Below are 72,089 nucleotides of genomic sequence, written 5' to 3' on the forward strand. Positions count from 1 at the left end.
AGGTCAAACTTAGCTTAATTGTCCTTCTATTCTATATGCTTTCTCTAAAATCTTGCCTTAATTGAAACTTAAATATTTTGAGACACATTGCAAATAGTTTGTCTTAACTGATGAATACGCACGAATCAGAGGTTGTCTGTCAATTTGATGGTTTATTTTGGATAAATGCTTTTGATGAATGTGTTTACATCGAGTGAAAATCGAAGAAAGAACGTATTTGTGCACATTTAAGGAATGACTGTAATATTTTTTCTGTCTACGAAAAAATAACATTAAAAATTTGGTGCACACTGAACAACGCGCGTAGCGGGTTATTTAACAGTGTGCATCACATTTTTTATGTTATTTCGAATAGACAGAAAAAATATTATAGTCATTTCTTATAATTAAATTCCATATTTTAAACCGTAGAAAACCATGAAAAAACGTTGATGACGTCAGGGTCACATGACTAAATTATGTCTATGGGCTCATAACAAAATAACGTCAGCCAATCAGAAGACGCGTTACATCCAAAATTAAATTATTCTCGTATATATATCTAAACATTTACCTTACATGAATTCAGTAGAAGTAAGTACATAGGAAACAAACAAATGTCAAAGAGTACTGGCTAGAAAAATGTCATCAAATACTAGGAAAATTTAATGGAAACTTTTTTTTTCAAAAGCAGAACTGCGTGTGACTGTTGTTCATCGTTTTATTTTTATCTAGTAAGAGATCGTACAAGGCGAACTTTAGAAGCTCATACATTACAGCTAGGCAATACTCTCTCAATTCAACGACAAGCGACCTGTCTTTGTAAGGACAAATAAAGCCAATAGCATTATACCGCTGTTCAAAAGTCATAAATCGATGTTCAATAGTCATAAATCGATGTTCAAAAGTCATAAATCGATCGACAGAAAAGAAATTTGGGTTACAAACTAAAACCGAGGGAAACACATCAACTATAGGAAAACAACAGAACAACAGAAACACTGAAGTGAAACAAAAACAAACATCAATGCCATATTCTTGACTTGGTACAACTACAAAGCAAAGGTATATCATTTATGCATTGCAGGAAAACGGTAAATAATAGCCAGATTGAAAAGTAATAAAATGATATAAATGAATAAATTTTACACTATTACTTTTAATTAATCAAATTTGAATGAAGTACCATATAAGGAGAAGTTAACATATTGATCACAACAAGTTAAAATTGTGTTAGTTACAGCCCACCTCTGACTGCACCTGTTTGTATATTTTTGTTGCATTGCCGTTTTTGTCTATTTGTGTATTGTATTAGACTGTCCTATATGTACTTCCATTTATTTGTATTGTATTCCTGTCATGTAATGTTGTCATTTTAGTGTTATATTTAACATTGCAATTAAAGCGGGAAATTTGACTAGCCACAAAACCTTGTTCAACCCACCATTTTTTCCTTAAAATGTCCGTTACCAAGTCAGGAAAATGGCCATTGTTATATTATAGTTCGTTTTTGTGTTACATTTTAATGTTGTGTTTCTGTTGTGTCGTAGTTCTCCTTTTATATTTGATATGTTTCCCTCAGTTTTAGTTTGTTACTCGAGTTTTATTTTTTTCTCAATCGATTTATAAATTTCGAACAGCGGTATAATACAGATTTTGTTCTTGATACCGGCAACAACAAAAAAAAAAAGCAAACACAAACCAACAGACTGATTCTACAGAGTTTCTATATTAGATCAATTTATGCCAGTTTCATTAACTGAATAGAATTTTACATTTGACATAAGGAAACATGTCTGATTTTCTGATAAAAATAATCATTTTGAGTTGACATAACATGTTACATGCCATCTCTATTTCAGGTTCTGGGTAAATATTACCTATCAGTTTATCATGAATTTTTTTTCAGTGAAACTTTTTGGTTTATAATGAAACCTATGGGAAATCAAGGTTAGACTTTATAAGTTTGCATTACTTGTGTCTCATCCATTTGCAAATTTAAGCAAATTAAATGTAATTAAAATTAATACATTTTAGAGAAATATAATAAATTGAAAAATACATTTTGTTGTAACTGTTTGCTTGCTTGTTGTTTACTCAAAATTTCAAGTCTAAAGGTGATAGAGATTCAAACTATTTTTCAACTTTACGACCATATCTATTTTTGAATGATATGAAGTGGTTATGTCAGCGCATTATAAAAAAACTCCAAATAAATCTTGCTATAAAAAGTTATCCTTGAGTTTTAGACTTGTTTATGTATTGGTAGTCAACACTTTTAACTTGAAATAATGGACTTACTGTTAGGGGCCATATAGGGTCCTTAATTAATACATAATGACTTCTTTCCCTTGCAGAAGGGGATTTTCGGAATCCTTTATATACTTTTAAAATGTTTATTTTTGAGTGGAAACATTTCGCGCATTCAAAGTCCGACCTTCTTCTCGACGTTTTTATTCATTTTTATTTTAGATTGATTTTCCTTAGGCGATATTTTCGCGAATTTACCATAATCTTGATATAAGCCAAAACTTCATATATGTACACATGAAAGGATAATTGGAACTGTTAAAAGGGGGTATTTGCTTTTGTAAAGTTTTCGTTGTTTTAGATCTGCAACACGACTATTTTCATGCCCATGGGCATTATGTTTTTTTTTCAAGTTGTGCGTCCATCCGTTCACCCGTCCGTCTGTTGTGCTTTAGGGTACAGTCTTTGTTGAGGTTTGTTTTATGAAGTTGAAGTCAAATCAACTCGAAACTTACACACGTTCCCTATGATAGTTTTGATCCCAATTTCATGGTCCACTGAACATAGAAAATGATAGTGTGACTGGGACACCCGTGTACTATTGAGACTTTCTTGTTTTAGATTAATTGGGTGTTGATGTAATCTTTTGTGCTGTCCGATATTTTTGATAATTTCACTTTACCATTTTATGTACAAAGTATTATGTGAACAGTTTTTAATTCAAGTACTTCCATGATTGTATTATTGGTGGAGTAATGTCATTACGTAATACATTAATTTTGCTGAAAGATTTATGTCAAGTTTTAAAGGGCACGTCAATACAGTTGTCAGACCACCAATTAAAAATCCCTATCTGTTCAACCAAATTTTGCAATTTTCACTATTGACAGTAGCACCAATGATTTAAGGTGTATTTTAAGATTCAGTTACGAAATAAGTGCTCCATTCCCGTATTCTATATGTTTTTACTGGTGTATGTTTCTATAATCAATATGTTTCATTATTCAAAGTTAAGAAAATGTTTTCAAAAAACGATTTTTATAAAGGATACACCATGGACACTATTTCCAATTACGATATAACCTTTACTTACTTTTACGATTTTTTCACTAAATCTTTAACATAATTGTTTGTTTTCTTTTGCATAACATGCTTACAGGTAACATTGCTAAGGGAGAAACTGTTGTAAATGCCCAAATCTTGCGAACGGTACTCTTATCCTACTAATTTGTCCTTTGGTAACACCATTGACTTAAAAAATGTTACATTTCCTTTTGGTGAAATTTTTTATTATAAAACGAACATACACCTCTTAAAATCATTAAAAAAATGTTTGTATGCACCAAAATGCAATAAAAAGTGATAAATCATAATAACAAATGATTTGAATAATAGTCCTATTTCAAGTCTGAAAGGATTTATAGTAAAAAATAACAGTTAATTCTGGCTATCTCAAAGGGTTTAAGAAAACATTAAGGATGTTTTATAACATTTCATACTGTAAACAGTATATTGTGTACAAGTATCACAAAACATTCATATCTAACATATGCAAGTGTTATTTTGATATATTTTCATGTCTGTGACTTAAAAACACCCAATAACATAGTTTTGCATGTTTTTTTGATAATGACCCATATACGTATTAAGGAATTATGGTATACTCTAAATGAAGTGAAAATGGTCTCGATCTGATTACAATATGACCTCTATTATTGAACATATTTCACCGTGAAAAAAAACACAACACTTACACAATTAAAGATGTAATATGTTCTAAACATTTTGTGGAATTCGAACCTTTTAAATGATATGAAATAAGTTTTGAAAACTTATAAGGATTTTGTTGTGAATTCAATGATTCAAACCTTTCTGTCTATACGATCATGGCAAGTTCCAAAAATTTTGAGTAATGGATATGCTTTATGCAGTGCTGTACATTTATGTTAAAAAAAATCCAGTAGTAAGATCCAATTTGGGATGATTATAACGCTTGCCTGTGGTACTCTATTTCATGATCACTGTGTGACATCTATAATTGTTTTCAAAATCTATGGAGATGAATTGACAGCAACTCACTTAACAACTTATTTTTTTTTTTATCCATATCGGATCTATTTGCTGTATCATTTTGAAAGCGACAACCTCAGAAAATTGATTGGATTGCACTTATTCACCGAAGTATAAGAAGCAGACTTTTTTAAAAGTTTCATGAAATACATGTTTTCACGTTAAAGACTTAATGTTTATAACGCAATTACAATGTTTCCAAAGGAAAGAACAATGTAATTATGTAAATGCAACTGATTCTGATGGTAATCAATTACTTTAACTGTTCATATAATAGACTCACGATGCGTATTGACACAGTAACATTTCTTATTTCCAAGGCAATGTTTTCCTAATGGTATACATGCAAGATCTGATGTGAATATCAAATACTTGCATGTTAAATACAATATATCAATATAATACTTACTTAGTTTGATTCGTAAGAAAAGCTTTCTCTGATCTGTTAACATTTTCTTGAATTTCTTTATGAAATTTATAATCAAAGTTATTTTTTAAACAGAAAACATTCGAAATATACCAGTCAGGAATATTACAGTTGTTTTCCATTTGTTTGATGTGTTTGAGCTTTTGATTTTGCTATTTGATTACGGACTTTCCATTTTGCATTTTCCTCGGTGATCAGTATTGTTGGGATTTTACTTTTTAAACGAAGTGGTAATTGGTATTTCAATAGTTTCATGTATATCAGAAGATTTGGTATGAGTGCCAACATACACATTTAACTCTCTGTCCACTTCACAATGTGTCATAAGTAAACAATTATAAATAGGTCAAAGTACAGTCATTAAAAAGTAACCCTGGCTCACACCAAACAGCAGGTTATAAAGGGCTCCAAAATGACCAATGTAAAATTATTCTAACAGGAAAACCAACAGTCTAATCTTAATAAAAATCGAGAAATGAGAAACACCTTTAAACCACAACAACAAACGACAACCGCTGCACACCAAGCTTTGAAAATGACAAAACCTTACTTAAAAAGACTTACTTCAATTTGCTAAAAAGTGGCATGATTATCTAAAGAGGTAAACCCTACTGCAGCCCAACATATGTAACGAAAAAGGATTTTGAACAAAAATTTGATCCCACATCCGGCTGAAAAAGGATAAATAACTACTTTAAAACCGTTTCATGAATAAATTCGATATCATTAACAGTGATTGATACGTGAAACTATGGATATCTTTATTCAAACTTTGATGTAACAACATCAAAACCAAAGCCATTATGAATGCGAAAGACCAAAGACTTCTAAAAAGAAAAATCTCGACTGTTTTTTTAAGCTCCTTGAAATTAATACAGTAAAGTCACGACTGATATCTATAATAATTCCATTAACAAAGACAGTGTAATCAGCTGCCTTTTGTTACTAGTAGTTTCTTCAAAGCATATCTTCATGATAATTCTGTTTGCCATATATATATATATATATATACAATGTAAAAAGGTTAAAATAATATCACAGATCATTCGGCGTGGGGTTTATAATCACAAATCATAAATTCTATTAAACAATTTCAAATATTTCTTTGAAATTTTAGCGATACGAAGAAAATGTCTCCATTTCCCATTGGAAATATTTTTGTTACAAGAGGTTCGTGATATCGAATAAGTTAGTCTGTTTGCTTTTATAAGATGCAGGAATGTAGGGTTAAGTTGTATTCGACTTTCCGTTTAACTTGGCAGTGAAATTGTTTCGGTAAAATACTATAAACATACAAACTTTGGCTTTGAAATTATACAGGAAAAAGATTATATTGATAAAGAGGCAATTGTATTTCAGTGGATTTTTTCATTGAAGATTTCTAATTGAATATATATGCACTGAAAATAAGTACAAAATTACGCAATTAGAGTGTAAAAGTATGAAACAGCATGCTCGATGTGATACTATATCTTCAAAAATATAAAAATATTTACTGAAATTTGTAAATATTTTTGAAAGTTGATAAATGTTCTGTTTGACAGAAGCGTCTCAAAGTACAGTGTTCGTTTGTCGTCATACACTTTTTCTTGGAGCTTAATGATAACGACTGGTAATCTCTTTATCAGTTTATCAAAGGTGAACACTGCGATTTTTGATAACATGTTTTCCAATCGTGATAATGCAGAAACCAAGCGTTTTACCTACCGTGTCTTGAAAAGTAAGTAGGTTAGAAGATCTTCGATTTACTTTAATACCATGTTCTTTCATATATATCTTAAATACAAATTGATTGATGTCAAACTGATCAGGTATTTATATTTCACATTTAAAATCAGTACAAATATGAAGGGTGGTCTCGTGAGAATAAAGGGTGGTCTCGTGAGAATACAAGAACAACTCTGCAAAACTAATCTCTAATCTTGCCGGCCATTATTTATTATTTATTTACTTTTATATCAAATAAAATTTCTTGTTATTTACTTGTATACAAGTAATACAATTTCAATTTAAATTTCATTACGTAAGCAAACACAGCAAGAACACAATCACATATTCATTTATGATCACAAAAAATAGTTAAAAATGTCTCATTATGCATGGGTTTTCATTGCGCATCTAGTACGGGTCATTTTCTGAAACACAAGTTTCGAAAAATTTACAGTATACATGTGTTGTCTGTGTGCACTTATATGGTAATTGTCTGAACATAAGAGCTGCTACGATACTACAAAAGTGAAGAAGAGAATTGCTGAACCATCCGACACAAGCCAGTTGACTTTTATCTCTCTTATATTTGGTTTATACGCCAGTACTATATATATATTATAGTCATTATGAAAAACTAATAATGAAAAATGTGGAATTTACAAGGCCAAAAATAACTCTGTACTTATTATAGAATACAATCAAAGGCAGCTTTTATGTATTTTTAAAAACATTTAACAATTATAAAATATGCACCTTTGACTGTCGAATGTTTTAACAGGATAAGCTCGACTGGTGTGACGTCATAGTGGATTGGATATTGTGGACTCTTTTATGGGTTCAGTCTTATGGTGGCAACTGCCAAGGTTTAAATGAACATTCTATGATGTGTTTTTAACTGTTTTTTGCTCTAAAGTCTTTTCTACAGAGTCATTATGTCTTTCTTCGATTTTTTACTTTAAATTTTTCTTACTTTTTATGTAAGGTATGTCCGCGGAAATGCGAAATTCACTCTATATAATTTCACCGATATGTGTCACAATCGAAATGTTTTCGCAATCTTAATAAATCTTTTGGAACTGGAATATTCGTCTCATCTTAAACCTCGCCGATTATGTTTATTCCTTCTATATTGTAACTCTTTGACTGTGTTCTTGATTAATTTAATAATACCACAGATGCTAACAACTGCCATCGTTGAGGAAGATTACACTTTGATTTGCTATTAACTCAAAGTGCATCTTTAAAATAAAATGCAAAACATGAAACACATGTGCAAGTAAGGTAGAAATTACCTAGGGTTGTAAATTTCTAATAAAATTTTACGTCCCAAAATTGATCAAACAAATTGTTATTCAACTTTGACACGTAGGGTGTTATTAAAGATTTGTTTAAATCTCCATAACAACAGATGGATTAAAATCGAATTCTAACGGAGAACGTTCTGTTTGAAGATGTCAGATAATCGTTCATACAGCAATGTTCATTTATGTTGATCTCTGTAAGTCAACTTGAATTGATACTTTTCTTAATGGACCACGGATATTTGACTTGTTAAGTGCCTATTTATTTAAGTTTTCTGTTACAATACATTATCAGTTTTTTTGTTTGAAATGTTGAATCGATTTCTATGTATATCCTGTATAGACAAAACATCAGAGAAACGACTTTTAAAAATCAACATAGTAAAATTCTTTCAAAATTTCAATCGAAAAGTGAATTCATTTGTTGGAAAATAATTATTTTAAATAAATTTCTTCCATGTTTGTCAATCATATATTCATTTCAATACAAATCCAAAAGATGCAAATATTAAGGTTTGTTTTTATGTTGAATAAACGAAGATACAATTTTGCCACGACAAAAACGGAAATCGAAAGGTACTAAAAGCCTTTCGAAAAGTACGGAAAACAAGTATTTAGAATTTTCTGAAACGTTTATTCATCAGATATGTTTTTAAATGTTTTTTTTTTTATAGAATAAACCATGAATACAAACTACCACGATCCATGAAAATCTGAAGATATCAAAAGCCAAACCAAAAGATATGGACGATCTACAACAATTGACAAAATCTGTTCCAATCGTGTCTACATTATTTTTAAATACAGGATAAATATCATAATTATTCTAAAATCCCCATCTCACCACTAAATTGACCCTCCCTCCCCCCCCAAAAAAAGGTTCCGTATTTCATTATTATTTCATTGTTATGTCTGGTCACTTTCATGTTACTAGAGTTGTCAATATGCCGTTATAAGCATGTAAGATGCCAATAATATTTCACCAAACAAGGCTCAAGTATGAGCATCAGACTCACTCAAGACAAAAATTTTACCTGCTTCAGTATCTTTACATTAGATATCTTGTATCAAAATATCTATTTTTGTAATGAAAGTTACCATAAGTTGAAGAAATCTAAAACACGGCCATTTTCGAAAATTTCTTCAGTTTGTTTTTCTAAAATCGATGGCCAAAAGTAATTGATTAGAAAACGTCACACTTATATCTTATGTCTAGTGAACATCTGAACGGTAAGTTATTCCATAGGTCTAACTATATAACTTTTTGGTCCTCAATGCTCTTCAACTTTTTACTTGTTTGGCTTTACAACTTTTTTTATCTGAGCGTCACTGATGAGTCTTATGTAGACGAAATGCGCGTCTAGCGTATTTTAATTATAATCCTGGTACCTATTTATAAATATTTTTTCTATTTCAAGGAGAAAAAGTGGTATTATTATGTAATTAGGAGGGGAAGTTAATAAGTTCTTTTTAATGCTTTAAAAATTTCTTAATCACAAAGTGCCATAACCGAAGACGCGATGAAGAACGCGCAATAAAAGGAAGCACTGAAAAAACATCGTTATTCCAGACGACAAAACATAATATATACCAGTAAAATAGCGCAACAAAATTTCGTACCAAAGAATGCTAGCAATTTCTGAAAGCAAGCTAATATTATCCAATCATCTGATAAATAAATCATGTAATTTTACAGCTTAGAGAGACATCTGAACTCTCGAATAGATTTCACACATCTATATATATAAATATGTTTGCATAATGTCGAAACATAAAAGTTTTTATATCATTAGTCATGTATTGAAGTATGATAAATACACAGGTTGACGTCAAAAAGGCTGATTTATTATAACATGCTGAAATTCAATCTTTAGCTTTTTCTTGGTACCAATCTGCATTTTACTTTTAGAATTTGATTGATTCATTTTTTAGTGTGTTCAATGCCACTTTCAGCAATACTGGCTATTTCATAGTGCACAATTTTTATGGTTAAATTCAACGGGTGTAGAGATAACTTCTTCAGACATTCATTATGAAAACTGGCAATTTTTGTAATTAAAGATTGATGCCGTGTGATGATTTCGAAAACTCAGTCTCCTATTTGATACTTCAATGTGTCTGTTTGTAATTTTATTGGGGTATAAAAGCGATAATCAAGTAAGCGCTTCATGTTAACAATGTGCGCGAAAGGTACCTAGAGCATAATATTCAAAATCTAAGAGAAACTAACAACCTCTCGAATAAAATCGATAGAAGAAAACACTTTGTGTAAAATATTGATCGAGCAACACAGATGCAATGCATCAAAAAGTAGAGATGATATCAGGTACTCTGGAAGGGCAAACAAAATCTTGCTAGATAGTAGTTTCAACCGTCGTCATAGATACTCATAGTAAGTACTAATCCAGTTACGTGTTTTACTATGTGAGGTCACAATCAGGGAAAGGGGACGGTACATTAATAACGAACATTGGGATATATGAGCCGTTTCAGAAACTAAAGGACTGTGGGTAATTCAATTGTTTGTACCCCAAAATAAAAAAAAAAGTCACGTCATTGGTTGAATTTCCATTGTTTAGGACGTGTTTAACCAATCACGATGCTTTGGTGTACGCTTTTGAAAATATTACCCAGAATGCATTAGATTCTGAAAAGGTGAATTGTGAGACCGATATTCCATAACGTCAATCATGTCGTGATGGCGTCCGTTAAACTTTCGAAGGGATGACTTCAACCTTACTAGTTAGAACCCATGTTTGAATAGCTTCCTTGCCACATAGAAAACATAATCGAAAAGCGGAAATCATCTCTTTTGTCATAAAGTTTTGTTCTCAACTGGCCCGATATTTTCAACTTCTGTACGTTAGTTAACTATCAACAACACGATTCCTGTATAATCTTCAATAGGTACACTATAAACTAGAAGTCGAAGTGGTCATATGCAGAAAGCCTTTGAAATCATAAAAACCCAAAAGCAGGACCGGTACGTAGAACTGGTTCCCCGACAGATGGTGTTCTCGGTGCATGGATATCAGTACATCAGCACCTGTACTGACTGAGTTAAAGTAAAAGTGACACGTATATCTCTATTTCTTTTATTTAATGTCGCAAAAACTTAATTTCAATCATACAAAGATTCCAGTGAAATAAAATTTGTATTTTTAATTTATTTAACATTTTTGCTAGCATTCTTTGATTTTTTACCCTCAATTACTTTAACAGATACTAGTGTTTGAAAGAACATTAATTGTTAACTTTAATAAAAACATGAAAAAGACATTGTTCGTTGAGCTTTTGATGCATGTTAGAGGTAGGCATCGCTTGATTTCTTACACGATAGGAGTGGAAAGCATTTCGAATCTCTGGTTTACTATTTACCTAAGGTGAACTGTGCAATATCATTTACCGAGATACAGATCAAAGATTAGAAGACGAACAGGAATGACACTCGTAACGTTTCGGGTTCTTTCATATTTTTATACTAGATCAATTCTTTGAAGTGGTTTTACCGGCAAAATGTGAGGTTATGAAGAAAGCAATAGTATACTATACAAATAATTTGCTTACGATACTATTTGATAGTAAAGATATGAATCAGAAAGTCACAAAGTGTACTATCTGAAACTAACATTTAAAATTTGATTTTTCTTCTTCAAAAATTATATTGTAATGGAAAGTTTGCATATCGTTTTTGACCGAACATCAAAATATTAGAATGCAGAAAAATGAAACATAGCAACTTTTAATATTTTAGAAACAACTCTATATAAAGAGATCTAAAATAATACAATTGATTGATTGTTTACGTGGCAAGTGCAGGACCAAAACAAATTCGTGACGATCCAATCGCTAGTTTCTGCTAATTTTAGTCAACCTAGTTGAGGTGGAGAAATTAGGATTTTAACTTTAAAAGAGTTTTTTTTTTAAATAGGACTTACACTTTGCCTTTAAACATATAAAGTACAAACAAAAAATGTAAGCATCTAGGAACTCATAGGAAGTTATTTAAATGGTTCGATACTTTGGACACTATGATATCTGTCTTGAAGATGCATCGGATTTAGTGTACCTATTTGGACCAGACGTGACTATGTATTTATACATGCCTCATAGTCAGACGGACGCTTCTTTTAAGCATGGAAGATATCTAGGTAACCATCAATGCAAATGTCTAGAATCGATTTTATTTATAAAACTCTTATTGTCCTATTTGCAACACTTTTGAATAGCAACATTTTCCCACTATAATAACTTTTTATTTTTCATTTAGTTATTAAAACAATGTGAGTAACGTCCAGAAATTAAAAAAAGTATTAGTTGGCACTTATTTTCATGAAACCTCGTTACCATGACCTCCAAATTTGTAAAGATAAGACAAAATAAACCAAATTCCCACGAATACTTCAAAATTCATTTATTTATTGATGTAAGTTTGCAGGGTTAGATATTTAAGCAATTTTACGTCACTAAACAGTTGTTGTTTTATTGTTTTTGGCTTTTTAAGGTGACTTCCGATACTAAGGGAGATAACAACATTTTACTGATGTAAAACTGGTTCCCGTTTAAAAATTTAGGATATATCGCCTGTATATCTAGGTCACGGTAACAGTTCCGATGTCTTTTTGTTTTGGACTTTGAAAGAAGTGGAAGTGAAAATTTTACGAGAGAAATTTAGAGAAATTGTTTTAAGTTTGGCATCTTATTTAATGCACATTGTATAAAACTTGTACAGCACATATACATACACATTGAGACAAACAAAACAAAACTTGTATTAATCCAGTTTTTCCCAAAACACAAAAAAACATAAATATATTTCATATTGACCGCCATTTTTGATTTGTGTCTTGAATTTTTTTTATTTTTTTTTCTGTCTTATTTATCTTCCCCGTTGTTCATATTAATATTTTTTCCTTTGGCTTGTTTCATATTTATAAATTATTAAATTAAAATAAACGTCTGGGCTCGCATTTCGGGTGATAATCCGGAAGCTTATTATTGTTACAAAGTCTTTAAAAGAAAACAACCTACCTGTATGTCATTGATAAAGCTGAAAAAGAGCGCTAGCAGGCCAATTCCAACACCAGAAGGGCCACAAAAGTACAAACCAGTTCTTTTGAGTGATAGCATTGGGGCCAAAATACAAAAACAAAAATTTCATCAGCAGCATAGAGAAATTAGTTTTTGGTGTGAAGGAGGTCGCAACGTTAACTCAGCAGTGTCTTGGCTAGAAGACAACTTAGAAACAGAGCTACAACTCATAGATAGGAATATCTGGTTATACATTCTTATTGGTACCTGTGATTTTACTGAACTGAATAAAAGAACAAGACAGATCAAAATACGGTACCAAGATACACAGGATATTGTTGAACATCTTACTACAAAATACAGGGAAATAATAAAACAACTCGAAAAGCTCTCTCCACATAGTAAATATACTATCCTTGAAATCCCATTCTTTTCCATTGTTGAGTGGAATAAAATTCAGAAGTCAAAGAAAAAGGACCAAAATTACAAATTGAAAGATACAGAGGAAAAAGAACAACAAGACGAAGACCATACATTAGAACATCAAATCATAGAGGTCAACAAAGCCATCAAAAATATAAATTTAGAAAGTCAACATCATCCTTCTAGTCTTAACAGTGACCTGTATAGAACGTCTAACAGGCAAGCCAGAAAATATAAAGGTGAAGGAGAAAGTAGCAGACACGCCGGCGACGTCAAAAGCAGGCGCCTTTACAATATCAGTTTGTTGTATGACGGGATTCATCCTAACGACCATTTAGCCCGTGCTTGGTTAATGAAGTTCACTCTTCAGACTATCAAAGATTGCTGGATAACAGAAAAACAAGGGGAAGAAAAAGAAAAGGATCTGAATAACAACTAGAGGATAAAAAAAAAAACAAAAAACAAAAAACAACAAAATCATAACATTTTATTATAGTGATCAGGACAACAAAATTTAAGGTCAGCGTGGGACTCCGCGCTATACCACTAATTACAGTTTTCCAGATACTGAGTATCAGGTCAGTGTGGGACTCCGCGCTATACCATTTGGCTCAACTGGATAACTTTGTTTAGATCTCTGTCCTGAAACCTATAATAAAAAATCCATAGCAATAACCAGCTTATCCGAATATATATTTAAAAAGTCAGGATATAGGATTCAGAGAACATAACAATATTTAAAAATCTGCTACACCATACATAGTAGCTTACCATCCACAATCAGGGTTAGGTCAGCGTGGGATTCCGCGCTACACCACTATACCCCTGTGGATAACCATATATAGATATTAAAAGTAGACTGAATGCTATGAGTTACTGATTAGTTAAAGAGAATAAAAAAAAAAAAAATCCAATATATATCCAACAACAAAACAATATATTGATAAAATAGACCAAAAAAAATATCAGAAAGTATGGAATTAAGGAAATTTAGGAAAACAGCCTCAACAGGAGATCTTCAACCATCAACAATTAACACCAGGCTGTATACCTTAAATAAAGAGAAAGCCCTCAAAAAAAAATCAGATGCCTGCCAGAGACAACATTTAAAATACGAACTTAAGGCAGGAAATAATTTCGTTGTAGAAATGAGTGCAGGAGCATATGAAATACTAAAAGGAGAAATACACAAAATACTGAACTCTACAGATGAAAACAGCCTCGCCGTAGTACAAAAACAAGATGGAGTCGAGGAGGCAGGTTTAACAGTTGACTCATGCTACCGAGTATATAACAGGAAACAAAATGGACAAGCCGGCAGTGTATTGAAATTCTCCATTAACCTATACCATACCAGCTGTTCAATGAACGTTAATGGAAAGAGAGTAGATATATTTATCAATGACATTTTTGATAAACTATGTGAAAAAATTAGAAAGGAATATTGCGAGGTACAATTACTTAACAACAGTATTCATACCTGCATATCTCAAATGAAGAAGTACTCTTCAAAAGTGATACAAAAGTCTATAACAAACAGCGACAATAGGCAGGGTAGTCATCAAAAAGACAATGAAACTAGTCTGAATATATACAATAGAAACAACCAGAATGTAGAATTACAAGGAGCTGAATCAGACACAAGTATATGTCCATCCTGCAGAAAATATGTAGAAGATGGGATAGGCTGCGATAGGTGTGACTACTGGTACCATTATGAGTGTGAAAACATCTCGAAGAATATAGGCAGTGAAGAGCTAAAACATATAGAATACATATGCAGATTCTGCAATGACGACATGCTATATGAGAGCAGAAATTACATGGAGTGCGATGAAGAACAACATAATCCTCCAGAAGATTCAAGCACAGATTTAGAGACTTATCAAATACATAATATAGAGAGTATACAGGAAATTCAAGATCAGAGCCTAGAAAATAATAATACAGAGAACATCAAGGAAATATTGATAGAGGAAAAGGAAGCCATAAAAACTTTGAATCCTGATGACCAAAATGAAGATCAGAAAATACTTCCAGAAGCAACAGAAGATGAGACTCTGGTCAAAAGGGTAATATCACCAATTCAACCCATAATAAAAATGGATACAAAATCCCAAGAGAAGAAAGCATCAGGACAATCATATGAGAATAGTCAGAACATCGACAAAACATCAATGCAATCCACAGACAAGAAAAAGGGGTCCAAATCATCAACTGGGACAAAAAGATCAGATAAAGATGAAATTATAGTCTCCCAAAAGACCAGGATACTGAATCTTGAAAACGAAATTAAACACATGAGAACTGTTATAGAGACAATCAAAACGCAAAATGATCAACCAAATCAAAACCAGACAAGAACTGATAATACAACCAGGATTGATAATAACCAACAAGAATGGACGGCGCATAACAACATGAAAGAAATGCTGCTTGAACATCGATTAAGAGCAATTGAAGCCCAAATGACGCAAAATATGTGTATTCAAACAGCACTCACAACTCAAATTGCGCTACAGGTCAAAAACCATCCTCCTACAAATCCATATATGTGTACAGGAAATTTTCCATCTCACCCACACTTGATGAATCATGGGATACCACAATATACACATACAGCATACACAAACCAATATGTGCCAACGACAAACACACCAATGTATATGCCAACTGGAATACACAATCAATTTGCTATGCCAACTGAGATGCATAATCCATATACTATGCCAACTGGGATGCAGATGCAAGGTCCATATACTATGCCAACTGGGAGGCAGATGCAAAGTTTATATACTATACCAACATACATAAATCAGCAACAGACATCAGGAGTTTATATACCAACTGCTCCATTTGAAGTACTGCAAAGACAACAAGGGCAATATCAACACCACAACTTGTCAAATACACATATCAATCCAAACATAGGGCGACAGAATCAACGAAGAATGAATGCAACAAGCCATCCATTGAATCCCGAGCCTATACAACAGACAACAAAACCAGGACTCCTGCCACATCCTCAAAATTTCAACAAGAATATGAATCATACAGGTCAACAAAACCAAAAAAATGCAGTAAGAGCTAACACAATACAAAAGCAGCAGAACATCAATACTCAAAGAGAGAGAGATAGGGATATCTCAATAAAAAGCAAAATAAAAACCCTTGACAAGAGAACACACAATCAAGGATTAACCGGCACGCTCAACCAAAGCCAGAGGATGGATACACATAATGAAATAAATATACCATCACAGGATATTGAAAAACATCAAAATACCCTGACAGAACACTTGTCTTGTACACATCCAACATCTGACAACCTAAAAGTACAGACAATCAATGACACCAGTGAAACAGATAAAGAGCAGGGAAATTTTCGTGTACTAGCCCAAGAAAGCCGCCCGCCAGATCAGGAACAAGCTGCAGGAAAGGTAAAGATTCTAATCCAACAATAGAGATTATCACAAACAACATTGAAGGATTAAAAACAAATATTACATTCTTACATTCTTTAGACCTGTCAAAATCAATAGTATGTCTTCAAGAGCACTTCTTATGGGATTTTCAAATTAGAGAAATTAAAAACATACTGCCAGATATGGAAAATCATACAAGATGTTCGGATACCAATGACCCAATAGACAGTTTTAAACTTCCTAAAGGCAAAGCTGGAGTCTCCATATTATGGCCAAATGCATGGACTAACAGCATTAAAAAGCTAAAAGATGGCAATGAAAGAGTAATTGCAATACTAATAACAGCCTCACAAGAACTATGTATTATAAATGCATACATGCCAACTTGCAATACAGACTCCCAATTTGAATATACAGAATGTTTGGATATAATATATGATATCATACAAAAGTATCAGGAGACTCATAAAGTTATACTTTGTGGAGATCTGAATGGGACACTCCTATCTACGAGAAGTAACAAACATGACAAGATGCTGAAGAACTTTGTGGCAGAAATGGGTTTATCAACAGGACAAGATATATGCGAAAAGCACACATTTTTCCATCATGCTTGGTCATCTTCATCACAAATTGACTATATACTAGTCCAAGACAAAAAACTAGTACTAAACTACACTATAGATGAAAAATCAAGTATCAATCTGTCAGCGCATACCTCAGTCAGAGTCATTACAACAATAGACATACCAGCAAAAGTGAAATCTGCAAATAAAAACAGAAAAGCTAAGTATAAGTTACAATGGGACCAAATGGATACAAACCAATACAACAGGCTCATACAACAGGATATAACTGCAATAGTGGATGAAAATAACATTAACACGCAGGTAGATATTCTAACAAATAGCCTTGTAAGAGCAGGAAATATTACAATTCCAACAAAACTCCTGCAACTTAAGGGTCCAAAATGGAAAGCATCCCCAGAAGTTCAAATACTTATAAAATCTTGCAGAAATATATACAAACAGTGGCAAGAAGCTGGTAAACAGAAAGAACATCCATTAGCTACAACACTTAAGCTGGAGAAGAGAAAATTGCGTAGCAAAGTAAGAATGGAACAAGCTGTCAGTAGACAAAGTTTATATCAACAGATAATGGACAACCCAAATACCCAACTTTTCTATAGACTAATCAATAGGAACCGTAGCAGCCAACAAACTTCTACAAACTGCTTAAAAATCAATGGGGAATTGAATTTCATACCAGAAGATCAAAGAAGAAGTTTTGCATCCTACTACGAGGACCTGAGTGTCCCAAAGGAAGAGTTATTTGACAATAACTATCTCAACCTATGTAAAATCAGACAGCAGCTATATGAACAAGCAATGGACCAAAGTATTGTGGAACCAGAACTCTTTACAGATACAGAAGTCATGAAAGCAATAGATGAGCTTAATACCAAAAAAAGTGCTGATGAATTTGGGATATCAGCTGAACATCTAAAGTACTCCAAAACTACTATTACCCCTGCATTAACATCAATTTTTAACAACATCCTACTGAATAAAGCAGTACCAACAGCATTTACTTTTGGCCTACTTACTCCAGTACTGAAAAAACAAAAAGATCCAACTATCATGGGGAACTATCGTGGTATAACAGTCACAGCTACTATTGGAAAAACCTTTGAATATGCTTTTATAGAAAAACTAAATCTAAAATCAAAAACATTGCTACAGTTCGGATTTACAGAAGGATTGTCACCAATAATGTCAAGTCTGCTTATATCTGAAGCCCGCTATGAAATCAAAAAGTCAACTGAAAATTTTTATATATCTGTTCTAGATGTTCAGTCAGCATTTGATGTTGTCCAGCATATAATTCTTATGGACAAGGCCATTGATCAGAATATTCACCCCACCTATTGGAAGATCCTAACAGAACTATATAATGGGCTTAGCTCCAAAGTAAAATGGCTAGATGGGGTAAGCGAATCCTTCACAATAAAACAAGGAGTTAGACAAGGTGGGATACTCTCTACTCATCTATATAAAATATTTGTGCAGGATTTGTTAGTTGAGCTAGAGCAGAATTCCCTGGGTTATCATCTAGGAGACATCTATATAGGAGCACCAACCTGTGCCGATGATATCGCCTTCATCTCAAATAATGAGCATGAGCTCCAAATAATGTTGAATGTTATAGACAGGTATGCAAAGGAACATCATTACAAAATACATCCTACAAAAACTGAAATAATCGATTGCTCAAAAATTAAAACTGATTACAACTGGACTATGGATGGTAAAAAAGTAAAAACCACTGACGGCAGTGAACATCTAGGAGTAAAAAGAACAGATGGTTCAGAAAATAACTTCAACGTAAAAGACAGAATTCAAACAGCAAGAAGAACAAGGTATGCTCTTATGGGATCTGGAGTACATGGCACCAATGGACTCAACCCAGAAATCTCCTACCAAATTTATAGAACATATGTTATACCAAGATTAATATATGGATTAGAGGTACTTCCATTAACAAAATCTAATCTTGAAGATCTAGAGAAATTTCACAGGAAGAATTTGAGACACCTACAGTCCTTACCAGAAAGGACATCAAATGCTGCTGTCCTACTGTTTTTGGGAGCCTTGCCGATAGAAGCTGAAATACATAAGAGACAACTATCACTACTATATTCCATTATAACATGTGACAATACCAAAATCAAAGATGTCATGAACAGACAGATAGCTACCAATTTCGATAACAAGAAAAGTTTCTTCAGCAAAATACTGAACATTTTAGAGTTATACAGTCTACCTTCAATCAACATACTTCAAAATAGCACACCCAAAAAAAATGCATGGAAGGAAGAAATCAATAGACAAATTCACAAATTTTGGAATGATAAATTAAAATCTGATGCTTTCAATAAAACCAGTCTTAAATATGTCTGCATAGATAATTTGGAAATAGGAAAAACAGCACATGTATGGAAGCTAAAAAATCAACCCAGAATTGAGATAAGAAAATCCATTGTGAAATCCAGAATGATGACTGGAACTTATATATTGCAATCAGACAAACATAAGTTCACACATTTCTCAACAGAAGCAACATGTCAACTGTGCCATACAGAAAGTGAAGACATAGTACACATGATAACCACCTGTCCTGTACTAAGCACTATAAGAGAGAAATATTTTATAGATATAAAAAAAGTCATTCTGGATAGCTGTGGTCCTGCAAAATGGAATACATACTGCAACAATAAGATGGAAATTACACGTCTGATATTAGACTGGAGCAATTTTAAAGAATCCCTTAGTATAGGAATGGAACTGGCAGAAAAGTTAGAGCAGAAAGCTAGAAACCTACTATTCCAACTACATATCAAGAGAATTGAAATATTAGATGCACGGAACATCAAATAATATTGTGTAAAACCAAAGTGTACAGGTATATGAACAATTATACTGTGTATTAATATTCAATATTCAGTGGTTAGTGAAGAAGCAAAAACGGATAAATGTTTATACATATAAGAACTGTTTTATTAAAAAATGTTAAACATGGAGAAACAAATATATTCAATTTCTCATTACATGGACTAGAGATAGACGATTCAAATAAATGTGTTAGTAAAGGAGACAAAAGGAGGATATTCATCAAGTTGAATTGATAATCACCCGAATGCGAGTTCAGCTCTAAATTATGAGTATAATTTAAATTTACAATCTCTATAAAATGAGAAATGCTATCATATAATTAAAACAATTAAAATTAATGACAAGCTCCTGTATTATAAATGATAATTTTATATGATGCCAAAATATTTTTAACCACATTTTCCACTTAAAACAAAATAAATTTATTACATGATACTGAACCTAAGAATAAGAACTTTGTTTTTAATGACTGTCTTATTTTATTTTATTTTTTAGCTTTTTAATTAGATAAAAGATTCCAGTTTTTATCAATGAAATTCCACATCGCCAGTCAAGAAAATTGATGTTCACAATTATGAGATATTTTATCATATTAAAATTGATGCAATATATATTTTTACTTTTTAAAATACATACTTGATCCTTTTAAAATAATTAAGTAACCTCATTTTAGAAAATTAATCTATAACTCTATCCTTTTATAAAAAATGGAATTATATATATAACTACTATCACTATAGACACTTATTTTGTTTTTGTACAACTTTTAAATATTGTATGGTTAAGTTTTAAAACAAAAACATGTATATAAGACCCTCACATGTAAATACTGCTATGGTGCACATTTCCTTTATTATAATAAAAAATAAAATAAAAAGATACAAAATAAAACAATCTGTATATATATATAAAAACAACCTATAAATGAAAGAAAACCTCCTACATAGTGTGCTGTACATAGTTATCTACATACAACCAGAAAAAATCTTTCAAAATTTACCCCAAATACTCTAATAATATATATATTAGAGGTGTTCCTATTTAAAGGAAGCTAATACAGAGAAGAAGAAGTCGTCTGTTGTCAACGTGTGTAAACAACTTCCAAGTTACAGCTCATCGCTCAGAAGAAAGGAAGGTTTATCATAAAGGATAAATGCATGCGTTCTTTAAAAATAAAGAATATGAATAGCTTCAGCCTGAAAGTTCACACAGTCTTAAATGATTCTCAACTTATAATATCATATGATATAAGTTTTTGAGAGTTGGAGAAATTCGGTGTCCGATCACAGACAGTGATGTTTCGTTTGACGGAACCTGGAAAGAAGGTCGACGGCTAGCTCTGATGATCACCTAGCGCAGAATATGTTTGTTAAGATGCAAAACTGTCCCCTGCGGATACTGTCTGTGAACGGAAATACGACCTTCAAGGCTTGGACCAGGAGGTGGAGGCCGTGGAGCATTTTGTCCATACCATATCGTTGTAGCTGCAGTGCATGTAACCTGCATATCATGTGTGACAGTGTAGAAACGAGGGGGAAAATGGGACTGGTGGATTTGTTATCAATTCAAAAGCTGCACATGGTAAGAGAGTTCAATTTTCTCTTTATTATATATTCTCTTTAGACTTTACACATTTTACTGGTTGGAGAAGGTGTATGGTTTCATGTCTTGAATAAATGAACCTGCCCCACACCTCTCTTTTTCTTTATTTAATTCCCCTCTATTATGGTCCGGGGTTTATGTGGTTTGAGGGTAAAAAGCTTTATTTTGGGGGGAAGTGCTGCCCAAATTTTTTATGAAGCTGGACTTAGTAATTTTTCTGGAATTTTGCCCCTGGAAGTTATTTATCATTTTTGCAATGTACACAAAGACATCTATACATAAGGGGCTTTTTAGTTTTGCATCCAAAAGGAGAGGATTATTTTGTAAATACTTATTTGGTAGCAATTATATAACCATAAATAAAATTAGAATTGAAAAAGTAAACAATTGCAGTCACAATGATTCATTCACAAAAATAATGTTTTACAAACTCAAAATATTAGTTTCCTTTATTTTATAATCAGAATTTTCATATTAAGTCATCTTTTGCATGTGATCAGAGACCAAGGGGTCGGAAACCTTACATATTTAGTCATTTAGAATGATGTGTAGAATGCAGGATAATGCATGAAGGCAAAAAAGAAAATTAAGAAGGGGTGCACCCACTCTCATTCCACATTATTAGAAATAAATGTGAGTCTGTGATTTATAAGAATAAAGGTAAACATGAATTCACAATCATATTATATAAACATAAATTGAAAAAATCAATTGTATATTCCAAATAAAATTATGAACTCAAGTCTAAATAGTTTATAGTTTATCTAATTAACCAATACATGTGCAGACTGACATTTCATATCATATTTTTCAGGAATGATACATGCAGGAATTTGTGCCACACATTTCAACAATTTCCTTAATGGATTGAATGTACTGTCTGTGAATTCATCAGCCATACTTAAAGAAAAAGGAGAATTAAACTGGAAAGAAAATATTTGCAGTTGCAAAAGAATCCTGTAAATAAATTCAAAAGAAGAAACAGTTTTAAACATGGTTAATTTAATGAATAATTGGAAGGTAATTAAACCTTTAGTCATATAATTCATAAATTTTCCTAAGTAGATATAAAGTATAATGAGGACCATAATTATATTCATATTTGCACTTAAGCAGTCATAAAAATGAATTAACAGATCTTGGTAATAATTTCAAGTTTAGGGTCAATATTTCAAATCAATTTTGTGGTAAAGCATTGTTATATATACTTGAAGACTTTCATGTATAGAACATGACAGAATTTGTTTCAACAAAAATATTGAACTAGAATTAGTTACATATGTATAATTTATTAAATGAAATCTATATTAATGTATAATTTCAACAAATTTAATGAAACCTATTTGGTTTTGAAAGCCTTTATACATATTATTATTACAAATTTCATTGTTAACAGCCTGAGTTTCCAGTTAATTTTAAATGTAATATGTTTTAGCTATAGTATTTGAACACTGCATGCACTTTCATTTATATATATTTGTTATCACTTTTTTTCATTAGGTTGAAGCTAGTTATGTTGCAGAATTGCAAATGTTTGGTACTGGTTGAAACTATGAAAGTAATACAGGTAAATTTAAAGAATTTAGACTAACTTTATTAATAGAAAAGATATTCCCAAATGTCAAGGTGAAAGTGGACATTGTAGATTCTAAACACCCATGTGAAAGCAACAGTCTTCTATGGTGAAAGGATGCCATACTTAGCAATGCTCTTGTTATTATATGGAATATGGCTTTTTTATCATTATTTTCACTATTTTGATATTGAACAACCAACATTGATAAAAAGTAATATAAAACTCTCACTTTTTATGAATCCTATATTATCTGATTATATTAATTTACTTATTTAATTTTTGTTATATTTGTTATCAATTGTAGGTCTCATGGTCATCATTTAACAGCAGGTTATTAGCAGCAGTTTTGTAGAAAAATGAAGGATGACTGTCAATGGTAAATACATACATTTTAGGATAATTACATGTAGTTACCTTTGAAAAAAAACTTAGGTTCCATTTGAGACTTTTTAATCTGATAATGGTGTTTTGCAGGCATTTATAACATTTCTTTTTGGACAATATATTTAGTAGACTCAACTATAAAATGTAGGATCATGTAAACTTGTACACAGATGTCACTGACCTACATTTTCCACTTCACTGACTTTGGTTACATTAAACATCCAATTTCATATACAACAAATGTATATCTCCGCAACTAAAAGGTGTCAGATCATGCAAACTTATATATACACTCTCAGAGTCTCAGTAAGTAACTCAGCTTCCAGGCAAAAGAAGGTCACAGTGATCCACATTTTACACTATTGATTTGTACTTTATTTTATAATTTAAATACAAAGTATATTATCAAGACTGCCACTGGTTCTTATGTGCCACAATTCTGACAATGAAGATAACTAAGTGATGTAGATAACTTATGTTTATTTCAAACTTGGTCACATGCTGTATATATGTAAATTTTTACCAAAAAGAACAGTTCAACTGTTTTGATTTAAGGTACACATATATGGTAAAGGTCACACCTATTAAATATACATGTATACCTTGAATTTATTTGCATTGGACCCTATAATGCTCCCTATATCATTTATATTGTCAATTATTGCATTCCAAATTGCCATTGTTCACAAAACAAAAACCACTAAAAAGGATGGCCATCATATGCAAAAGCAATACAAAATGCATACCCATCAGCTGACCTAATTATTGCAATCACTTCAAAAACCTGGCCATATATGATATTATAAAACTCTTAATGAGTACCTTTGTTAGTCAGGTATAATATAATCTTTTTAAATTGATGTTGTAATGCATGATTGGATTAATTTTGCACTCACTGGAATATTATATAGATTTAGTAGTTTATTAGTATATATTACACCTTTTCATTACAAATAAATAAATTAAACTTTCAGGTAAATGCAGCAACAGAATGTTCCCCTGGAAAATTTACTTAGAAAATTTGGGAAAGTATGAATAAGAAATTAGAGAGGCAAACAGATAACCAGAAAACAAAGATTTTGAAAGAAAAGAATTGCCACTAATAGTAATATGCTATATCTGACTGGGAGCAACATGTACTATTCAATATGGAAGGATTGATAATTTTGACTGAGAACACAGTGAACTCTAATAATGCTATGACTATCAATAAGTACTTGACTGAATCAGAGGAGTAAACTATTTACACATTTGTAAATATAACAGTTATATGTTTGCTTGATTATTGAGGCATTCAAAATAAAGAAAGTTGAAAAACCTTTGAAAAAGTTATAATTTCATCATTTTTTGGTTATGTTACTATGACAACTGAAATATATAATGTATTATCATTATGCTTCATCAAACTTAAATCATTAATTGTGGAAAAGGTGACAAAGTCTTTTTTAATCCATTTACTTGCATGACTGTTACCTATGAATCGATAATTTAAAAAAAAATATATTTGGTGATTTTCGCTAACTTCTGAGTAATTTATTTTGCTCATTTAAGACCACAGTAATGCTAATATAAGCTGCATTACAATGTATCATAATATTTGTTTACATTTACATAGAAGCCATGTGTTGTTGGTCTGAAATCATGGTATTTGATCTGCCATTGTCTGTTAGGTTGTTAATCTTGCACATCAGAACAATGCAAAAACTTGAATTTTCCAACTTCATGTCCTGTTGCCATGGTAACCGTTGTTGATAGAAACCAAAAAATTGTTCTCATTTGATTGCCTTGTGAAACTGTATTATTCTGTGTTAGTTTAACAAAGGATATGACAACATATGTCACACTTTGATCACCCATGATGAAAGATATACAAAAAACTGCTGTTGATCACTGTTTCGTTAGGGGTCACAAAAACATTTTTCGTGCAAAAAATAGTCTGGTGACCCATATTTTTTTTAATTTCTTTTTAAAGCTCATTGTTATGACCATCTTATGTCAAATTTAAAAAAATATTCATTGGACCATTTTTTTGGAAATTTAAGAAAAATAGAAATTTTTAACAAAATCTGTGTTTTTTTTTGTGGAGCAGTGTTGATGAAATTAGAGACGAAATCAATGAAAATGAATAAAACTGCCATTATTTGTGTTTTATTTACATTTTAAATAATAATTTTGTAATAAATGAAGAACAAACCCTTCAAAATACTTTCAAAGGCTTGAAAAAAATCCAGAGTTTCTACATCAGGTATGTATTTATGCATACACGTGATGTACCAACTTTGGTGACCGTTACCATGGAAACGAGTCTGGTGACATACTATTTTTAACTCAAATTTTCATAGAGGCCATTGCATAGTATATGTATGCAAATTTTAAGAAAAATTCAATGGTGAAAAAAAATTTGCTATATCTGTAGGGATCCACCTTAAAGCTTCCGCTATAAGTGTTGCAGGAGCAAGCAATTTTACATCACTTAACAGTTGTTGTTTTATTGTTTTTGGCTTTTTAAGAGCTTCCGCTATAAGTGTTGCAGGAGCAAGCACGTGTTTTTATTATAATGATAGAAAATTAAATATAAATTATTTTCATTTCTCAAATGAAGATATTTCTTTTTAACATCTTACAGGGATATATTCCAATAAACTTATGATAAAAGGAAACGATTTATATATTTGTTATTATTAGTAAATCATGTAAAATAATTTAATATATCGTAAAATCAAAACTTTCATTGAAACTTCAATTTATTCAATTTTTTTTTTATTAATATAGAGATATTAGTTCGTGTTGTTGTGTATGATTACATTTGACAATTTGTTCAGCTATGAATCAATAAGGTAGAAAGTGTAAATTAAAGTTTACATACAACAAATTTTCTATGTTTATATTAAATGCGAGAAATGCTATAGAAAAGATATACATTCGTCTGTTTATTCTAGGGTAAATGAGCCGCAAAGTTCTTATCGTAAAACGGCAAATACAATATGAAATATCCGATAACCGAATTTATCAGAAATAGTCATGGCTACTTTTAAAAACATTATACTGGAAAAAAATATTTATGATTCGTCGTATAAAAATATGAGATTAATAGAATAATCTATGAAATCTGTTATTGAAGTAATCAGAAATATTAAGCAAACCACTATAACGTGTGTCAAAATTGCTTATAAATAGAAGTTGAACGTCACAAAAACATGGCTTGATTAGTATTTACAAGATTAGAATTAATTAGAAAAAGTATAGAGGTATAAAAGGCGGCTGGGAAGATCAATCCGCTAAAGAAAGGAAATTATTGTATGGAGCACGACATCGATGTCATATCAAATAAGTTAAGTAGTAGTGTAATCTTCGGATCATCTTGCTGCTATCATAACTGTTAATGAAAATGCTGACAAACCACTCACGATGATTCCATAAATTGATCATCGCCGGACTTAAGATAGAGAGTTTGCCTGGATCATCTGTTAATTATCGTTTTTCAAGTAAAGAACATCAATCTATGAATGCTTAGTTTCTGACAGCTTTTTTTTACCAGCAAGGCATTAAAACGGATAACTTCTTTAATGGTCATAAAAGAATGCTTGGAGAAGGAGAAAACTTGTCGATGGAATTCAATGAAGATTTAATGAATATTACAAACGAAATTTGTTATTTGGGAAGACATCGGACGACACCAAACTTTATTATAAATGGATATTTATTTCCAAGCTTAGCATGTGTTACTGTGGTAATAAATTGTACAATACTAGTGGTATTTTGGAGAGCTAAATTTTTTACTCCACACCATGCTTTACTGGCTGCGTTAGCTATTGTGGACATGTTGACGGTATTTATTCCATCTCCGTTATTTATGTACGTTTTTGGATGCGGATTCTATATGATATTTCCGTCGTGTAAACTATGCCAAGCATATGACATCACAACAATGGAAATACCTATTATTTTACACAGTATATCAATGTGGCTTACTCTAGGGCTAGCGATTCAACGCCATGTGTGTGTTTCGAATCCATTTAAAGCGAAGTACATCTGTACAATGAAAAACACAATTATTTACATGATTCTTATGAGTTGCTGCTTCTTTGCTTTTCTATTACCATTCACCTTCAGATTAAAATATGAAGAGGTTTTAGTTAATTTGGATATGGACGGATTTTTGGCACATCCCGCATGCCGGAAGTCACCACAAAACTGGCTGAATGACAATAAAAATTTATTTTACGGTATGTACGGTTTATTGCGAGTTTTGGTGATTAAACTTTTACCGTGTGTCATCTTACTGATTTTGGAAATTAAGCTTATCCGAAACTTAAAAATGGCTTCACTTGTAAGAATTCATACAAATAAGGTCCATCAAAGAAAAGATGTTCCGATGCGCCTTTCGGCACAAACTGCTTGGATAGTTGGAATATTTTTAGTGACGGAAATTCCCGTGACAGTCGGCGTTATCCATGAGGTAATAGCTTGGTGGTTTAAAGTTAAGTTTATGAAAGATGATGTTAAATTTCTTTTAAGTGATATTTTGAATTTTATTTTGCTATTTGGATGCATGGCAAATTTTGTAATTTATATTTTTCTCAGTGAGAAATTTAGAAGATATATTATAAAATTAGTAACTTTCCAGTCGAGCCGAAAAAGACAATACAGACAATACAAACACTGTGCGAGTCTTAGAAATTTACCGTCAACAAGGACAGAATTAGAAGAATTGTCTGTTTTAAAATAAATTCATTTCATCAGAAATCTTGGTTATTATTTTAAGACTGTGTTATATAACAAAAAAAAAGTATTGATATACCGAATAACAAATATGAATAAACCATTTCAGAGATATTACAATTTATAAGATGAGACGTTCTAATGCATTGTTGTATCGACTGGAACTATATTTATTTAATTGTTTCTTACAGAATAGAATGTACAACTAAATCATATCTTGACTTCTTTCCAGTATTGCCTACATGAATGAATTTCTTCTCTATGTTTACATAAAATACTAATGACACAGAAAGTATTTAAATGACGATACAAATAATAATCCATGTGTGCAAGCTTATGCAGGACTGGTATTTGCGAATAGTACTTTTACTCGCGCAAAGGCTTGATAAATTTTAGTTTTGTATGTTGTTTTCGTTAATTCACTTCATAAACGTGATGATGCTCATAATGTTTTTTTGTGTATTTTCTTTAAAATTTTTAGATTTCGAGCGTACCTGATACATGTATATGTATTCCAAAATGCTTTTTGTTTCATTCATTCAAATATTTTCAAAAGTAAACAAATACTTATGATAGGTGAGACGAAATCCATTTCTATTAATAAAGTTATTCTTAAAAATTCGACAGAATGCTGTGTTTACACCAAAACGAAAATTTAAAGGCCAGAATTCGAAATTTTAGATAAAACACGTAAAATGCATAAAGTGTAATCATTTTCCTCGGAGTTCGTGATTTTTGTTTTGTTTTTAATTTTTATCTCTTATTCACTAATGATTATCATAGATATAAATAATTTGCTACAATGTATTCTGTTACACTGAACTAGTATATCATTTGTTTAGGGGCCAGCTAAAGGACGCCCCCGGGTGCGGGAATTTTTCATTGCATTGAAGACCTGTTGGTGACCTTCTGCTGTAACAGTTGTCTGCTCTATGGTCGGGTTGTTGTTTTTTTTGGCATATTCCCCATTTCCATTCTCAATTTTATTTTGACATGTTTCTTTTGTGTTTCTGTTTGGTTTGCATTGGCATTTTAAAAGATTATATCTTCCTATAGCTCACAATTGTGCCGTATGACATCGGCTATGAAATACACAAGACAAATAAGTGTAGGAAGGCAAGATTTCTGTACAATTGGCTTGATTTCAGTAACTGCGAGTCTTTTTTAATATCAAAAATATGTCTTCATTTTTATTTTGTGTTTGTGCTATCTATCATTCAGTTTAGTTTTTGGAGATTAGTTGCTCTTACTGTACTGGTTTTTAGAGTATGACATAAACAAAGTTAATCCCGCCATAATTTCATGTACATGTGCCAAGTCGAGAAACCAGTCAGTAAACGTTGGGTGTCAAATCTTAATGTTTTTTTTTGTTATTTGGAGATTCAACTCTTATAGAATCGGAACGATTTAATGTGATTCATATTGCATAGATATCTGTTTGTTGTTGAAGACTGTATATTTGTACTCTGTTTTGTTCGATTTTTTTTTTATATTCGGTTTTTGTCTCATTGATGTATTTATACTCCCTATCTCATTCTTTACCTATCAAATATGTATCTTCGAGATCAGGTGTTTAACATTCAAATAGATATAGGAAAATGTCGTGCCAAGTCGAGAAACCAGTCTACGTTGGGTGTCAAATCTTTTATTTTTGTGTTTTTTCAATAGGAGTATAGTAGAAATTTTAAGCAGCAGAATGGGTAGTAAAATAAGATCTACAAACAGTTGAAATGAACGAAATCGTCAAGTGACTTCTTTCAGAAGTTGTGTCTTTCAATAATAATTTTATCCAAACATTCTTTAAAGATATAATAGACAGACAAAAACTCTCTTGCAACAGCACAATGATCAACCTCATGTATGCAAGATCTGCAAGTTTTTTTTATTGCCCTACAATGACGATGTGTATACCTTTTGTCTTTGAAGTATGTGCAAACTTGCATGTCGGCATGAATATTTTATATTTTAATTTGGCATCAATACTATACATTTAACCTAACATTGAGTTTGCTTTAATTGTTAAAACAAAATCCTTTTTTTTTATGCTTTCTTTGTAACGGTCAATTTTGGTCAGTTTTTTTCATATTAAAAAAAAATTCATTACAACAATTTGTTTATTACAAAATTATATCGATCTATGAGATTTGAAAATCAGTGAACTTCTGTTGTCTTGATCTAGCGTATATTACTATATCTGCAACCAATACCCAGATTTGTTTGTGTTTCTAGATTCAATATATATACCTTGGTACATATTGGTTAAAGAACATTTTGGATCGTATGTTGCGGCCTATGTTTCCAATGTGCTTACTATCTTTGTGTTATGAGTTACGAGAACGTCTACAAACAAATATTGTATTAATAATATTTTATCGATATTGTGTAAAAAATGCCAGGTTCTTTTAAGCCTCTAGTATATCAATAGTGAAAACTTATTCAAAGTTTTAGTCTTATATATCACGTACATAGTATGTCGAAGATTGAGATCCTTTAAAATAGAAACACACGTTATTGACATATTTAAACCCTTTATTTCCGAATGATTGATTGTCTATTTTAGGTCAAGTGGTAACTATATGTTAGATTTTCAGGACGAAACAAAGTTGTATTATCAATGAGAAATGGTCTAATAAGCTGGTCAACTTGGATTAGAAGGGGGGTTCACCATATACAATAAAGGGTATGTTCGATAGACATGGAAGCATTTCATTACATTAGATCACCGACAGTTATTCAAAAAGATATAATTATCAAGGATAGGGTTTATTACTGCGTACAGAACGTAACCAAACAGGCATCGGATTAAGCTCCTTTTCGACCAAACGTGGTTATATATTTATACATTCCGCACAGAAAAACGCATATCCCCATTTGTGCGATTCTTATAACTAGATGAGAGACGCCAGATTAATATGGATTGATTACATTGATACAAGTGGATTATCGGATTTATCCAATCGAGATAGTTAAATTATCAATTTTAAAGTCCGAGCCTCGGCGAGGACTTTAGAATTTATAATTTAACTATCGAGATTGGATAAATCCGATAATCCACGTGTTAACATGTAATAATCTGTTTCTCTAATGATTAAAAGATAAATTTTCCTTTTTTTTCTAAACAAAAGCCCCCATTTCGAGTGCCTTCCACTTTCCACGAAGTTGTCAATTTCATTATCACCTGTTAGAACATTTTGATGATTACAGGGAGCTGAGAAAGGTTATGACCCTTTGACTCAGCCAATCATCTTCTGAGATCACCGGCAACTACACGTTGATTAATTTGTTTTATAAAATGGGTTCGGAAAGGGATTTATTTCCATAAAATTAGAGAAATCACTTATAATCAGGTACCCAGTTACTGTATATATTTAGTGTTCAATAAGTTTATTTTGTTAATATTTGTCTCTTCATTGATGCTCGAGGTCTAAATATTTGAAAATGCAAACGTTGACGCGTTGATATATCCGAAAAGGAACAAGGACATAACGTACTAATATAGCCAAACTCTGACAAATAACAGAGCCATGCATGAGGGAGACGAACTTATGATAAACAGGGTGCCTAGTGGAAATAGAGGGTAAGCAAATGACAGTAGGTAAGCTTACAATGAAAACGAATCTCAACCAGAGACCCATGACATAAATGTGTTGCAGACGGAAATGGTTCCTTTGCTAATGATGAATCGAGTTAAGCAAAGTTAGGATTTATTTACGCATGCAGAGCATGACGCTCTCAAAAATGAGACATAAGTTTCAGCGTTACCATTTGCCCGACGTGGCTGTCTACTTGTACCAGGTGAAACTTCTTGTATAACCTTATCAAACATAAGGGTTTCCTTTTTTTAACAACTACAAACTTGTTTGAAACATCTATCGTCCTTGATATTCCTGTGTGAAGTGGCTGGAGACTTTTATCAATATAATAAGCAATTACCCAATCAATCATCTACATCATTTGTATCTTTTCGTTCATATATTGATAACATCCTCGATTTAAGTAAATAATTCGCTTTTAATCAGCACTACTGTTTTTCCGTAATTATCATATCATTTCATGATACTATAATACTTAAAATTAATGCCAAGGAGCGTCTAAATTTGAAATGGATAATTAATCCATGCTTCGTATATATGCATTAATAATTTAGAAATACCGACTCGTATTAATATCTGAAATGTATCCTGTGCCAAACAAGCTAACATGCCCGACCGTTGTTTGTTTTTATGTTACACATTGTAAGACCTAACAAAAACAAGCTCGTGAAACATATATTTGAATTTTTATTAGTATTTGTATTTAAAAAATACCAGGGCAAAATTATTAATTAATATGATGACGATATATTAGTTCCCTAGCAATGGTCTTGATCGAGTATGAGAATCAAACCTACTCAAACTGTCGCGTTTGAGACACTATTAAACTTGAAGAAATTTCAACAACAAGAGTCGATAAGTCAAAACAGCAGGAACGAACACAATGTTTATCATGAAGAAGTCACAACTTTTAAATTTTCCATGAAAATAACACTCACAAATTACAATTTCATGTTACTTGAACATCTGCATTAAGATGATTGATAAATCGTCAAATTAAGAACCAATCAAAATACAATAAGACCTTGGCAAGCTAACTGTTTACATTTGTAAATCATCTACTTTAGATAAAAAGGAAAATCACAGTGTTTATTTATTTTTCTATGATTAAGATAAATTTGGTTAACTAGAAATGTTACTGTAAAAAAGTTCAGATTGTACTATAGCTCTCTTTATTATATGATGATTTCTAATTAGTATAAGCGTATAGAATAGAATAGAATAAAATATTTTAATATTAAAGTGCAACCTGAATTATAACAAAAATTGCATTCATATATACAAGTGATTTTCAGTCAGCCAAATAGGCTTATGATGCACTGTACATTGTGTATCATTATTGAAAATAAAATTAATTAATAAATATAGTTCAAATTTACACGCAAATTATAGCAAGGCACGTTATCAGTTGATCACAGTTTGTCTGATGGTAAAACAGTTCAAAATAAAGTTAGAAACAAGCTTGCTGTAATTACAAAATAAATGTTTTAATTTGATGTTCACTGGTAGCGTAGTTAAGTCTATGTTGTACTTATCTCGGATATCATTAAATAATGTTGTTCTTAATTGTTCATAGCGTTCACAAAACAGCAAGAAAACTGCATATTTCCTAAATGCACAAAGTTATAAAAAAGCCAAAAAAAGAAACCATGATAAAACATATATCAACTGCAAGATTGAAATATATATCGACTTCTTAAAATGCTTTTCCTTATATGAACTAAATGTCCGTGTAAATTGAAATTGCTGTTCAAAGTTAAGGAAAAGCACGATCATACTGATAGTAATTGAATATATTGCCTTCTTTTGTTTCATGTTTAAAGTAAAAGGCATATTATTGTCTAATTTAAGTGCCCTAAATGTGAAGATAACATGCAGAGTGTTATTAACTAATCAATACCGTTTGACAACTATGAATGATAATTGTGTTTCCTGCACAACCGACGAATGTAGACTCTTCGAATAAAGATATTTGATTCAAAATACAAACGAAGAAATCACAACACGAATAAGGATGTATAGCTAACTTCAATAACACACCAAATCAACAACACAAACATCAAGACGTCTAAGGGGAAAGATACATTCTTCAAAAGATATATCATGTCAAGCTTTTAATCGCACCAAGGCAATGCAATTTGAAGTTTTGAATTTTGTTTTAGCGGGGATGATCACCGATCCGCCTGCAACACCCAGAATGATCAACAACAGTATGAGACGTGAATAGAGATGACAAATGTCGCGGTTCTTGACACGTGCAGGCACATGATCATGCAGAGTTAAACAGTTTATAGATGTTGAAAATTTAACCTCTAGATCTTGAGAAAAAAAAAACCAGAAAAAAAACCATTCGTCCGTGTACATTTACGCCAAACATTTGTCATTTTAAAATGAAAAAAAAACAGATTTTACCAAATGCTCTGTAACTTTCAAAGTAAAAAGGTTATGCAGCACATTCCTCGACAATAACCTTTTCGCGTTGTCGTTGTCCTATCAAAGTGTTTATATCTAAAAAGGAAACAGACATTTTGTACATATATCGTTAAAAAAACATCTGAAGGCTAAACTGTGTAAATAAGAAAACACAAAACCTTTATAAACCCAGTTAATTTCATAACAATTTATGCCTGAATGATCACTAAGTATCAACAGGAGTGTGTATTAACCGCTCTCTAACTGTTAGAGACTTACATTTTTATCTTATATACTTTGCAGAATTTTCCTTTTACTTGATTCCAAAGATTGCAAACAAGAAGTTTTAAAACAAACAAAATATATATACCCACGGTTCTGTTTAACGAAACATTCAAAGTAATACACTTAAAAGTTTAATCAAAATGAATGCATCACAGTATAATGCATCTACTTTAAAATCAATATTTACAAAATCTTTTTAATAAACGGAGAGAACGATATAAGTACACTTCCAAAGTTCAGAAAACTGCTTGGATTGTTAAGAAACGTTTATTATAATAATTTGCAAGATTTCACCTGTTATGTAAAATACTTACTATGATCTTAAAGTTGTTGGGATGCACGATACTTATACATGCACATAATGATAACGACTGCATGAAAATAACTGCAAGCCAATACTAACGTAAGATTGATTTAGCTATCCTATTTTTGCATGGGATGATTTTCTCAGTTTGACAGTTTTATACTAGCGAGTGCTATTTTTAACATTTTATAGGCTAGGCCTGATTTTGACTAAAATATTCACGTAGATTACTCCATAACCATGCGAGACGTTTATAAATAGTTCAAGTCGTTAAACACCCCCGTTGAAGTAGTATTTAGTTCTATTGTGAAGGAGTTTGCTTAAATCAATCTTTGTCTTATGCATAACAGGTTTCATGGTGTACAGTTACATTTGTTTGAAAAATCAATTTGGTATTATGCAGTTTGTCTCACAGATTTCATGATTAACAGCTGAATCGTTTTATTGCGCTTCCGTTGTACGTTGTCGCTCTTACATTCTTTCCTCGAATGAGACCAACATTACCGAGTTAAACGTGTCATCGGGTTTGTACTTTTATGAGCAATAAGAAGGGTGACACATGTGGAACAACTTCGACACCCTTCTGGATAACCTGCGATCAGCCCCGTTTTATAATCTTGGATCGTGATGCTAAATCGTTATTTTTTTTGATGTTTTTTGTATAATGTTTTGTCTTTTCGTCGTATTTTTCTCAATATTCCACTGTTTGGTTGTTTTCCTTTTTTGATATTTTGGCCTATTATGTCTGGGTTTTTTCTTCACACATTGATATTAATGTAATGGCATTCTATGCGGCTCCCATACAAGTGAGAGGTTTAGGTAGCTTCAAAACCAGGTTTAATCCACCATTTTCTACATAAAGTAAAGTCAGGCTGATGTCCTCCATTCATTTGAGCTTGTGGTTGTGCCATTTTAAAGAAATTCCGTTCTGAGTTTTCTGTGGAGTGCTGTATTTTTGTTATTTTACTTTTGACTTATGACTTTGAATATCCCATTTGGTGTCTTTCGACTTTCTTTGAATATTAATGGACTACGTGTATGATGCTTGCGGTTGTCGTTCTGTGTCTGGGAATGAAGTGCTCATTACTTTGAAGATATTTTCATTTTAATGATAAGGAAATCCACAAGAGTCCTTGTCGTCGTCAAAGGAAAACTTCATTTGAATTATGAAAGCTTAATAATGAATAGTTAAGATATTATCTGGTTTTAATTAGTTTGACTTATCGGATTCACCCTGAAATAAGAATGTTCCCACTTTAAGGTATACATAATATGAGGTTATGTTACTATATTAATCTCATGGGCAAGGATCTGTCCTTCAGTGAACTACAATTCTATCACATCGGAAAATGTATTTCATTTTGTTTTTGATATGAACAGGTTACTTGGCTAAATATATAGATTAAAAATATCTAACAATAGTGTACTCTGCTAGGTCTCTATCTGTTTGATTTGAACTGATATGAGAAGAGGAATTCAGCAAACAAATCCCTTCCCTATTAAATTATGCCTCGGTGGTCTGGTGCTTACACGTGTTAAGAAATGAAGCGGTAGCATTTTTTAACCACTGAAAAAAATCTTTATTCTTGACAGAGAAAATCTGCATGTTGGATATATGATTTTTTATGCAGTTGAAATTAAAATACCAAAAATACACCAAACTCCGAGGAAAGTTGTAAACGGAAAGTCTAAAGCAAATCTCAAACTCGAAACGCTCGAACACACCAAACAAATGGATAACAACTGTCATTTTCCAGATTTGGTACAGGTATTTTCTAATGTAGAAACTGGTTGATATAACATGGTTTTATACCTAGCTAAACTTCCCACTTGTATGACAGTTGCATTACATTCCATTATATAGACAACGATGTGTAAAATAAACAAACAGATATAACAGGTAAAATATCAGAAATAGTGATACAGCAGTCGATATTGTGTTATAATCTTAATATCTATAAATAAAAACACTTATAGAGCTATTAGTATTGAATTTGTTTGGAACACATTGAAGACAATTAAAGGTCAAAACATTGCTTCACTTTTCATAGGGTTGTATTGAAATAACTCAAATCAAGTTTAATTTTTTATCTAAACGAAAATTGCATCGTTCTAACTGCTCTAAATCTATTACAGTCAAAAAATCTTTATCTTGTATGACATGTAAAATTATTCAGTTCTTTTTTTCCATTGATTGTAAAGAAGATTTTAAAACAAACAAACTCTGTTTTACGGAAACTTTATAGTATATAGACTTTAAAGTTTAATCAAAATGAATGCATCACAGAAACGAGAATGATAAATCTGCATCAAAATCAATATCTATAAAATCGTTTGAATAAACAGACGTCAGGAAAAACATAATAATCACACTTCAAAAGTTCCAACGAAGAGCTAATGAGATTGTTAAGAAACCTTGTAAATGTTTAATGTTTCACCTGCTATGTATTAAAACATTTACTATATATATACTTTTAAGTCGCTGAGGTACACGATACTTGTACATGTACATACATGTGAATAACGATGCTATATATAATTGTAATATAATTAATCCTGCAATTGGGTGTCTTACTATACAGATACAGCCCTACATATATCGTTATGCTGTATCTGTATACTATATAGATATCGCTCTAAAGCTCCGACCACTGCCGGGACTACGTTTGTGTATTGCTGTTGACGAGTGTTGTATGAACCTGCGTGACCTCAGAATGTGTATTGCAGTCGCATTCCAATGACATTTTGTTTGACCTTATGCGAATTCACGATTATTTTTATTCGTTCTGTTTATTTTCAAACATTTTTATAGAGCAATAAGAATTAAACCAATTTTCTGATATCAGACAAACATGAAAAGCAGTATTTTCTACGACGACAATCATCGATTTCAAAACTTGTGTAACAAAATCAACCATGTCAATTTTAGCATGCATGTTAAGTGAATTTCAAGTTCAGTTTAAAATTCTGAAGCGTACACTTCTGTTTCATATTGGACAATGTTTTGTTATTTTTGTTTACTGTTGAAATTGAAAGTTGAAAGTTGTTATGTTAAAAAACATAATTATTCACCTTGAGCGATGTATTATTGTTTATTTTTCGAAATTCTTTTTTTTGCGAAACCGTCTTCAGCTGAATGTGTAATTTTAATAATACTACGCAGGCCTCAATGGATTTTAAATCGAAAAAAGGCAGTAAATGTGGGTTTCTGTGTCTTTCAAAGCACATACAATATACAGAATTAATTGCAGAATAAAGACAATAACTGTTTAGTGTCTTTAAATATCAGCTGTATTTGCACTCGGCTCGAAACAGGCGTAATAGCTCGCTAAAGCTCGCATTACACCTGTTTTTTTAGTCTCGTACAACTACAGCTGATATTTAAAGACACTAAACAGTTATTGTCTATATAATTTAATGCCTGTACCAAGTCAGGAACATAACAGTTGTTTGTCATTCGTTTGATGTGTTTGAGCTTTTGATTTTGTCGTTTAATGGGGGATATCCGTTTTAAATTTTACTTAGGAGTGCGGTTTTTTCGTTATTTTACTTTTTACACTAATCTGACGCCAAAACTAACTTTATACGATTGATTTAGCTTTCCCTATTAATGCTTGGAATGCAATTTAACTGTAAATCTATGATTTCCAGTTTCAATGTGACAGTTTTATACTAGCGAATGCTATTTTTAGCAGTTTATAGGCTTAGCATGATTTTGACTAAAATATTCACGTAGATTACTCCATAACCATGCGAGACGTTAATAAATAGTTCAAGTCTTTAAACACCCCCGTTGAAGTAGTATTTAGTTATATTGTGAGGGAGTTTGCCAAACTCAATCTTTGTTGTATGCGTAATAGAAATCATGGATTACATTCAAATTCGTTTGAAAAATCAATATGGTATTAATAGTTTGTCTACCAGATTTCATGGTTTACAGTTGAATCATTGTATTACCCTTCCGTTATACTTTATCCCACTTACCTCCTTTATTTGAATTAGACTTACACGTACTAATTAGACGTGTCATCGGGTGTATATTTTCATGGGCAAAAACTAGTGCGACACATGTGGAACAAGATCTTCTTATCCTTCCGGAAGATCTTAGATCAGCCCCGATTATTTTGTTAAAGGTTCGTGTTGCTTAGTTTTACTTGTTTATGTTGTTTTTCTATTCTGTTTTGTCTTTTTGTCTTATTTTTTTGTTTTTTCCATGGCATTGTTTGGTCGTTTTCATTTTTTTGATATTTTTACCCATTATGTCTGGTTGTTTTGCTCACACAGTGTTATCAATATAATGGCAATCTATATATGCGACTGTCATACAAGTTAGGGGTTCAGTTAGACATTTTCAGTTTTGCATTTTCCGTGAAGTGCTGTACTTATGTTATCTTAATTTTGACTTATGACTTTAAATATCGCATTTGTTGTCTTACGTCTTTCTTTGACTATTAATGGATTACGTGTATGATGACAGTGGTTGTCCTTTTGTGTCTGTTTATAAAGTGCCAATTCCTTTGAAGTAATTCTACTTTCAACGATAACTACATTTCTATCATAATTTAGTACTAACATAAACATTTTATATAGATTAATGCCGGTATAAACCTTTATACAATACTAAACAATAATAGAGTGCTCTTTATCTGTTTTATTTGATCTGACATGAGAACAGGAATTCAGCAAACAGTCTCGTATTGTGTTGTGTTTGTTTTTTCTGCATTGGCTGGAGGTATAGGGGGAGATTTGCAATATAAAAAAACATGATTAACACAGCCGCAATTTTGCGCCTGTCCCAAGTCAGGAGCCTCTGGCCTTTGTTTGTCTTGTATGATTTTTAATTTTAGTTTCTTTTATATATTTCGAAGTTTAGTATGACGTCCATTATCACTGAACTAGTATACATTTTTGACTCCGGGTGCGGGAATTTCTCGTCGCATTGAATACCCATTGGTGGTCTTCGGCTGTTATCTAATGTTTGGTCGGGTTGTTGTCTTTTGACACATTTCCGATTTCCATTCTCAATTTTATATTTTTCTTATTACATTATCTGATGTTTAGGTTGTATGGTGTACGGGCAATTGAGATGTCGATCATCGATATCGTGGAGATCAAACCAAATTATTGAGAATTGATATTTCTTGCTGCTCTGTTTATCATTTAGGGATATGCGCAAAGAGGTTTGTCATGCTTTTAAAGTATTTACGAATTTTGCGAACTCACATCAGGTTGTTTTTATGTACTCATGCTTGTGAGATAAAAAAAATGAATATGATTATAAAAATGCACTAGTTCTGATACACTTTTATTGTTTCAAAATAGATTTAATCTTGAGATATACTTTCATTGCAGAAAAATGTTTTTTTATTACCTATAATGGTTTACTTGTAGAAATTGTTACATGGATGAATAGTTGACTCTTTGGCACTCATACCACATCTTCTTATATCTTGTTATAGGAGACTTTAATTAGCTGTTAACTTTATAAGTGTTGAAATCTCAATATTGACGAATTGGAAGGTCACTCGTGTTGAAAATTGCAAAGCAAGTTTTGTTTCATAGTGTATTTTTTTTGAAAATAAAACCAATGTACCGAAAAGTCTGACTAAAATGTCAAAGAGATAACCTTTTTGAAAAATTATATTCAAAGATCCAACAAGTTTTGTTCTTATGTAACTAATATATTGCTGAAAAAGAATATAAATTAGTTTGTAACTTTTGGTCCTCAATGCTCTTCAACGTCGTACTTTATTTGACCTTTTAAATTTTTTTGATTCGAGCGTAACTGATGAGTCTTTTGTAGACGAAACGCGCGTCTGGCGTATATATAAAATTGATGAGTTTATTGATAAAAAATCTTCCAATTAAAAATATGTGATCAATAAAGAAATGAAGCGGTAGTTTTTTTTTAAACCGCTGGTTTTTTTTTTACAGAAGAAACTGCATTGATGGAAATCAAAAAATGATATGCAGTTAACACACTGACGTTTTTATTGCATATTTGTTTCCCGTCAGTATTAGTTGTTGAATAGTATATATAATACATGGAGGATTATGATTTACCGTTTTAAGGTATCTGTATTTTAAAGCAATATTACAAAATAAGGAAATAACACTTTATTAATATTATACGTCTGTAGTGCTTATCTTGATTTACATCCACCGCAGCGTTCATGACAAATATGTGAATTCCAAAGACGTGTAACTACCGATATACATGAAGAGTTATGTGGAAAAAAAAACCAACAATACCATCTTCATTTAAAATTAGTGGGCGAACAGTTTGGAACACATTGATGATCATACGTCATGTTTGATATGGTTGTATTGAAATAACACAAATCAATGTTTTATTTATAATCTAAACGGAGATTGTATCCTTATAACTGCTTTCTATTAATTAGATTCAAACATTTTAATCTTATATAATATGTAAAATTATTCATATACTTTATTCAATTTATTTCAACTAAGATTAAGAACAAACACACTCTGTTTTAAGGAAACTTCAAAGTATATAGACTTCAAAGTTGAATCAAAATGAATGCATCACATCAACGCGTATGATAAATATTCTTCAAGATCAATATCTATAAAATCTTTTGAATTTAACAGACGTAGAGAGAACATAATAATCACACTTCAAAAGTTTCACTAACGAATAACTGGGATTGTTATAGGAGCACTGGCTGCCAACATCATATTCACCGATTTTACTCAAGTTCTCATATTTGATTTGTAACATATAAAGACACATCACCAACTTATAAAAAGTCTTAAATAAACAGTTCATAGTTCATTTACTCGATGATATATATCAGAATGTCTTGTGTATTGTAGTCTAGACGCCATCTAACCAACTACCGAGATGACCCCGAAAACTACCGATGGTCACATGTTTCTTAGCTTATTTTCAATAAATTGAACCATACCGGCTGCTAAAAGCGAATTAGTATTCCACTTCTTCTCTTCCATTAATGATTGAACAAAAACAATCAGAATTCGTTTTTTTTTTAAATATCGCGTAGCTAGTGTCCATTTTGTACTTTATTTGACTTTCCTTATTCTTGCATGGCATGATATTTTAACAATATATCTTTTATTTGCAGTTTTAGTCTGACAGTTTGATACTTACAAGTGCTGTTTTTATCAGTTACCAGGCTAGGCATGATTTTTACTTAAATATTCACAGAGATTACTCTTTGACTGTGCGAGACATTAATAAACAGTTAAACACCCCCGTAGGAGGATTATTAGGTTCTATTGCGGAGGAGGATTATTAGGTTCTATTGCGAAGGAGGTTGTTTAAACCAATCTTTGTCTTAATGCATAACAGATTTCATGGTTTACAGTTGAATTTATTTTTTGAAAAATCAATTTTGTCGTTATGTAGTTTGTCTTAGCCCTTTCATAGTTTTAATTTGCATTGCGTTGCATTTAGTCGTACTATTCTCTTTCCCTCAAATGTAAACTACAGAAAAAGTCTATTACCGGATTAGTACTTACATTAGCGAGCAAGACAGGTGCCATATGTGGAGCAAGATCTGTGTATACTTCCAGGGCACATGAGATTCCCCTCATTTTTTGGTAGAGTTCAGTTTGTAATTCAATTATGCCACTGTCGTAAAATAATTTCAGGTGTTCGTTGTTATTCTGTGGTTCTCATGTCAAAATGTACTATTATATTATTTATCTATGTATTTCTCTGTTCTGAGTGTTCTTGTTTTTGTTTGTACTATATTCCTTTTATTCCTAACCACAAAAAACAACCATTGTTCTGTAAATGTCCTGTACCAAGTCAGGAATATGGCAGTTGTTATCTAATAGTTCGTTTCTATGTATATTGCATTGTCGTTTGTTTTTGTTGCCCTTCAGTACTTCTGCGGTTCCGTTTTGTTTTTGTTTGTAACCCGGATTTGTTTTCTCTCAATCGAGTTATTACTTTTGAACATCGGTATACTACTGTTGCCATTATTTGCTATGGTATTGTCATGTCGATATCGAATTGTGACTTGGAATATCTTTTTTGGTATGTTTGGTTACTCTTTTACTATCGATGAAATACGTATGATGACAGGGGTTCTCTCACTGTTCCTGAATATAAAGATTATTATTTTATATGAAGTGATTTTACTTCAATAATAAAATCAACACATCTAAATCCTCGTTGTCAAAGGAACACTAAAATTTTGAACAATGAAACCTTAATAATCAATGATTTAAATATTATCTAGCTAAATTTTTTATGACACATCAGTATAAAATCAAATTTGAAATATCTGATATGTTTGACTTGATATGACGTTCTGAATTGCTATATGAATCCCAAGGGGAAGGAACTATCTGTCCTTTAATGAACTACAGTTATATAACGAGTACGAGTACGAGCACCGGCCAGATAAACAAATAATTGAAATACGCACGTTTTACTCTTTACGTAGCACTTAGAAATATGCACAAAGACCTCGAATTATTTGTTCCGTTGGGGTGGATGTGAAATGGGGAGATATCTTTCTGTGGAGTGTTACCTTGTGAAATTACACTTTCACATTTGTATGAAAAAAGCAGTAATATATAAATCAGTTTAACATGGTTTCGTCATGATATACAAGCTATATATGAAGGTGCAGATCCATCCATTTTCATAAGCGAGGGTTCCAAACCCAGAGTTAAGGCCCGGTGGGGAGTTTGGCAACCATACGTTCCCATTCAAATTCATTTAATCGTCCCCAAAAAAAAAATGGAATTCCAACACCCGGATCCTCCCCCTTTTGGATCCGCCACTGATTTACAACTTAACACTTACACCTATCCATCAATCCATCTATCCATTAACTGCCATGGAAAACAATCTTACGCTTTAAAAATTCGACATGGTTTTTATTAGATATTAAATATTAAAATAGTTGTTTATCACTTGATATCATGTTCAAAAGTTAATTTATTTAAATGGTTGTGCTACTGTTAACCCATTAACCACTAATGACGCATGTAGGCGTCATGGCGACAACCATTCTTTGATGGCCCGTATGACCCTCCATACCTTTTTGAACTGCCCCACCTAAACTGTCATGATAGCAGGGACTTCAACCAAACAGTTCATGGTCCATAAACTCTTCTCAGACGTCTGTTTATGAAAATAGGGCACGTTGAAAGCCGTTTAAGAGTTCAAAATCGGAAAAACGTGAAAAGTAGCAAAAATCAGGTGGGGGTGGGCATCTTTTGATGGCCACTACTTAACTGGTAGTCATTGTAGGTATAAACTATTATCGTAAATGCATGCATAGGTGGTATAGGAACACAAAGAGGTATAATATGGCCAATAGGAATCTAGTCTGTAAAATCTAGGTCACCGTTTTGTCAAAAATCCGTAAAAACGGACATTTAGGCAGACCTGACTTAACGATAATAATTCGTCAGCAGACACTTAAGTCCCATATACTCCCAGTTAGCATGCATGGACTGCTGTAACAATAGGGTAATACTTGAATGACAAAGAAACACAGTCTGATTAATGTTCACCTCTCAAGGTCGTTTTAAAATCGGAAAATAGACGGAAAATGACCATTTTTCAGGGGGGTGGGTTCAAACCCACGAGAAAATCTCTGTAAGAAAAGGAAAAGCAAGAACATAATTGAATGTATTGTCTTCATTTCTAGTTGTATATCAAAATGTAGATGACATTTTAAGGCCTCATTTAAGTGCCCTAAATGTAGAGATAGCATGCACAATGTAATTAGCAGTTGTCAACTATGAATCGTATTTGTTTTCTTCACAAACGAATAATACAGATTCTTTAAATACAAATATTTTAATTATAATACGAAAGAAAGAATTTACAAAAGAATAAAGATATTGAATTAACGTCAATAGGAAGGCAAACAAACAACTCAATTATTCAGACGTCTAAAGTTCAGTATACCGTCTTCAACAATATATACATCTAAACAATATATCGCATTGATGCCATTACATGTTGGAAAATATAAGGTAGCCTATCACTTATCCACTATCACCACCAAATTACACATAAAATAAACAACACACTAACTGTCACGTGATTTGAAAAATACTCGAGCAGGCATATGAACATGTAGTGGGAATTAAAACTTTTCTTATATCTATTATAATGAATAATGAATAAAGCTATCTTACTTTTACAAAAAAATGCTGTACACGTTTGCTTGAATTAATATTTCAATCATCAGTAAAATTGTCTCTGCTTCATGAACAATAAATATATAGCATTGTTCCTGATGAGAAAAACAAAACAATTCTGTTGTCAGGTGTGGTAAAAACATTGTCTTACTTGTTTCTTATCACTTAATAACTCTCAACAAGATGATTTGTTAATCCCACCGGAAGAAGTTGTAGAAAATTAATACGCATAATACCAAAAATTTAACCTCTAGATTTATTACAAGGTAAAAAAACACATAGAAAACAAATGCATTAAGAAAATAAAATTGTTAATATGTTGTTTTTACTATGATGTGCTTCAATTCCGAAACCATAGAATAAAGTACCATATTACTGGTATAAAATCAAGTTTAGTCCATTTTTCTACATAATGGCAGGGAAATGACAATTATTTTTCGTTTGTTTGATGTGTGTTGAGCTTTTGATTTTGCATTTCAATAAGAGACTATCCGTTTTGAATTTCCTTTGAGTTTTGAGATTTTTTTTATTTTACTTTTTCCAAATCTATTTTAGTTCCATGACTCTAGGATCAAAAGCTTTTGAAAAAAAGATACATTAATGACTATTTAAGAGCAGCCAAAATCTGTAAGGCCAAGTCAACATTTCATTGTTTTAACCTTAAAAATTTACTTAAATGAACAACACGAGGTATAAAATGTGGAGCAGGATCAGCCTAACCTTCCAGAGCACACGTGCCCCTGTTATTGGTTTTGGCTCTTGTTGTACAATCTTTAGCTTCTATATTTTTTGGGTAATTATGGTTTGTTTTGTGATCGGATTTCCTTTTTTCACAATGCATTGTCAGATCGTTTTTCGACTAATAGCTTTGAAAATTCCTTTGGTATCATTGCCTACATTTCACTTAAAAATGAACACACATATGATTCCAGCGGTTTTCTATATGTTGCTGAATATTATTCATTTTATGAAGTGACATTGCTCTGAAGTTATTAACCATTCAATGATAATGTTTTAAAGCCAAATGAACAGCTGTTGTTAGTATTTGGTTAAGCTAATTGAAACTGTATACCTACACCATAAAACATGTCAGATAAACAATACTTTATTATGGTGATACTATTTTAGGTCATGTTATTATAAATTCAAGAGAATATGAAGAATTCCATTTACCTGAACATTCTTTTTGCAGGAAATCAGAATGTTGAAGATCTTTAAACGATTAACACTGTAGTCAAAGGACGACTTACATTTCTATCATAAAAACCTTATTATAAATAACCAAGATATTATATGGTTGAAATTATTATGATACATCAGAGTATTACTGAAAAAGAAATGATCTCACTTGAACGTATAAATAATTTAATGTTCTGAATTGCTAAATTGATAAACTACGATTCTATAACATCGAACAAGTGCTAACATTTAATGCTTAACTAGAACAGGTTTGGAATCGAGAAGTGTTAAGCCTTATGAAAGTACAACTAGTATGCCTGATCTTTATCTGTTTGAATTGAACTGAAATGAGAACAGGAATTCAGCAATCAAATTCTTTCTCCATTACTTACTGGCATGCCGTGTTGGTATCGTGGTAACATTGTGTTTTGTAGGTTTGTAGCATTTAGGGAATATTTTATTGCCCGTTTCGGAATATCCGTTTCACAGATGATATCGGATAAAAAGTAAAATCACAAAAATACTAAACAGAAAGTCCTTAATTATCAAATGGAAAATTCAAAAGCTCAAACATAAAAAACGAATGGATAACAACTGTCAAATTCCTGACTTGGTACAGGCATTTTCGTATGTAGAATATGTTCTTAATGTCGAACAACAATCCCGTTCCGTTTCCACGACTGTGACCTATCGAATTAGACTATTACCGGGTTTGTAATAACATGAGCAACACGACGGGTGCCACATGTAGAGCAGGATCTCCTTACCCTTCTTGAGCACACCCCGAGTTTTTGGGGGTGTTCGTGTTGCTTAGTCTAATGTCTTCTTTGTTGTATTTTTTTTATACTAGGGCCACACCAATTTGATCCCTTGTTCGACGGACCCGCCCGCACCTATTTTTTTCAAAACAGAATTTTTTTATTTTTTTTATATTCCCGCTTCCCGCATTCGGAATTGTAATCATGTCCATTTCCCGCACCGTTTTTTTTTTTAAATATTATAAAAAGATATCAACATTTGTTTAAGGAAGTCACAGTCTAACCTGTATATAACGATTTTAAACATAAAAGCACCCCACCACACTGTGTAAATATCTGTGAGAATATTTGTTTCAGCATGAAACCTGGAGTGCTCCGATAAAAAGTTATAACAGCGGGTATTTACGTGAAGAACAAAAAATTCGTTTCTTTCCCCCTTACTTATATTCCCTATCAACAAATGTTCGTTGTTGTTAGAATAAAGTACAAAGAACTTCCGAAGGATGTGCCTTCAACTGCAATTATATTGTATGCTGGCGAAACAAAACTATCCATAGCCGCTGCATGTTTATGCACCTGTCCTGATTGATTCAGGAGCATGTCGTTCAGCAGTTATCGTTTGTTGATGTTGTTCATTGGTATTTTTCCGATAGTATATAAATTAGATCGTTGGTTTTCCTGTTCGAATTGTGTACGCTAATAATTTTGTGGTCCTTTATAGCTTGTTGTTTGGTCTGTATCAAAGCCCTGTGTAAAAGGCCGTACTTTGACCTGTGTTTGTTATTATCCGGTTGAGAACAACCCTCCCTCAGACAAGGGGTCATTTTACTGATGTAGAAAAGAAAATAGAAATACCAATGATTTGTATAGTTCTTCTATACAAAACCTTTGAACACTTAGAATTTTGTACTCAAAAAGAGGAGAGTTACATCATATTTTAAATTTTTTTTCTAAAAGAGCGAGGGGTCCACTTATTTTGAATAATATTAAACTGTTAAAGTAAATGTGTTAACATGGTTAAAGTCCAGGAATATTACTAAATTCTTGGACATGTTTTGACCATTTAATACCAGATAGATATATAGTTCTATGAGAAATATGCGCCCATTTGTACAAACAAATATATTATTGATCACTCATACAACATGTAAAAGGAATATTTATAACATTAAGGGGTTGCCCCCCAAACTGATTATGATTTGGATGGAGAATTGTCTCATTGTCAGTCACACATACATAGACCAGATTTAATTATTTCTTGGTGAACAGGGAAAAAATACTTCAGAAATTTCAAAGTACAAGAGATAAATCAAGTTTTAATATTGTCAAAACCTATTATTTTATGTTTACAAAAAAAAATTATAATCGCTCGCCTTTACTTTTCAAGCTTCGCCTCAAAAATTTGCAAATTTAATATTTTTTTATTAAAATTTTCAAATCGTTCGCTCGCCCCAAATTTTGGAGTCCAAAAATCCTTAGAACAAGAAATTAAATTGGTGTGGCCTAATGATTGTATTTCTTCTTTTTCATTTTTAGCCATTGCGTTATCAGCTTAATTTTGTTCTTTTGGTTATCTTCCGCCCCTCTTTCGTCATCGAAGGTTAAGAACATTCCTTAAGACAATATTTTTCTCCAAACATAAAAAGAATTCCGTGTAGAGAATATTTATCTTCAAACATAATAATCATCCCTTCAGAGAATAATTTTCTGCAAACGTAAAAAGAATCCACTGAGAGAATATTATCTTCAATCATAAAAATCGTCCTTTTAGGGAATATTCGTCTTCAAACTAAACTTCAATACTTTGAGAATATTTTTCTCTTAGCATAAAATAATCCCTTTAGAGAATATGTATCTTCAAACATAAAAATCATCCCTTCAGAGAATAGATGTCTTCGAACATAAAAATCATTCCTTTAAAGGATATTTATCTCAAAAATAAAATTTAAATCATTAAGAGAAAAGTTGTCTTCAACCACAAAAATATATGCCTTTACAATAAATGTATTTACTCTATATTATTATCCATAGAATATTATACATTGATTTCCCTATCCTGAGAAATTTGAAATCTTCTCCCTCGAGCAAGAGAAATTAACGCTTTACTATATACTACTTATATCTCCTTTGAATATTTAGAAAAAGCAAGTTTTTTTTATGTCCCATATTTTTATGATTACATTACATAAATAAAGGTAACAGTAGTATACCGCTGTTCGAATCAAAGTATATCAAATAACATTAACCCAATAGTTTCAATGATTTAGCTGTACATAAAGCATTGACGCTTACATAAATTATGTAAATTATCGTATAAGGGATTTGTTTTTTTCCATGTAAAAATAAAAAGTCTAAACCAGAAGACGAGGTAAATATGGTGGTGGTCTAACAATATGGATTTCAAAAATATTGACCTTTAAAAATCCTTGACAAACTTTATACAAACGGTCTGAACTGCAGTAATCCTTACTATGTTAACATTCTTTGCTTCGCTAGTAATATCTAGCCAAATTAATAAATATAAGACGAGAACAATTACAACATATGTCCTGAACACAGGATGTCAGGTTTTCTGCATACTGCACTTATATAATTGTACAATGTTAAGTTCAAGAAATATTATGAAGATAAGATTTGTTGGCGATGAAAGCTAATACAAACTTTGTTATACCGTAGCTATTTTACAATGTTATGTAAGAAAAATCCGATCATCGAACTATTCGTTTGTATTTGTGATTTTCACAATAAAAAAACTTTTGACGTCATCAATTCGTGATAATTTGTCCAGACATCAAATGTAAATACGGTTAACATAAAATTGATTCTATTGGATGAATCATAACTCTTGTAAAAAGAGAGGAAGATATCATTTGACCAATCAAAAACAATTGAATAAAGACAGACAATAACATGATTTAAAGTAAAAACAAAATGAAAAACATAAAACCTTGTCAAACATACACACACAAATCACTAAAAATTGAGCAACACAATACTCCATAAAACCGAGTGTGAAATCGCAGAAGCAGAGCCTTAAACAAGGTACACCCGTCGTATAGTATTTTGAGACAATGGCGAATACAAAATAATTCGAAATGGGACCATCAGAATTTAGAAGTGAATATGCCTGTCGCAGAATTTCATGACATAAAGAGGAAACATGAAATCATTGCGTAAATCGCTAGAATTCCCATATGAAATTTACTGACCACATATGTATCGTATAAGTTACGAGCACATTATGTTACTAATAATATCTTCTGCGAGTCACAACTTAAAACTCGAAAAACGTCATATTGTACTGAACATTTGATTGATTGAGTGTTGGTGTTGATCGCCACGTAAAGCTCTTTTTGCTGCCTTATCGTTTTTGACCAGTTTAATTGATTTCAGGTCGGCTCATAATTTTTATAAAGGGATGATAAGATGATGCAGAAAAAATACCCCAATAACCTGGAAAGTTGAAAGTTTTCATATTTTTGATCATTATTTATGACTATGGCGATTGAAGATATTCAATTTGAATAATCAGAAATATTTGGTAATTATACACAGTTTTACTCGATCTATCTTGACCATTTTAATATTTGGATACTAGAAAAAAACTAATGCACTTTTCATACTCTGCTAAATAGTAATGTGCTTATGACAGCACCAATAGTATTTTCAGACATCAGACGTATATCTAATCACATGGGAAAGATTCGTACCTATAAAAATGGTCAATGACCTCACGGTTTATAAAAAAATAAAATATAAACTCATCATATATACCAGGACTAAATTTTGTATATCCGCCAGACGTGCGTTTCGTCTACAAAAGACTCCGGAATCCTGAAAAAAAATAATTATCACATCTACAATAATATCCGTAAAATTAAATTAAAGATAATATTGATTTATAGCCTTGTAGCTAATATGTTGAATCAGTGTCAGAAAAACATCTGTGACCATTCTTCATTTTTTCATTTTAGCACATTTCAGTTCAAATACAATTAACATCTCAGAATATATCAATTAAAGTTATCTTATTTTTTAACACTGAACACCAGAAGTTGTTTTGCACAAAATATACAAGGGGTTATCTAGCCCCATTTAAATGTCAAATTGAACTATTGTGGGTTTTTTATACTATCATTTTTCCTCGATCTTGTTATAAAATTTGAATATAAAGAAATTATTATTTTTTCCTTCTCAAAATGCTTCAGATAACTCGAATAAAACAAATTACACAAAAATCAACTTTGTTCATAACTCATTTGAAAATTGACCAATGTACAAATTCTTTCAAATAATCTTTTTTTTACTTAACTCTCAAGTAAAAAAAACCTTTTATTTTGTAGTTTTCACAATTTAATTTATAATCTGTCAAAGCAAATTTATCGGTTTTACCCATTAAAATATCGTTATTGAAAAAATAGATGGTGACAGGAATATTGAATATGAAGGCATATAAATAATATGTAATTATAGTGAAAATTAAATTGTTCTATACTAGATAGGTCATCAATTTCGACCCTCCGTTATGGGAAATGTTTCTTCAAACTAAAATCATCCCTCTAGGGATTATTTGTCTTCAAAAATAAAGAAAAAAAAAACCCAGAATATTCAGGAAAATATGTTTTTTTAGTATCTTTTCATTTTATTTTTTCATTGCATAAAAATAGTACGAATGAAATATTTCTATACTAGCATTTCTTGCTTTGCTAGTTATTTTTAGCCAGATTACCAGAAAGGAAATAGACAACATCGGTTATAAGTAAAGATTGTCAGGTTGTTCACATTTGGAGGTCTATGAACTACTCTTAAATCCACTTTATTTCATAGCAAACTTTGAATGAATGATCATTACGCCATCAAAATTTTTGATATTTGCTATTTTTGTATTTACTTTGTTTAGGTTTCTTCTCAATCTAAAGGAGTTTTGTAATGTTATCACCGCCTATTAACTATCAGAGGCTTCAAGTTTTATCAAATATTAGTTTTAGATTTATTCATTTCTTTATTTGTAATAACATGAGCAACACGACGGGTGCCATAAGTGGAGCAGGATCTGCTTACCATTCTGGATCATCTGAGATCACCACAGTTTGTGGTGGTGTTCTATGTTGTGTCTTGTGTACTATTATTTGTCTGTCTTTTTATTTTTTGACCTGGCGTTGTCAATTTATGTTCGATCTTTGAATTTGACTGTCCCTCTTGTATCTTTCGCCCTTCTTTTATTCTATGGATTATTGAGTGCACTTTTTTAGAGTCATCATTAAACAAACGTTGCTCATACATCCACTTGAAATTTTGATTAAAGGATAATACAAAAAGAAGAAGGTCTGATTGATATCTTAATCTTTACCTTTATATTGACAGATGGACGACTGAAGTAATATATTTGAAAAACTTTCCAATTGTCAACTTAACATTTCTCAACAGGAATATAAACCCTAGCTTATTGTAGGGCGTTTACATGTTTCGGCAAAAACGTTACGCTTAGGTATATTCAGGCTATACAGACTTCATTAACGGGAATGCGCTTAATACAAAAAAAAAACTGTCAAAATGTAGATGACATTTTAAGGTCTCATTTAAGTGCCCTAAATGTTGAGATAACATGCACAATGTAATAAGCAGTTGTAAACTATGAATCGTATTTGTTTTCTTCACAACCGAATAATACAGATTCTTCAAATACAAATATAATAATTATAATACGAAAGAAAGAGTTTACAAAAAAATAAAGATATTGAATTAACGTCAATAGGAATACAAACAAACAACTCAATTATTAAGACGTCTAAAGTTCAGTATACCGTCTTCAACAATATAGACATCTTTACAATATATCTCGTTGCTACCATTAAATGTTGGAAAATAAAAGGTAGCCTACCACTTATACGATAACACCACCAAATTACACATAAAACAAACAACAAACTACCTGTTACTCAACCAATATTGAGGATCTTGCCTCGAGCAGGCGTATGAACATAGTGGGGATTAAAAAATTTCTTATGTCTGTTATAATGAATAAAGCTATCTTACTTATACAAACATTTGCTGTATACGTTTGCTTGAATTAAGATTTCAATCATCAGTAAAATTGTCTCTGCTTCATGAACAATGGATATATAGCAGTGTTCCTGATGAGAAAAACAAAACAATTCTGCTTACAGGTGTGGTAAAAACATTGTCTTACTTGATTCTTATCACTTAATAAGTCTCAACACGATGTTTGTTTATCCCACCGGAAGAAGTTTTTTGAAACTTACTTAATACACATAATATCAAAAATTTAACCTCTAGATTTATTACTTGGTAAAAAGAAATAAAAATATTGCATTAAGAAAACAAAATTGTTAATATGTTGTTTTTACTATGATGTGCTTCAATTTCGAAACGATAGAATAAAGTACCATATAACTGGTATAAAATCAGGTTTAATCCACCATTTTCCTACATAATGGCAGGTAAATGACAGATATTTTCCGTTCGTTTGATGTGTTGAGCTTTTGCTTTTGCATTTGAATAAGAGACTATCCGTTTTGAATTTCCCTGGAGTTCAATATTTTTGTTATTTTAAGTTTTTTTTCTGTCGCTGAATATTAATCATTTTATGAAGTGACATTGCTTTGAAGTAATTAACAATTCAATGATAATGTTTAAAAGCCAGATGAAAGGCTAAATAGTTGAGAGTATTTGGTAAAGCTAATTTAAGCTGTATACCTAAACCATAAAACATGTCAGATAAACAATACTTTATCGTGGAGGTACTATTTTTAGGTCTTGTAATTATTAATTCAAAAGGATATGAAGAATTCAATTTACCTGAACATTCTATTTGCAAGAAATTAAAATGTTGAGGACCTTTAAACGGTTAAGACTGTTGTCAAAGGACGACTTAAATTTCTATCATAGAAACCTAATATTAAATAACCAAGATATTATATCGTTGAAATTATTATGACACATCAGAGTTTTACTGAAAAAGAAATAATTTTCTCACTTGAACGTATAAATAATTGCTAAATTAATAAACCACGATTCTACAATATCGAAAAAGTGCTAACATTTAATGCTTAATTAGAACAGGTTTGGAAGCTAGATATGTAAAGCATTATGAAAGTATAAAATAATGACTGGTACGCCTGGTCTTTATCGGTTTGAATTGTAATGAAATGATAACAGGAGTTCAGCAAACAAATTATTTCCCCATTACTTAATGGCATGTCGTGTTAGTATTATGGTAACTTTGTGTTCTGTCGGTTTGTAACCTTTAGGGAATATTCCATTGACCGTTACGGAATATCCGTTTTACAGATTATATCGGATAAAAAGTAAAATCACAAAAATACTAAACAAAAAACTCCTAATCAAATGGCAAAATCAAAAGCTCAAACACATAACGAATGGATAATAACTGACTTGGTACAGGCATTTTCTTATCTGGAATATGTTCTTAATGTCGGAACTACTATCCCGTTCCCTTTCCACGAATGTGACCTATCAAATTAGACTATTACCGGATTTGTAATAACATGAGCAACACGACGGGTGATACATGTGGAGCAGGATATTCTTACCCTTCTTGAGCATCTGAGATCCCCATAAGTTGTTCGAGGTGTTCGTGTTGCTTAGTCAATTGTTTTCGGTGTTGTGTCTTTTGTACTATTGTTTGTTCGTCTTTTTAATTTTTAGCCATTGCGTTGTCAGTTTATTGTTGTTCTTTTGGTGTCTTCCGCCCCTCTTTTGTCATCGAAAGTTAAAACATTCCTTTAGACAATATTTTTCTCCAAACATAAAACAAATTCCTTGTAGAGAATATTTATCTTCAAACATAATAATCATCCCTTCAAAGAATATTTTTTTCCAAACATAAAAAGAATCCATTGAGAGAATATTATCTTCAAACATTAAAATCGGCACTTTAGGTAATAATGGTCTTCAAACTAAAATTCATTCCTTCAAGGAATGTGTTCTTCGAACATAAAAATCATTCCTTTAGAGGATACCCTTCCGGAGCACCTGAGATCACCCCTAGTTTTTGGTGGGGTTCGTGTTGTTTATTATTTAGTTTTCTATGTTGTGTCATGTGTACTATTGTTTTTCTGTTTGTCTTTTTCATTGTTAGCCATGGCGTTGTCAGTTTGTTTTAGATTTATGAGTTTGACTGTCCCTTTGGTATCTTTCGTCCCTCTTATATCTCAAAACATAAAACTCAACTCTTTTAGAGAAAAGTTGTATTCAAACATAAAAAAGAATATCCCTTTACAATAAATGTGTTTGCACTATATCATTTATTTACCGTAGAATAGTATACATTAATTTCCCTACCCTGCAGAAATTGTAATCTTCTCCCGCGGGCAAGGGAAATGCTTTACTATACTACTTATATCTCCTTTGAATATTTAGGGAATGTCATTTTTATATTTACATTACATAAATAAAGACAACAGTAGTATACCGCTGTTCGAAATTCATAAATCGATTGAGAGAAAACAAATCCATAAAAGATACCCCCACAAGTAAGTATTACTTATATGTGACATGCTTTTTGCGGTTGAGGTATACTGCTTAATAAACTCATCATAGATACCAGGATTAAAACTTGTTATGCCAAAACCGCGTTTCGTCTACAAAAGACTCCTCATATTATGTAAATGATCGTTTAAGGGATTTGTTTTATTCTATGTATAAAGAGATAGCCTCAACCAGAAGCCCAAGTTTGTATGGGAACCTTCACGAGGTAAATATGGCGGTGGTCTAACAATATCGGTTTAAAAATTATTGACCTTTAATAATCCTTGACAAACGATATACAAACGGTATGAACTGCACTCATCCTTTCTATGTTAGTATTCCTTGCTTCGCTAGTAATATCTAGCCAGATTAATAAATATTAGGAGGAGAAAAATTACAACATCGGTCATGAACACAGAATGTCAGGTTTTCTGCATACTGCAATTCTATAATCATAAAATGGCAAGTTCAAGAAATATTACGAAGATAAGATTTGTGGGCAATGAAAACTGCATTACAAATTTTATCATACCGTAGCTATTTTACAATGATATGTGAAAAAAATTCGATCATCAAATTATTCGTTTGTATTTGTGATTTTCACAATAAAAAAACCCCAAATTTTTGACGTCATTAGTTCGTGATAATGATATTTGTACAGACAGCAAATGTAAATAAGTCTTTAAAAACAGAAGAAGATATCATTGTGCCAATCAAACACAATTGAATAAAGACAGACAATAACATGGCTTTAAAGTAAAAAAATAAGAATCAAAACAAAAATTAGACAAACATGCACACATATATCACTCAAAATGTAACAGCACAATACACCCCCATAAAACCGAGTGTGAAATCGTAGACGCAGACTCTTTTCAACAAGGTACAACCGTCGCATAGTATGTTGAGACAATGGCAGATACAAATTAATTCGAAATGGGACTATTAGAATTTAGTAGTGATAATGACCTCATATGCCTGTCGCAGTATTTTATGACATGAAGATGCACATAACTTAGTGAAATCGTTATTGTTTATGATTATGGCAATTGAAGATATTCAATATGGATAATAAGAGATATTTGGTAATTCTAATATGCTGACCTATTATCGTCAACCAGTATAATTACAATATATCTAACTTAAACACAAACGCAGTAATACACAAAGACGGCTGTTCCGTGTTACGCCCAATTGATTTATACTACCAGATATTCTCAATTTTCGACATCAAAAACCCCAGTTTACGTAGGCCAAGATTCAGATACAATATATTTATCTCTATTCTATGGGATCAATGAGACAGCATTGCAAAAACATCAAAACAAACACATCAGTCCATTTCAATTTATTTATCATGGTAAAATTTCATAAAACGAAAATTCCACGAAATGATGTTATTGTCATGGCAACGAAACAAGGTGACGTCACATGTATGTTTCCGTAAACAAAAAATCAAATGTAAATACAGGTCATTTTAAAGCTTCTGGTACGCCTCAGAACGAATAAAATTATATTGGAAGAAAATATATAAGTGAAAATTGCAATTAAAAAAAAATAATCATCGAATTATATAATATACCTAATATTATCTAAATTGGGTAAAAAAGGAACAGCCAAAACAGTATCGTATGTATAAGCCTTTCAAGGTTAGCAAAATTACCGAATTAGTCCTATTAGAATCGAAATAATTCATTGCAGCCGTAGATTTGTTTTCATTTAACCATGGGTTGGGCATTTATATTCGCATTTTACGGTTGACGTAAACGCTTAGGGTGAAATAATCGAATATGAATGCCCAACCCATGGTTAAATGAAAACAAATCTACGGCTGCCATGAATTATTTCTAAATTATTTACAATTTTCCTCGATCTATCTTGACCATTTTATTATTTGGATACTAGAAAACAACTAATGCACTTTTCATACACTGCTCAATAGTCATGTGCTTATGACAGCACCAATAATATTTTCAAACATCAGACGTATATCTAAACACATGGGGAAAAACGTACCTATAAAAATGGTCAGTGACCTCCCGATTAATTAAAAAATAAAAATCCGGAGCCCTGAAGAAAACCAAATTATCACGTCTACAATAATATTCGTAACATAAAATTAAAGATAATATTGATTTATAGCCTTGTAGCTAATATGTCGAATTAGTGTCTGAAAAACATCTGTGACCATTCTTCCTATTTTTCTTTTTATCACATTTCAGTTCAAATAGAATAAACTTCTCAGTATGTATCTATTAAAGATATCAAACATGTTACCACTGAACAACAGGAAGTGTTTTTACACAAAACATACAGGAGGTTAGCTCGCCCCTTTCAAAGATCAAATGGAACTATTGCAGATTTTTATACTACCATTTTCCCTCGATCCTGCTCATAAATTTGAATATAAAGAAAGACGTATGTATATATGTATTTATTTTTGTTCTTTCTAAAAAAGCTTCAGTTTAGTCGAATAAAATAAATAACACAAAAAATCAACTTTGTTCATAATACATTTTAAAATTGTCCAATGTACAAATTCTTTCAAATAATCTATTTTTTACTTAACATTCAAGTATAAAAAAAAAAACTTTTCTTTTGTAGTTTTTACATTTTAATTTATAGTCTGTCAAAGCAAATTTATCGGTTTCACCCATTAAGATATCGTAATTGAAAAAATAAATAGTGACAGGAATATATCATATGAAGGCATAGAAATGATATGTAATTATAGTGAAAGTTAATTTGTTACAATAATTTAGACTCTCCGTTGTGGGAAATGTTTCTTAAACATTTAACTCATCCCTTTAGAGATTATATGTCTTCAAAAATAAAGAAAAAAAAAACCCATCCATTTATAATAATTTGTTAACTCTCCTATAATTTTGTAACAATTGGATATTAAACATTAATTTGACTACTCTGAGAGATAAATGAAGATTTGAAATCTTCTCCCTAAGGCAAAGGAAATTAATGTAAAAAAGAAGATGTGGTGTGATTGCCAATGAGACAACTGTCCACAAGAGACCAAAATGACACAGACATTAACAACTATAGGTCACAGTAAGGCCTTCAACAATGAGCAAAGACATATGACAATTTAAAACAATTCAAACGGGCTTATTTATATAAGAAAAATGAACGAAAAACAAATATGTAACACATAAACAAACGGCAACCACTGAATTACAGGTTCCTGACTTGGGTCAGGCACATACATAGATAATGTGGCGGGGTTAAACATGTTAGCGGGATCCCAACTCTCCCCTTAACCTGGGACAGATGTATAACAGTACAACATAAAACGAACTATAAAAATCAGTTGAAAAAGGCTTAACTCATTAGATGTCCACAAGAGACCAAAATGACACAGACATTAACAACTATAGGTCACAGTACGGCCTTCAACAATGAGCAAAGACATATGACAATGTAAAACAACAAATGGAAGTTTTTAATGACCTTGACTGGCTATACAGCCCTTGCACGGTCGGCTAAATGTAAAACAATTCAAACGGGCTTATTTATATAAGAAAAAATGAACGAAAAACAAATATGTAACACATAAACAAACGGCAACCACTGAATTACAGGTTCCTGACTTGGGACAGGCACATACATAAATAATGTGGCGGGGTTAAACATGTTAGCGGGATCCCAACTCTCCTTTTAACCTGGGACAGATGTATAACAGTACAACATAAAACGAACTATAAAAATCAGTTGAAAAAGGCTTAACTCATCAGATGGACAAAAAACTTTATATTATTCTACTTTTCTGATTTCCTGAAAACAGAATATTCAGGAAAATGATTTTTTTTAAGGTATCCTTTCATTTTATTATTTCATTGCATGAAACTAGTATGAAATATATCTATGCTAGCATTTTTTGCTTTGCTAGTAATTTTTAGTCAGATTACTTTTTTGTATCCTTTCATTTTATTATTTAATTGCATAAAATGAGTACGTATGAAATATATCTATGCTAGCATTTCTTTCTTTGCTAGTTATTTTTAGCCAGATTACCGGATACTAAGAAAAGGAAATGAAACATCGGTTGTGAGTACGGATTGTGAGGATGTCTGCATACTGCAATTATAAAATCGCAAAATGTCAAATGCAAGTCGCATTATAAAGATCTGTGGATGGTGAAAGCTACATCAAAATTTCCGTATTTCAATAGGTATTTAAAAACGTCTATGTAAGAATAAACCAATCGTCTGTTTGTGTTTTTCAAATGAAAATAATATAGTGAAGTTTGACGTCATTAATCTATCAAATGGATTTTGTATTGACAGGAAATTATAACTGACTTATGTTTATACCGTTAACATCAAATTGATTATAGGGGATAAATCATAACTCTTGTACAAAAGGAGGAAGATATGATTGGGATACTCAAAAACCATATGTTGAATAAAGATTGACAAGTTCGTGGTACAATGTTTATCACGTATACTTGTTCCATCTAACAGAAGTTCCCCTGTATACCCAATGTTGTTAGTGATAAAATCATGTCTTTTACTTGCTAAATGCTAAATGACAATATTGTGTTATTTTGCAAACACAGTTTCTGCAATATCATTTGCGGGTAGACTGAGTTAAAGAATGTTCTTTGAAAAATCCGATTAAATATTGTCTGAACAATCAGTTTGATGTGTTCGTTTCCCTGTACTCCTGCGTTAAACGTTCCTTGCCAGAAGTATGTTAGATGTCGACAAAATTATTTTTTTGTTATTTCAAATAAATTTATATGTGCCAACGACCACAACTTTTATCAGACATATTATCAGACATCCCGTGTATATATCCCTTAGCATTCATTTAACATAGAAAAAAAGGTCGATGACCTTATGGTTTATTTAGAAATAAAAATATAGAACCAAGAAAAACAATAATAACGTCTACAATAATATACGAATAAAACATCAAGGATATGTTGCGTTTGATTAAGAGCCTCGAATTAGTGTAATTCTGTAAAACATCAGTGAACTTATTTGATTTGTTTTAATCGCAGTTCAGTTCATAAACAATTTACAGCTCATTTAGTATAAATAAAACCTTATCTTATATTGCACACCAAAAATATTTTGGCACAAACAATAAGGGGGTTATCTCGTCTTTTTTTAACGTCATAAAAATTAATCTTCTTTACACCGTTTTCTTCCTGTGTAACACTTCAAGATAAAGTAATACGTATTTAAAAAAGGTATGATAGTATTCCTTTTATTTTTGTAATGTCTTCAGATTCATCGCAAAGAAAAAAAACTGAAACTTACAGAGTACTGAGTAAAGGAAAAACTAAGATTCATATGATATTCTTAATATCTCAAACAATCATGCAGATTCCATGTTCGTTCTGATCAGTCTATAATTCGTTTTGCAATGTTCTATAGATTGTTATTTGTCTTTTGAAAAATTTCTATTGACCATGGTGTTGTCTTTTTCTCCCATTATGAATGCTTTTTGAATGCATGCTTTTTCGAAATGAAATTGTTGTGGAAAATGCAGTCATTGAACTAATATCTCAATGAAATCACCAAAAAAAACCAAGTTTATAATGTTGTATATATATTGGGAATAATATTAATCAATATTTCGTGCAAAAACCCTTTTATTGAACGATTAAAAAAATATAATGACAATAACGTATTGTGTACACAACGATACCTCGATATTCCATCAAATATAATTTACACGAGCTACATGACGGGTGACACATGTAGAGCTGGATCTGCTTACCCTACTGGGGACCACTTCTAGTGTTCGCGTTGATCAGTATTTTGGTTTCTATGTTGTTTTTTTGTATACGGTTGGTTGTCTATGTTGTTTTTTGTAAACGGTTGGTTGTCTTTTGCCTTTGTTTAGGCGGGATATGATTATACTCAAACTTTATTTTATCCATGAAGGGTTCATGATGTCTTTAGTGGATTAACATATGTAAATGCCATGACCTCAAATACTAGTAATCGCTTTATTTTCCCGGTCTTGATGTTAAAATATATTTTTTGAATACCTACAATAGCTAGGACTACATGCATTATCTCTCTTCTCTTTTTATTCTTATAAATCTAAATAAAAATATAACATTGCATTGAACTACTTATAATGGGTTTAATGATAAAATTACGAAAGCAAGTGAAATATATTTTTGCTTAGCAGTTATCATGCTTAATTTCTATTGGAGTTGTGGCATTTGAATATGATTAATCAACTAGTTTTTATTGAAAATGGGGAATAATTGAGGAAGTGGTGGTTTTCGTTATTTGTTTTCAACTTAATCATTTTTACAACCCTTTCCATTTTTTTTTATATTAAAGTTATTGACTAAAGTCGATGGATTTTTATTCATTTCCGAAATGTCTTAACAGAACTAAAACTGATGCAAACCGCATTATAGCAGACAAAATTGTATTCATTCAATATAACACAGAGAAAGCTTTTTATAGAACATCATTAAACAGAGACAATCATATTTCACTGAAATACTTAACTTATATTTTTAAATAAGCCACGTATGAAATTCCTTTTTTTAATTTGTCTTTTAGTTTAAACATATTTATTTAGTTTAAACATATTTATTTAGTTTAAACATATTTATTTAGTTTAAACATATTTATTTAGTTTAAACATATTTATTTAGTTTAAACATATTTATTTAGTTTAAACATATTTATTCGTTTGATGAGAATTGTGTGAGAACTTTTCATTTCCTAAGAATTAAGTTCACAAGACTTCAACTAACATTACATTTCTTGAAATATTGTTCATTTGATGTTCATAGTTATAAAGCCCAATTGGTTTTTGGAACGGCCTCTATCTTTATCCTCCACTATACATAATATACTTTTTCAAACGACGCATGCATTTTCCAATATATTTCAAAACATTTCTTGTTGCAAAAATATTTTGAACTTGTTTTTAATTCTAATATTTTATAAATCCTTTTAATTTCTTCCGATTTTCTTTTGAAAATTCAAAAGGCTAATATTTGTGCCATAGGTTTAAAATGTCAAATGCTTTTTATTTTGATCAGAGCCCTAGAAATTATTGTGCAGTAAGCCCTTTTGTATTGTTTATTAAAAAAAAAACCCGGAAAGGTTTTAAATCTCAGCAAAGTACTTTTCCAAGCAGTATTTGTGTGTGCATGTCTCTAGACAAGAACCTTGTCTGTAGTTATCGTATGTCAAAGCTTAATGTGCTTCGTTATGGGAAGCAATGGATTGAAATGGAAGACTTTTGATTGTTTCTGATAAAATTCCCGATGAGAGAAAAAAAAACGGTTTCTTTTAACTGATGTTTCACTTCAATATTAAAGTTTACTATATAACAAGTGTATGCGAGCTTTCTTATAAAAAAGAATCTTTTATATTTTCAAAATCGTCATAAATGTACTAATGACGAAGAGAAATTTATGTATTACTGAAAAATTATTACACCAGGGTTTTCGAAATCACAAACTGGTCAAAACATTTAATAAATTTTGTCACTGGTATAAGGAAATAATTCGTAAATATAACTCAACATGCAGACATCTTATACGTTCAGGTATTTCACATCCAATCTTTTATGGTAATATTCTTTACAACGCACAAAAATGTCTGTATTCACCTCAAAAGCTTACAAAACCTTTAAACAGACTTATTAAGAAGGGATATAGTTACGATACTGTTGTCAGGTCATTAAAGATTGCATATTTTGGCTTTAATATTGATTCACTTATAGGGTCTTTGCATCGGAACTAAACACATTTATTAAAAAAAAACAGTTATTGGCATGACACGGGTTATGTTCTTCTCAAATATCTTATGATAGTATGATACTAAACCCCTAACGGCAGGGATTGTGCCTGATATTCATATAATATAGACATAATCTTTCAATCAATTTAATTGAGGTCTGAAGCTAGCATGTCAGTTAACTGCTAGTAGTCTGTTGCTATTTATGTATTATTGTCATTTTCTTTTGTTACATCTTTTGACATCGGACTCGGACTTCTCTTGAACTGAATTTTCATGTGCGTATTGTTATGCGTTTACTTTTCTACATTGGCTAGAGGTATAGGGGGAGGGTTGAGATCTCATAAACATGTTTGACATCGCCGCAATTTTGCGCCTGTCCCAAGTCAGGAGCCTCTGGCTTTTGTTCGTCTTGTATGATTTTTAATTTTAGTTCCTTGTTTATAATTCGGAGTTTAGTATGACGTTTATTATCACTGTACTAGTATACATATTTTTAGGGGCCAACTGAAGGACACCTAAGGGTACGGGAATTCTCGCTACATTGAAGACCCATTGGTAGCCTTCGGCTGTTGTCTGCTCTATGGTCGGGTTGTTGTCGCTTTGACACATTCCTCATTTCCTTTCTCAATTTTAATATCAAAACATTGTCTTCCCATACACTAATTCGACGACATTTTCACGTTCGCAGTGACCTTAACTACGAGACCTAACCTTGGAACTTCGGCCAACATATAGCACAAATGCAAGTGAAAAATGTAAACAAGCGTGCATTGGAAGATTAATAGTAATTACTGATTATAAAAGAGCAAATGTAATGTATCAGATCATTTAGCAGATTTACGGAAAAGTTAAACGGGAAAGCATGGGCAATAAAAAAAAAGAAAGATATTAGGGCTCTATTAATTCACTAATTCGTCACTTAAACCACGTGCTCTGTGTTGATTGTTTTTTTAATTTCATGATCCGATTAACTTTGCCAACCAAATCAAAAGATGATAAACTTGCGACAAAAAAATCACTGAATGAATAATTATTTGTCGATAACGCATTAAAGATTCGTGATAAATATTTAAAAAAAAACATGCATTAAGGGTATAGTATTGTATATATAGATATAGGAAGATGTGGTGTGAGTGCCAATGAGACAACTCTCCATACAAATAACAATTTAAAAAGTAAACCATTATAGGTTAAAGTACGGCCTTCAACACGGAGCCTTGGCTCACACCGAACAACAAGCTATAAAGGGCCCCAAAATTACTAGTGTAAAACCATTCAAACGGGAAAACCAACGGTCTAATCTATATAAACAAAACGAGAAACGAGAAACACGTATATATTACATAAACAAACGACAACTACTGTACATCAGATTCCTGACTTAGGACAGGTGCAAACATTTGCAGCGGGATTAAACGTTTTAATGGATCCAAACCTTGTCCCTTTTTCTGAAACAATAGCATAACATCACAACAAAGAATGAATGCATTTGTTCAGTAATGTTAACAATAATAAAATTAAAAGTAACTCGTTACGTATGACTATAGTTAAAGCAAACCCAACAACATTGAGTTCATATATATATTGCAAGTATATAACCCACTTTTCACATCGACCAACAACCTTCAAACTGACTAAAATATCCATAAAATGTGTCTTTATCTTTGAATGTTAAACCTATTATAAAGTAGTCAGATACTTTAAATGCTCTACAGAGGCAACTTTATGGTAACAGATAAACACCACTAATTGATTGCGACAGTTCTTAAGAGTTCATTCACATGTCAAGAAAATGTTGACGATAACTAGTGTCACGGTCAAAGTTATTGTTATGTCTATTGAAAACTATATTAACCGGAAAGGAAGATGTACGAAATTGTCTTGATTTCATTTTGTCAATAGTGATTTTCCCTTTTCTGAGTAATAATTCATGAACACGATGTTGTTTTCATTTCCTTCCTTCTTATTTCTGCTGTCTTGATATTAATCTTAAATAGTACCGAATTATTGTTTAACTATACCAAATAACTTGATCGAATCATGTATTTCTCATCTAAACAACTGTCATATAAGTGTCACATTTGGTGTATGACAGGATAGGCGTTACTTCAAAAGTATTTTGCCTTACTGACCGTATGAACTCAATAATAGCTTTAAAATGTTTATTCGTCTACTTTATTCTAATCTATTGGTATCAGACAAAATCCGGTATCACATCACTTGGTCTATATCTATTGAGATTTTTGATTAATTCTTCATCGCCAAAAGCTTTACATTATACTACAAACAAGTTGTTCTTAAGGATAAACGTTGTTTATACAGTGACAAATCTGACCCATCGCTGATAAATTGGATATAAATTGTACTGTCATTCTGTCAAGATCATACAACAAATGACATATTTCAACCATATAGTTTCCGTAGACTACATGGAGTTTGATGAATCTATGAACTTATTTTTATCTGAATTGCCCGATATAAAGCGTCGAATGAAGGAAATGCACAATATTTATGTGTGTATATAGGTGGCACGGTAGTATTTGCATTCCAGAATTTAGGTTGCTCTTTTGTGTACCCTACTTAGGTTAATGTATCTAAACAGTGTGATTGGACAAAAAATACAGTATCAACTGAACATACTTTCCCAAACTGAGGGATGAATCAGGTGTAGAAAAATATGAAATAATTTTACATACAGATGAAAATGAATTTTTGAGAATTTTTTTTAATTTTGTATTCACTGCACCATAAAAGACATAAAAACACTAGTGGCCTTAGGTATTTACATATAGCAAAAGAAGTAAACGGTCATGATACATATTCAAATTCATTTCTAAATAGTAAAATGAAAGTACTTCAGTTAACTGTGAATGTAGAATTTTTTGCAGTGTTAGAAAGTGGTGAAAATTCTAAAAAGGCTATCATTATCCCTATGGGCCAGGAAATACTACCGTGCCACCTTAAGGGGGATATATGTTTTTACACGAAATCAATAAAAGAAATTTTTTTACCTATGCAATTTGTAAGTTTATCAATAAAAATTTGATTTAGGGAAACTATGATAAAAACAAGCCTTAAATTCCACCCGGAGAGTAAGATTTGCTGATTCAGCAAATTTTGCCTGATCTGTTGGTAATAATGTAAAAATTTACCTAGAAAGTAGAACTTCATTATTTTTATGTAACTTGCAATACATTTTTAATTATAAGTGCTCGCTTTAACTTTTCGCATTGTCTGACACATGTGCAACCACTGAAATTTGAGACGCGACATTCTTCGGTTGCATGTACATCCTACTATTTTCATCGAAATAAATAAATTGCATAATTTCTTATTTTTTTCAACACAAGTACAGCTATACTAGTTTTCTTCATGTTTAATTTGTAGTTCTGATGTAACATGACACCAGTAGCAGCTTTTGGGGAACCAGTAAGTGGTTAAGGGGTCCTTACTTATTCATTTAGCTCTCATATTTGTCTGAAATAGAGATAGAAATAGGGGTTTCTTTACATTGACTAGACATTATTTTTGACAAAGAATGTTTTTATGATGTTATATTAGCAAGATTAAATGGTTTATTCATTTTCCATGCAAATATCATTAATTGTTAAGATTTTCTGACAGTGAAAAACACAATATAGGCAAATTGATTATGTAAGGGGACATAATTTAACTTAATGCATACATGAGAAATAGACAAACAGTCAACTTAGAGATGTATTCTAGTACATGTATTGTGAAAAAGATTTTAGAATAATAGTTAAATGCAATCTAAAGACTCTTGTTGTATAGCCCTCATAATCTGGAAATGTTTAAAGTAGTATAAGGCATGCTGTAAAATGTGGAATGGACTTTAATCTCATTTTTCATGATTTGGTGCTTAAACTGTTTCTTTCAGTCAGATTAACCATAAATAGAGTTGGCAATCCAATAATTCCTCCTGAATCACCATGTTTGACTTCTGTGTTGATTTGAAACATCATATATTTGGGTTTTGTTCACTCCTTAAGTAAAAATGGTAAGATGAAAAAAAAGTGAAAATCTGCCAGATGGGGTAGGGATGTAATGTTTCATTTTTTTGGGTAAGAAATAAGTGCAGACTAGTATTCTTTATTGTAATATGTCCCAAAGTAAGAAGTCTATGCATCATAGGTGTCATGACTGGTTTCAAGTTTGTTATGTCTTGGTTAAGGTGGCACGGTAGTATTTGCATTCCAGAATTTAGGTTGCTCTTTTGTGTACCCTACTTAGGTTAATGTATCTAAACAGTGTGATTGGACAAAAAATACAGTATCAACTGAACATACTTTCCCAAACTGAGGGATGAATCAGGTGTAGAAAAATATGAAATAATTTTACATACAGATGAAAATGAATTTTTGAGAATTTTTTTTAATTTTGTATTCACTGCACCATAAAAGACATAAAAACACTAGTGGCCTTAGGTATTTAAATATAGCAAAAAAAGTAAACGGTCATGATACATATTCAAATTCATTTCTAAATAGTAAAATGAAAGTACTTCAGTTAACTGTGAATGTAGAATTTTTTGCAGTGTTAGAAAGTGGTGAAAATTCTAAAAAGGCTATCATTATCCCTATGGGCCAGGAAATACTACCGTGCCACCTTAAGGGGGATATATGTTTTTACACTAAATCAATAAAAGAAATTTTTTTACCTATGCAATTTGTAAGTCTATCAATAAAAATTTGATTTAGGGAAACTATGATAAAAACAAGCCTTAAATTCCACCCGGAGAGTAAGATTTGCTGATTCAGCAAATTTTGCCTGATCTGTTGGTAATAATATAAAAATTTACCTAGAAAGTAGAACTTCATTATTTTTATGTAACTTGCAATACATTTTTAATTATAAGTGCTCGCTTTAACTTTTCGCATTGTCTGACACATGTGCAACCACTGAAATTTGAGACGCGACATTCTTCGGTTGCATGTACATCCTACTATTTTCATCGAAATAAATAAATTGCATAATTTCTTATTTTTTTCAACACAAGTACAGCTATACTAGTTTTCTTCATGTTTAATTTGTAGTTCTGATGTAACATGACACCAGTAGCAGCTTTTGGGGAACCAGTAAGTGGTTAAGGGGTCCTTACTTATTCATTTAGCTCTCATATTTGTCTGAAATAGAGATAGAAATAGGGGTTTCTTTACATTGACTAGACATTATTTTTGACAAAGAATGTTTTTATGATGTTATATTAGCAAGATTAAATGGTTTATTCATTTTCCATGCAAATATCATTAAGTGTTAAGATTTTCTGACAGTGAAAAACACAATATAGGCAAATTGATTATGTAAGGGGACATAATTTAACTTAATGCATACATGAGAAATAGACAAACAGTCAACTTAGAGATGTATTCTAGTACATGTATTGTGAAAAAGATTTTAGAATAATAGTTAAATGCAATCTAAAGACTCTTGTTGTATAGCCCTCATAATCTGGAAATGTTTAAAGTAGTATAAGGCATGCTGTAAAATGTGGAATGGACTTTAATCTCATTTTTCATGATTTGGTGCTTAAACTGTTTCTTTCAGTCAGATTAACCATAAATAGAGTTGGCAATCCAATAATTCCTCCTGAATCACCATGTTTGACTTCTGTGTTGATTTGAAACATCATATATTTGGGTTTTGTTCACTCCTTAAGTAAAAATGGTAAGATGAAAAAAAAGTGAAAATCTGCCAGATGGGGTAGGGATGTAATGTTTCATTTTTTTTGGTAAGAAATAAGTGCAGACTAGTATTCTTTATTGTAATATGTCCCAAAGTAAGAAGTCTATGCATCATAGGTGTCATGACTGGTTTCAAGTTTGTTATGTCTTGGTTAAGGTGGCACGGTAGTATTTGCATTCCAGAATTTAGGTTGCTCTTTTGTGTACCCTACTTAGGTTAATGTATCTAAACAGTGTGATTGGACAAAAAATACAGTATCAACTGAACATACTTTCCCAAACTGAGGGATGAATCAGGTGTAGAAAAATATGAAATAATTTTACATACAGATGAAAATGAATTTTTGAGAATTTTTTTTAATTTTGTATTCACTGCACCATAAAAGACATAAAAACACTAGTGGCCTTAGGTATTTAAATATAGCAAAAAAAGTAAACGGTCATGATACATATTCAAATTCATTTCTAAATAGTAAAATGAAAGTACTTCAGTTAACTGTGAATGTAGAATTTTTTGCAGTGTTAGAAAGTGGTGAAAATTCTAAAAAGGCTATCATTATCCCTATGGGCCAGGAAAAACTACCGTGCCACCTATAAGTATTTACAGTGTAACGAATTTAGCTTATGGAGACGGTCGATTTAGTTTTCTGATTATCCATCTATGAAGCTATTACATCTCCTCTAAAGTTGTAAAATTTTGCATTGAATTTCTAAACATTGCATAAAAGGGCTGCGCTTACAATACAATATTCATAATTCATTAGTGTGTATGGAGAAAACTTGCTAGACATATTCTTTGATGAATACAATCAAAGATTATGAAACAATTCAATAAATTTTGCCTTTGCGTCTATCAAAGTTTTTAAAAATTGTTTAAATACCTTTTAATATTTTGATAGTTTTTAAATGATTTGTTCATTATTTCGACCATCAAGCATCGAAACTTGAGAAAAAAATCAGGATTTAATGTGAATGTCATATGTTGTATGAACAAGAACAAAAACTAGTCTTTTGTAACCTTGGTTATTGAGAAATTCTATAGCAAAACATATCATCCCAATGAATTCATTTCATTATATAAGGTTTGAAGTGAAACTGCCAATAGTTATCAAGGTTGTTGGCTTTAGTCAAATATGATTATATTATGCACGGTATATCTCGAATTCTTAAGTTTTCTTCCCGGAAACCTCAGAGATTTAACAGTCCTAAGAATAGTTTTGGTGTATGGTGTTACGTAACAAAACAAAAGATGTGATAGATTGCATGATTTCCTAGAATGATACAACGAAAACATAATTTGTATAACAGACCAGGAAGTATTATAATAGATTTAAGAGTCTGGTTATGTAATGTGTCTCTTTATTGGCATTGTGTGCCCTTTGCTTAGAGGCAAATTAGTGAACAACATCAATACGACATACATATAGCCATTAGACATGACGAAGCTTAATAATATCTTCGAGGAGACATTGTTTTTAAAGCATTTACAGAAACGCAAGATTTACTTATTTTTAACATTGATGTTTACCGCTAATAGAAGTATTATGTAATCCAATACCACCACAAAATGACCGTTTAAGAAAAGCTAACATTTTTTTTAATGTAACCATCTTTCATTTATATAAAAGACCGTTTTACATGAATAAGTGTTATGCATATAATCAAATATAAATGTTTCACTGTCCAAGTTAACTATTCCTTTTGCTGTTGAATAAGTTAGGAAAAAACAAGAACCTTTATATCGAAAACTAGTAGACCTCTGAAGCAAAACACAAAGAAACCAGATCATGCGATATTGTGCAAATGATCACTTTTACGGAACCAAGGGTAAATACTTTCATCACCCTTTAGTCTCTGGTGAATAGTTGGTGAGAGAACAGTTTCATTGGCAATCATCTCATATATCATCTTAAAAAACGATTATAACAGAACTTATTATAAATTTTGGAAATGAACATAAATAACACGTTTAAACAATTTTGAACGAATGCGTTTACCTGAACAATGTTTTTTTAACTGTTTTTCAAAGAAAGTTGAAAAAAGAAATCTACTGCCGCTGTTGAACTATGAGTGCTTGGGGACATCACCCGGTCAGTGGCCAGCGCTTAGGTAATAGGATAATATATAGAGTTAAATTTTGTGAGTATAATATATCCAATCTATAAATTATGTATCATGGTCCCTCGGGAGTATTAGTTTGTTTTGCTCTACAACGCTTTTCTTTTAGTTTTCAAATTATATGTTTTTTCTTCGAAAATTTGTTGTTCGTTATGAAGTTACATGATATGTGTGTTTACTCTGAACCTGGAAATAAATCACAAATGTAAATGACTGAAACTGTTTATTGAGCTATGATAAGGACATCCTCTCATTACTACCATCTTGACCTGTAATGTTTGCTGTAGTTAAGTATGACATTCATGTGTTTGGATTGTTTTTGAATTTCAACTAAATGGTATGACCTTCCCTTTCCAAGTAAATGACAAACTCTAAGCATCAAAAGGTTCAGGAAATAATATTTATGCAACAATCGTGAGTATTGCCATGGAACCACAATCTAACATCGATTCCCTGTAGTTCTTTATGATGCCATAAAGTAAAATTATCAAACTAGTTGTTAAAATAATGATATGATAACTGTTTATTCTTTGATTAAGTATTGACTATGTAATAAATAAAATAAATCTGTTTCTAAATTGTCAGTTTATTTGTCGTTGCATAATGTCAGTCATGAAGGAAAACACATAAACAAACTGACATTAACACCGAAGAAATTTTATTAAATGTTCCCCAGTTAAGTTCTAAATCATTTATCAGTACACATGCTACGAAGCCAATATGTTATTTGTAATTTCCTATTTCATTTGTCCTATTCGTCTTTTATTTGCATTATTTAGTATGAGACAAATATTCATTATGAAAGGATGTTGATTTTTTGTTGTTGTTGTGTTAAACTTTGTATTACATAGGTTATATGTATGTCCTTGTAAATAAACTCATCATAGATACGAAGATTCAAATTTTGTATTTGCGCAAGACGCGCGTTTCGTCTACAATAGACTCATAGATAAAAATATATCTAAAAGGTCAAAT

The 72,089-nt window shown here is 31.5% G+C and overlaps 2 protein-coding genes and 1 long non-coding RNA gene across 3 annotated transcripts; all 3 read left to right on the top strand.

The window, feature by feature from the left end:
• Positions 1-14,165: 14,165 nt before the first annotated feature.
• Positions 14,166-16,655, top strand: LOC139521470 (uncharacterized). Its single transcript, XM_071314944.1, has one exon. It carries the CDS (start codon positions 14,166-14,168, stop codon positions 16,653-16,655), a length of 2,490 nt encoding a protein of 829 aa, XP_071171045.1.
• A 4,521-nt stretch (positions 16,656-21,176) lies between these two features.
• LOC139520149 (uncharacterized) lies at positions 21,177-24,958 on the top strand. The gene is made up of 5 exons (XR_011663827.1): positions 21,177-21,649; positions 22,485-22,690; positions 23,171-23,237; positions 23,551-23,622; positions 24,605-24,958. It is a non-coding gene; the product is annotated as an uncharacterized lncRNA (long non-coding RNA).
• Positions 24,959-26,582: 1,624 nt separating this feature from the next.
• On the top strand, positions 26,583-28,376 carry LOC139520150 (sex peptide receptor-like). Its single transcript, XM_071312619.1, has one exon. The coding sequence runs from the start codon at positions 27,211-27,213 to the stop codon at positions 28,357-28,359; it is 1,149 nt and encodes a 382-aa protein (XP_071168720.1). The 5' UTR covers positions 26,583-27,210; the 3' UTR covers positions 28,360-28,376.
• Positions 28,377-72,089: the final 43,713 nt, after the last annotated feature.

This window comes from Mytilus edulis, chromosome 4, assembly GCF_963676685.1.
Source record: "Mytilus edulis chromosome 4, xbMytEdul2.2, whole genome shotgun sequence".
In the NCBI taxonomy this organism is placed as follows: domain Eukaryota; kingdom Metazoa; phylum Mollusca; class Bivalvia; order Mytilida; family Mytilidae; genus Mytilus; species Mytilus edulis.

Excerpts from the sequence above, each read along its gene's own strand:
- LOC139521470 (XM_071314944.1), top strand. The coding sequence starts at position 14,166 with ATGGAATTAAGGAAATTTAGGAAAACAGCCTCAACAGGAGATCTTCAA.
- LOC139520150 (XM_071312619.1), top strand. The coding sequence starts at position 27,211 with ATGCTTGGAGAAGGAGAAAACTTGTCGATGGAATTCAATGAAGATTTA.